This window comes from Salvelinus namaycush, chromosome 19, assembly GCF_016432855.1.
Source record: "Salvelinus namaycush isolate Seneca chromosome 19, SaNama_1.0, whole genome shotgun sequence".
Taxonomy (NCBI): Eukaryota; Metazoa; Chordata; class Actinopteri; order Salmoniformes; family Salmonidae; genus Salvelinus; species Salvelinus namaycush.
In genome coordinates this window covers 38844907-38913402 of record NC_052325.1, presented here as the reverse complement: position 1 = coordinate 38913402, position 68496 = coordinate 38844907, and the positions used below count along the sequence as shown (strand labels likewise).

At 41.8% G+C, this 68496-nt stretch overlaps 1 protein-coding gene across 2 annotated transcripts; it reads right to left on the bottom strand.

The window, feature by feature from the left end:
• Positions 1 to 7924: 7924 nt before the first annotated feature.
• Positions 7925 to 42788, bottom strand: LOC120064406 (cordon-bleu protein-like 1). 2 transcript variants are annotated; one of them, XM_039014965.1, is made up of 13 exons: positions 42733 to 42788; positions 42412 to 42501; positions 20295 to 20492; positions 18169 to 18376; positions 17791 to 18016; positions 17508 to 17567; positions 17209 to 17303; positions 16788 to 17030; positions 16474 to 16591; positions 11562 to 11823; positions 11379 to 11464; positions 9863 to 11238; positions 7925 to 8477 (listed from the first exon to the last, which is right to left on the bottom strand). In XM_039014965.1, exons 1-13 carry the CDS (start codon positions 42771 to 42773, stop codon positions 8421 to 8423), a joined length of 3060 nt encoding a protein of 1019 aa, XP_038870893.1. In that variant the 5' UTR covers positions 42774 to 42788; the 3' UTR covers positions 7925 to 8420. The 2 variants fall into 2 exon arrangements, with proteins under 2 accessions (XP_038870893.1, XP_038870894.1); XM_039014966.1 differs by lacking the exons at positions 42412 to 42501; positions 42733 to 42788 and adding an exon at positions 24958 to 25068.
• Positions 42789 to 68496: the final 25708 nt, after the last annotated feature.

The following is a 68496-nucleotide window of genomic DNA, read 5'->3' as shown; positions in this document are numbered from 1 at the left end:
GATTTTTAAGCATTGAGACATGGATTGTATATGCGTGCCATTCAGAGGATGAATGGGCAAGAAAAAAGATTTATGTGCCTTTGAACAGGGTATGGTAGTACGTGCCAGGCACACCGGTTTGTGTCAAGAACTGCAATGCTGCTGGGTTTTTCAAGCTCAACAGTTTCCGTGTGTATGAAGAATGGTCCACCACCCAAAAGGACATCCAGCCCAATCAATATTAAAGTGTTCTTAATGTTTTGTACACTCAGTGTACATTTGTGAACAGCCATCCACAACAACCACAATCTAAGGTGCAAATAGCTAAATGAGAGAGCAGCACTGTGATTCACATCAATGCGCTACTGTACGTAGATTTCAATAGTAAGTGTTATCCGTAGCGCACATAGGCTACACCACTGTTGTCATCCTTACCTCCAAGCGTTTATTCAAGTTGGATAATCTTGGATGCCGACAGCAGCCGTACCATTGGAAGACAAAGCTTGGACTGTAGCCTACAAAAGCCTATTCCTGCTCTTTACCCACGATCCATCAAACCCATTTGGTGTGTCATCATAGTGGTCTCTCTCAGTACAAAAAAAAAAAAGTATGAATGTATGTACTTGTAAGTCGCTCTGGATAAGAGCGTCTGCTAAATGACTTAAATGTAAAATGTAAATGTCTCTGACTTGTGGTCATACTCGATCAGGCGGAACAAACTTAAATGTGTGCCTTTTTTCAACGCTGATTTGAATGTCACTGAAAAAACAGGAGTCAAATAATTATTGCAAACATCCTTTCTGAATTGAAAAGTAATCCTAGAAGTATTACAATATTTTTGCTGATAAAGTAACAGATTACAGATGTATTCTGTAACTCCCCAAGTCTACAAATGGCATAAAATCTGAGTTTTGGGGGGTAAGAAATTGGTTACATGTCCCACTACCTCAATATCACTTGTTTTGATTAAATATAAGTCATGTTCTGCGTTTTCTTATCACTCGATTCTTTGATTCCAAAGTAAACGCGAGAGTCATCAAATGGCCCATCATTGTGTCTTTTCACAGTTAACCCTTTAGTGCTTGTTTTGTTTTCTTGAGAAGGACACTGAGCATCTTTTCCCAGAACATGGCTTCAGTCTCACCCTGAAGAGGCTCCTGTGTCTCAGTGTGCGTCCCAAATGGAAACCTATTCCCTATATAGTGCGCTACTTTTGACCAGAGCCCTATGGGTCCTCAGTTGTTTAAGCAGCCCCCTAGCAATTCAATGGAAAATCAGACAGATCTGTATGAAAGGGAGCTGTGTGCCTCCAGTAATGCACTCCCAGTGTAAAGGAGCCTGAGCTAACAGCACTGTCACAATAACACAGCTCCACCTGGCTTAGGTTACCTTTTCACTTAGACACACCATCATAAGAAAGGCCCCCTCTCTAGAGAGCACCACTGACAAAGCACGACACAAAATAAAAAAACAGGAAACAATCAAATAAATGACATGCTACTGCTGAAGTCTCTGTAAAGGTGAATATAAATAGTCCCATGCTTATTCATCCAATGCATAAGCAGTATGCAAGTAGCCTTGCACAAGCCTTGTGCGAACCGGAATGGCTCATAGGGCAGGAGCCTCCTGTTTCTGTAGCGTGTAGCAGCTTGATGTACAAGTATACCCCCTGGACAGGACGCAAGTCTATCGCATTAGCAGCACAATAGTGAATTAGCGCAGTAGTGTGTGTGTGTGTGTGTGTGTGTGTGTGTGTCAGAGAGAGCGAGACAGACAGAAAGTAAGACAAAAAGACACTAAGAGACAGACTAGTCAAACAATCCAACTGGGGTCCTACAAAAGCAAAGTCTGAGACAAGGACACCGTGAGGCCGAGCAGAATGAGCTGTCCAAAAATAACCCTGGCCTGAAACATATTCTTCGGCTAACAGTCAATGCAAATGCTTTCCAATTATCCCCCACAATGACATTTTGTAAATGACGGATCTCTATGGCAAGACGCATCATTCACCCAAATTTGGTCAAAATCGGGCCAGTGGTTTCTGAGATATCACGTGGGTTTGCTAGACTCATATCCCTGAGCATGTGTACCAAATGTCACCACTCTGAGTCAAACAGATCAATAGATATAAACATGTGCCCATTATTGCACCACCGTGTGGTCAATATTAAATGTTCTTACATATGTTGTCTTGCAACGTGTGCCAAATTGTGTTACAATACGAATATCCTTTTACTTAACTAGGCAAGTCAGTTAAGAACAAATTCTTATTTACAATGACGGCCTACCCCGGCCTCCCCTAACCCGGATATCGTTGGGCGAATTGTGCGCCGCCCTATGGGACTCCCGATCACGGCCGGTTGTGATCGAGCCCGGGCTCGAACCACGGTCTGCAGTGACACCTCTAGCACTGAGATGCAGTGCCTTAGACTGCTGCGCCATGTTGTTTTAGGTACTAGTCTGGAAAATATTGCGTTGAGACCTTTTTCCATAGATGCCAAATATCAAGTTTCGTGCAGATCGGGCCCAGAAGAGTAGCGTTTTAAGTGTTTTTCACAAAATTCTAAATGGCGGACCTTATCAGTCCCTGGGGCAAATGTGTTCCTTGTGAGAAGAGGGACCTATGTCCAGAATGTCATGACTAAGTCAAACGAGGTGAGGGGCGTGACAGTTTAAAGTTTGCATTTATAGCACCACCATCTGACCAATCATTGTAATTGTGTAAATGCCAGATCTCTATGGCAAGGAGCATCATTCACCCAAGTTGTCAAAATCGGGACAGTGCTGTCTGAGATATCGCGAGTGACTAACGAACGTACGAACAAATGTACGGACGGAGACAGATGCACAGTTCCCGATCCAATTTCATTGTGGGGGACAACAATAGCTGGTGAAATCCTAGGTACATTCTAGCTTGTGTGGATTATGTATGAGGAGTAATGGTCGAGTAAGATGTTGAGCACTTGTAAATTACAGTAAAGATCACAGGCCAATCATAGAGTAGCTGCGGCATCCGTTTTGTCCCTTAACCTATGATCTAAGTTGTTGTTGTCATTGCACACACAGTACATGCAACGGAAACAAAGCCACATTAGTGCTGTCTCCCAGAGGTCATATTGCATTCTCATACATTCAGCAGCCCCACAAAGTGATCCCCTCTCAGGACTCGATCCAACACGAAGACTGTCCACAGCATTAGCCTGGTCTTGTTAGAACAGTCTGCCTTGTCTAGCCTACACCCCAGGTTGGGAAAAACAGTGACGTCTCAATGGTTTCTATTTGGAGCTAAGGATAGAGCTTAGCATTGCTAGATCAACACGTATGTACTGTCATTATACGAGTAGTGCTGCTCGTTTCCTAATCGATTGTTCTTACTGAATATCCTAGTCCCACTCCCCTCACCTGATATTCATGAGTGACATGGGGAGTACAGGCGAGCTGCAATTCGTGCTACAGTAGGTTGGCCTTCCCACTGTTGGGTAGGTACAGTAACGTGTTATTTACAGTGTCACAGATGATTTCGTAAGGAAAATATAAGCTCGCAAAGACAAACAAAGCCTATGTGTCTTTCATCAAGGTGGTGTGGTTTACGTTGTGGCTGAAGAAAGAGGAACGGGTCCGGGCACATACAGTGTGACTGACATCAACATATGATCTAGCCCCTAGACTATGTTCTCGCTAGGATATGAAGTAATTAAGCAAACATTATCCTCATAATCATCATCAATTATTTGTCTCTGGAGCAGCATACTCCGCACATGCAAGTGGTACTGCGCTTATGGTAAGTGCAGAAACAGCTATTCTTAGACTGTCATGTAGAAACATAATTGCGCATTCGAAAAACAGCACACATAACACACTCTCTCACCCCATTTGACCTTTACTGCACAACTTACTAAGCAGTCTGACCCCACACGCTCCCCAGTCCCAGCTGTCTACACTACATTGGCTGCTCTAATGGAAGACCTCGTAGAATTCAAATAGCAAACTGGCTTTCCTTTCTAATGCTTCATCCTCTGTTGACGCAGAAAAGAGGACAGCTATAATACCCCAATCTATCATTTCTTGGAGTCCCGGTATGATGATTAGAGAGAAATGTTGTATGAGCCATTATGTGTATGACTGAGCAGCCAAAACACCTCATGCTGCTAGATTAGCAATAGACAAAACCCTGTGACAAAAAAAAGAAGAGCCAAAGCTAAAAGCAGAAGAATCCAATTCTCGATCCAACAAGCAGATTACAGTAATTTAATGTGAAATATAATATAATGTGATATACTCTAATGTTACCGACTTCCAAATTTGTCATGTCTACAGTATGTACGCAACACTGAAATTACTACTGTAAAGTAATGTAACTACTGGGAGGGGGCACAAAGAGGAAGAGAGCGCAGGAAAAAGAGAGAGAGTGGAGAGAATCAGATTCTCTACACATTACTGTCTGCAATTTACATATCAAATACCACCAAGATTGAGGGATTGTCCGCTGCTTGTGTCCATCTCTGTTGAATTCTATCCCGAGTCGTGGCAGATGAAGAACTAAAGGAAGAAATCTGGCACAACACATTCAGTACCAATGATGTCATGAATATTGTCATGCTTCTTGGGTATAATCTAAATAACAGGACCACTCCACACCTGTGATTTGCCAACGTTGACAGTTACTATTGAAAAACTATGGAATGGTCTTTTTTCCAGATGTAGTTTTACACAAAGTTCTGAAAATACTCACCAATTAGTAGATAAGACCGTGGCCTGAAAGTATTTTCTCAGTAGATTATTACTATTACCTGAGAAGAATGACACTTAAAGTGAAGAACACAAAAATATATCATATCAGTTATTATTGTAAGTATAGCACCTAATAAAGTGTAAATGCAACTTAAATTGCTTTACAAATCCCTTCTGAAAACAGGAAAAAGACAGCTAAATTCACTGATCCCAGATTTACTGACATGCATGGATAACAGATTTGCCAAAAGAGGAAAAACATTTTTTTTTACCAATGTAGACTGTTCTTCTTTAAACTGTAATCCTACTCTTAAAAGGATCATCCATGTGGAATAGACTTGAATAGTATTTCAATGGTGTTTTCAAAAAGTACAAATTCTGTGTGTTAAAAGGTGTGATACTGTAACTACAAAATACAAGTTTGACTGGTATGCACATCAATGTACAAAGAACCGCATATTTAGTAGGGTTGGGCGGTATCCAGATTTCCATACCTTCATATTGTTCCTGTACCATACCAGGGTATATGGTATTACCGACAAGAGGAGCTAATTTCATTTTTTATGCTATCAAGTACTTTCGAATTCCTATAGCAGACGCTAGGTAAACGCTAACAAACGCAAGCAAACATGAACTAAATACAAGGACAGATAACCCAGCTCATAAAGTTATACAACTATCTCAAAAGGTTACTCACACTTAATCCAGGAGGGGATTGATTGTCTCTGCTGTAAGCAAGAAGCTTGATCTTGCAAGCTAGCCACCTATTGCTAGCAAGTTAGCAAAACAAATGCATAGCTGGAGCCCTGAGCTGGAGAAAATCTATTTGGCACTTAGATAGTCAACTTGTAGTTATTAGATATTTAGCTGGCAAACATTAGTAGTGAATTTCAAGTGTAACTTGATCCCCTCTATTGTGCTGCTCAACAGTGGATCTTCACAAAACATCCTTTTGCTCCATGTGCTCTTTGTAAACAAACATACCATGTGACTGGCTAACTGGTATCTGTAAAAAATAAAACTGTTCTCAGTAAATAAAAATGTTCACCTGGATCCACTTCAGGGGACTATCACATGCCCTCTTATTCCACTGCATGAACTCAGGCATACAAAAAGACAGGCAAAATACCCAAGAGCATAATAAATTACAGGCTGTAATTTACAGCCTACAATAGTACACTTGTAAACACTCAGACTGCCTGGTGTCCTCAACCACTCTCAATACTGTATATTCAGAGATATCGCTGCTCATTATAATGAAACATTAACATGCATCTGTCGAGCACACACTCTTTGCAACTCTAGGAGAAAATACTTGAAAACTTGTAGATAACATTTGCTAAATCTGTACAGCATAGCCTGTTCCCTGAGTGTACTAAAGCTCTAGGCTGAAGAGCTTTTAGCCTCTGAGTGTATTGCAGGAGATAGGCCCTAAGTGGATATTTTAGAGGTCTCCTTATTAAACTACTAAAAATACACACCCATTCTTGAAGAATTTTATATGAGGCAATAACCTGCAATGAATTTCAAACCTACTCAGGGTTTGGAAGCTAAATGTTTTTTAAACATTTTATTTAATTCCTAACGGCTATGCACCAACTTGATCATGCTTCTTTCAAACTTACTACCTTTAATAATTATTGTATTTTACCAATAACAGGTTGACATTTTCTTAAGTAATACATTATAATTTAACATTTGTATATACATGTTTTACACATTTAGTCATGGTCAGTTAAGTGCTATAATAGGATACTATTGTTATTACTTTACTGATGGTTAGGTGACTGCACCCTATTATAGCCTTCTGCTCTAATGACAAGTAGGCTAGCCCATGTGGATTTCAATGTCGAGCCATGACTCGGTAAATTCATACAAACAGCCAGATGGCAGTAGTATGGTATTGAAGTGACATTTTACGGTAGTCTGTGTGAAATAAAGCGCTAGAGTAGCCTGTTTGTAATCTTCATCATTAAAAAAAACTGTCATCGTTTTTTGCTGAAAATGGTTGAAATTATGTTTTGAATTGTGAATGAATAATGAAGGGTTACAGCCTTTAGTTGTATTTTTCCATAACTTTTCAATTCCCATTTAAGATGCAATATGCAGAAATCGCTCCGCCATTTACTGGTTGCTAAAATTCGAATTGTTCGCCTAAATTCAGTTTATGTGCCAAAACAAGCAGTCATTGTGTAGAGAATCCTTGTACCATCTAAACCGCTGTGATATACAATATTTTGGGTTATGTTAAATGTATTTTCAGCTGTTTGATGCTGGTGTACAAAACCGAAAGTAAAAGACGCAAAAACTAAAACTTTTGGATGCTCAAGGGTGTTCATGAAGGAAACAATAGTATACTTGGCGGTGGAAGGGCTGCAGGAATGCCGACATGCAGGAACGCCCGAATTGCTGGCTGCAGTTGCACACTATAGATTCTTAGACTTGTTTTCAATTAGAATGACAGATCTATAATTCCATTTCTATGTTCATTTGGGCCGGTTGCCAATAAAGTGACATTGCAGCTTTTAAGGCTACATTATTTCACCTCAGCCTCTTATGACATAGACAAGACAGGTAGGCTGCACGTGTTTTACCTTTCCTGGCACAATGCACAGGAACACGCATCACACACATCGTCTTCAGAAAATAAGACTATGAGTCTACATAATCGAAGGAAATCTAAAAACACAATGGGTAGGTCGAGGACACCATGTAACAATCGACATGAACACAATTACACAGTAGGCTAGCTATACTCTTTATCGGTCTAACTCAAAAAATGAGCCTTTGCCAGCGCTGCCTAGAACATGGTTTATTGTAACATAATACCTGCTGCTCGCTGAAATGGCACCGTTACTGCATATCGCTTCCTCTCTCGTCTTCTTCGCTGTCTTTGAGGTGTTTGCTCATTTAGTCCACGCGCTCTCCTTAGACAGGTGTTTATATTTACTTATGCGTTACGTCATGCACAGCCCTCACGTTTTACCTGAGAGGGGTCTGGCGCTGAGATCCGGCCTGAAAAATGGTTCAATCTTGTAGAGAGAAATATCATCTTTCTTTTTATGTGATGTTGTTTTGTACCGTTCAATTGTAGTTGAAGCATGCTTCATTTCAGTTACTGGACCGTTGTACTTTTAATAACATGAATTGTCTAGTGTATATGATTTGGTTGCAATTAGTGTTGAACTCATTCAGAAAGAAATAGTCAGTGAGATACACTTTTTGATTGTCAATACTTTAATATACTGTGAATGTAACTTTAATTCATAACAGCATTATATGTTTAGAGAAATACTTTACATACCAGTGTATGTCCGGGCACAGCTTTATCAAAACCAAATGAGTAACATAAAATAAAACAGACTGAGGAATTTATAAGTACCACTTTCAGGTCAGTCCAATTATTGACCTCTTCAAAATGGTAGACAGTACTAAATAGTCTACTGTATTTTCTCAATGCAAATTACAACTCAATATTAAAACTAATAATATACATATTCATTGGCAAAATAAGACAGCTGAAAAGTCCAATATGAATCAAATTTCAAACACAATTGGGAATAATACATAAAATTATTTCATAACATCAAAATTATATGTGGAGGACATATAGTAATTTATCTCATAACAAAACAGAAAAGTAGTCTTCTACAGTGTGTAGGTTGTTGTTAAGACTAGCAACCAAGGTCTTAAAACTATCAAACAAAGTTTTATTCCTCTTTCCTGGGCTCAGGCACTGACAGACTCGAGGGCAGGATATCGGGCTCCTGAAAATACAAAAAAAAAAAAGAGGGAACTTGAAACTTAACACAATTATACATACATTCATGTAGTCTGAGAAGGACAAAGGCTTGGAGCTCCAGGGAGGGGGACAGCCAGTGACATGACTGTTCAGATGGCAGGCCAGAGTGACGCTGAGCAACGCCTCAGTACGTGTGGAAAGGAGCTGAGAAGCAAAGGATCATTAGAGACATCTACAGTAAGCACTAGACTGTCACATAACATGGTGTTAAGTGGGCAATGAGTGTCACATTACAGTAGGCAGTCTATGACACTGTCGCAGTCCCTCCCCACTTAACACCATGTAATGTGACAGTCTAGTCCTTACTGCAGATGTCTCTGTTGATCCCTTCTCAGCTCCTCTCCACACGTACTGAGGCGCCGCCCAGGGTCACTCTGGCTTGCCATCTGAACAGTCATGTCATTGGCTGGGACACTGCACGGGTCCCCCACTCCTGGAGCTCCAAGCCGTTGTCCTTCACCCAATCGCTATTGTCACTGCCCTGTGCTCAGCGGAGAAGACGCAATGTGCACAATCAATCAAGACTCAGAACTGAGTGTGCCAGTCAATAGAAACTGGAAAGAAGACACTGCTGTACCTGCTTTAGATACATAAACCACCAGTACACCACGGTATAGGCCTGGTACAGAGAGTCCTTCAGGAATAACTATGGTAAAAGACGTGCACTCAGGCTATTCACAAGGAGATACAAAATGTGTCTCCCCAAGGACAGGCACATCATTGACACGCAGGCACACTCTCTGATGGATGGGACGTGTCATAGGTCAAGGTGTCTAAGAGGTGGGATAAGCAGCTAGGATTGTTTACCAGGCCACACTGGGGGGGGGGGGGACACACACACACACACACACCCAACCTAGAAACAAAAGCTCATTGTAGTGTTCTAATTCCATTGAGAGAAAATTGTATATACATTCTCAGAGAGGAGTACACCTCCCCTTTCCTGTGTTATTCAAAAGTCTCAAAGCTGACCCTAGAGGACATGGGAAAACAACAGACTGAAGAGTTCATCTGAGGGTAGCCAAATGTTTAAAGATAGCACTGACAGTGAAACATGGATCACTTTTAAATCATCTTGTGATGAGAGATTCAATTCTACTGCAAAGTATTTTTAAAGGTAGTCCTATGCTTTGAACTTCAATACAAGTATCAAAGCAATCAACATTTGAGCCTCGGAATTTTAAGGGAAAAGCAACTACTTGGCTTTTTCATTGAGCTGTGAAGATACACTATCCTCGTTTAGAAATTCAGTGAATTAGATAAATATCCAGATTCCTACTGTATGTTCTAATATAGAGAATACAGAGACTAATAGAAAGAATATGACACAAAACATCTGCAACTACTCACCTTATCCCCATCTGTTCCTTTAGGATCTTTAACTAAAAAGCTGCTTGTGATTGGGTAGAATGGTGGCGAGCAAGGAGATGGTGAGGTGGACCCAGTGGATAAGGACTGGGACCTTTTGACCGCCGAAGACACAGCTTGGGCAAAGCGGGATGGGGTAGTAGGAGAGTAGGGTTTGGGAGCAGTAAAACTCCTCAGCTTCTCCAGGCTCAGTCCTGGGGATGGGGGCGCCCTGACGGGACTGGGCCGTGGAGGGGGCACACATCTGCTCTCTTCCTCCTTTGGCCTCAGCTCCACCTCAACTATCTCAGCGCCCTCTGATGTCTCCTCGTCCCACTGCACCGGAGGAGGAGGAGGGGGAAAGCTGCCCCCTACTGGCTGCAGGGCCTGCCCTGCTGCTGCTGCCACTAGACTGCCTGGAGCCTCCCTCTGGCCAGCGTCAGGACTGGCACTCAAACTTTTCACTGCAGCCGAGGTAACGTAAAACCCAGGTGTTCTTTTGTGCTGTGGCAAGCGGAACGAGCCAGGCTTGGGTTTAGTTGCGGGTGGAATTTTCATCTCCTTGACCTCTGCTATTGAGCCTGCTTGGTCTCCACCACTAGCAGGGGATGGAATCTTGTCATCTCTTGCAAGAATTATTGTTGTCGGTGTTGAGGGGGAGTGAATAGACTCGATCAGGTTGCCATTTACAGTGCTCTCACTAGTAGTAGTGCTGTGGACTTGCTGAGACTGAGAGTCTTCCCTAGGTACAGTAGACAGCAGCTCTGTCTGTTCTGTTCTGACCTGTAACTGCTCAGCCTGTGTAGTGCGGTCTTTGAGTTCAAGTGAACCAATATCTACTTCCTTCTCTAGAGCCACATGAGGGGACTCCAACGTTAGCTCCACCTCAAAGTATCTCAGTTTCTCCAGGGTCTTCTGAGGCACGATAGTGTACGTAGTCATCCCCACCTTGGGGATGTAATCCCTGGTCAGCTCATTGGATGGCTTCGGTGGGGCCGGGGCATTTTGAGTGGATGTTTGGCCCTGATGGGCTGCTGAGGAAGGAGATAAGGCAGGTGTGATGGGTTCAGCAGTGGTCAGCAGCTCCTCTGTGGATGTGGACATGTCCCTCTTCTGGCCCACCGCTCCAGAGGTAGAGGCTTTGGCAGGGAGACAGGGGGTGCTGGTGGCCACTGGTCGTTCATCACAGCAGGGGTCAGTGTCCAGCTGATCGGAGGCCTGTGTTCCTGTGCTCTGTGTCACTGGCTGGGCTGCTGGTGGGCTGATAGTAGGAGAGCTCTCAGTACTACATTCACCTTTGGCCCCATCTTGTGTTGTGGAATCTTCACATGGCAAACCTGTCTGTCCATTTATTTCCTCTGCTTGGCATGGAGGGCTTTCTGGAGAACATAAAAAACATGATTTAGTACAAAGTAGACATGGATTTTGCCAACATTGCTACTAAAGCTATAGCATTACATCCATAGTTAACACATTAGGAACTTGATGTATTTGAATTCATCACTACTTGTAAACCTACCAGCATCTTCTGTTTCAGATGTGTCCATCCCCACACTCAGCATGGGAACCGTGCACTCAGCGTTGTTCACCATGCTGTGCACTAGTCTGTCAAAAACAGGAGTTAAGAAAAGCAATGCAAAAAACCGAAGTCAAAGAGGCACTACTTCATTCATAATGTAGGACTATCTGCTAGAGTTCGTACTTGCCATCTGAGGACAGATCACAAGATTGATCTTCCCCCGCTGGGCACTCGCTCTCAGACGGTGGGGAGGTCTCCATCTCAGCATGTGGGGCGTCCGGGGATGGAGAGAGACCCTCGGTTCTCTCAGAGTCCACGGAGATGTCTGCTGTTGACAGGTTGAGGCTGCTGTCGTCCTCCTGGACATCACTCATAGAGTCTAGGATCACAGAGGCAGTGGTCTCCTCCTGCTCCACGATCTCTTCCAGTGTAGTAGGTTGGCCACCTGCAGCACAACAGGATGGAGACGAGGACAGAGTGAAAAGAAGGAAGCCTGTACAGAATAAAAATATACCAAAACATGCATCCAGTTTGGAACAAGGAACTAAAGTAATACTGTAAAAAAATCTGGCAAAGCAATTAACTTTGTCCTGAACGCAAAGTTATGTTTGGGGCAAATCCAATACAACACATTACTACTCTCCATATTTTCAAGCATAGTGGTTATGGGTATGCTTGTAATCGTTAAGGACTGGGGAGTTTCAGGATTAAAAAGAAACGAAATGGAGCTAAGCACAGGCAAAATCTTAGACAAAAACCTGTTTGTCTGCTTTCCACCAGACACTGGGAGATGAATTCCCCTTTCAATAGGACAATAATCTAAAACAAGGCTAAATCTACACTGGAGGTGCTTACCAAGAAGACAGTGAATGTTCCTGAGTGGCTGAGATACAGTTTTGACTTAAATCTACTTAATCTGTTGCCTCGAAATGATCAACCAATTTGACAGAGATTGAAGAATTTTGAAAATAATAAATGGGCAAATGTTGACCAATCCAGGTGTGGAAAGCTCTTAGAGACTTACCCAGAAAGACTCAGAGCTGTAATCGCTGCCAAAGGTGCTTCCACAAAGTATTGACTCAGGTGTGTGAATACTTACAGTACTGTGAAAAAGTATTTGCCCCATTTAAAATTCTCTACTTTTGCAAATGTTTGACAATGAATGTTATCAGATCTTCACCAAAATATAATATTAGACAAAGGGAACCTGAGTGAACAAATAACGCTACAATTACAGTACATACTAATTTGGTTTATTATTTCATAAACAAAGTTATGCAACACCCAATAACCCTGTCTGAAAAAGTAATTACCCCTTACACTCAATAACTGGTTGTGCCATCTTTAGCTGCAATGACTCCAACCAAACGCTTCCTGTAGTTGTTGCTCAGTCTCATGTCGCTGTGGAAGAATTTCGGCCTACTCTTCCATGCAGAACTGCTTTAACTCAGCGACATTTGTGGGTTTTCAAGCACGAACTGCTCATTTCAAGTCCTGCCACATCTCAATTGGGACTTTAACTAGGCCATACCAAAACTATATATTTTTAGCTTTTTAGCCATTTTCATGTAGACTTCTGTGTTTTGGATCATTGGCTTGCTGCATGACCCAGCTGCGTTTCAGCTTCAGCTCACAGACAAATGGCCTGACATTCTCCTGTAGAATTCTCTGATACAGAGCAGAATTCATTGTTCCTTCTATTAAGGCAAGTCATCCAGGTCCTGAGGCAGCAAAGCATCCCCAAACCATCACACTACCACCACCATGCTTGACCGTTGGTATGAGGTTCTTACTGTAGAATGCAGTGTTTGGTTTTCACCAGGCATAATGTGACCCATGTCGTTCCAAAAGTTTAACTTTTGACTCATCTGTCCATAGAACATTCTTCCAAGAGTCTTGATGATCATCCAGGTGCCCCCAGGTGATTTTTGACAAACTTGAGTCAAATTTTTGGACGAGATGGGTCTCATGTCTGGCAAATATCGACATCGGCCCGATGTCTAGTTTAACGCCGATGTGTAAAACCGATGTCAAAGCTGACGTACCTACGTTATATAGGTATGCACATGACGTAATGACGCCATGTAAAATTTAGCACAACACAGCATTCCTAACCTAGCCCACAATGTCTGCTGTGTGGATCGAGCAGTCAACAAGTCAAGCAGTCATTTGAAAGAGTATGAAAATTTCAGCAATACAACTAAAACGTCAAGATAATGAAATTCATTGCACTTGACAATCAACCGTTCTCTGTCGTGGGTGATGTTGGCTTTCGCCGACTAGTCGAGCACCGGTACACACTACCAAATGCGCTATTTTTCAGATGTTGCCCTACCGGAGTTACACAGTAGTGGCGTCACTGCTATTAGCTTCACGACTGACATTTGGACCAGCAATATCAGCCCCATGAGCATGAGTCTGACAGCACAGTGAGTCGTTGAGGATTTCGTACTGAGGAAGGTCGTATTGCATGCTCATGAATGTGCTGGTTGTCATACCTCTGCTGACATTTCAATAGCATGTTTGAAACATGAACACACTAGCTAGCTCCATTCGAACAACTGATTTGAGAAAGAACCTCATCAACTGCGCTTGCAGCAGACGTGATACCCTCTGTCATGGCATTGAAACGCCTGCTCAACAAAACTGCTGACACAGGCTGTGAACAATTCAGTGGCACTCTCTCTTTACTGTGTCGCCACCATGCTCGATGCTATGTACCAGAACCGCTACTTCGATGCAGACAAGAAACAGGGTTTACGTGAAATGTTACATACACAGCTGGACAAGATGGAAATGGACACAGTGACAGTGCGCACAGAGGAAGAGAGGCTACGGACAGACAGAGCTGAAACTTCACTGCTTGACATGTATGATGAAATCCTGGTTGAGACTGAACAAATGAACAAATGAACAATGAAACAGCACAGCAAGTAAGTGAAAGAAATAGGTTTTGATTATGTTTTACTAGTAATGGGGACATACGTAAATGCCAACAAAATAACTTTTTGGACAGTGTAGTGTGTGTGTGTGTAACCTTTATTTAACTAGGCAAGTCAGTTAAGAACAAAATCTTAATTACAATGAAGGCCTACCCCGGTCAAACCCGGACGACGCTGGGCCAATTGTGCACCGCCCTATGGGACTCCCAAACACGGCTGGATGTGATACAGTCTGGATTCGAACCAGGGACTGTAGTGACGCCTCTTCCACTGAGATGCAGTGCCTTAGACCGCTGCGTCCATGTGTGTGTGTTAACTATTTAACTGTACTAGAATGCTTAAAAGGCCGCAAAAATTTAAATCGGTATCGTTTTTTGGCAAGGAAAATATTGGTATTGGCCAAAAATGTCACTAATTACAAAATATGTCACTAATTACTAGTGTCACTTTCACACAACAGCGAACATAATATTATAGTGTGAGGGATACTTCAGACAAGTGAATTGGGCTTAATGAAGACATCTAGCATCTCATATTCCCCTCTAGTTCTTGAAGGCGATCACAGGGAAATAGAGAGCAGAAGGAATATTCAGCAGGCTGGTTATACAAAGCTGAGACTCCTCACTGTGCAGTCTGTGATGTCGAACTGAAATGAACAGCCGCGGGACGTCAGGGAGAGACATCCAGAATCTGGGCTTGATCTTTCTCTGTGAAGTCGATTATGTGAAGCCAGCGGGGGAGGAAGGGCAGATGGAAGATGTAGCAATACAAGCAGAGAGCAGTCAAATCTTTTATTCATACGATCTGGGATAATTGGCTAGTGTAGTATTCAAATACTGAATGTACAAATTAAGTTTCAATGAAATGCACTCAGTTCTGACAACACAAGGAGTTGCCGTGTGGAAATGCAGAACTGGAGACTTTAAACATGTTACAAAAGACAGGAACAGAACGGAAACAAGTATCAATAGAGCCATTTGAAAATACAAAAACACAATTCAGAATAAACAAAAGAGGATGATGGCTAGATCCAACGCAAAGTCTCCCGGGGCTGTCTGTATTGCTGAACGACTGGGAGTGATTCGAATGTAATTCATGCATGTTTAAACTTTAAAGATCACTAAAGATCATTCCTCTCTCACAGAAAGCATGCAACCCAATCTAAGCTAGTCAGTAACAGATATAACCAAAAGCCGGTATTCAATCAATAGCAGGTAGTGGATTTCCGGACAGTGCTTTCCGAGGTGTTTCACCTGAATAACAGTGTGTCTGATTTCCATCACTTTATAATCATAAACCCATATAAATCCATGCATTGGATCAAAAGTCTGGAAACTGTCATTCAATGTATCTCAACTAAGTATTGCATGTATTTATGTCTATATTGTTGTGGTCAAGAGTGTATTTTGTTTTACCAATTTGATCATATTGAAGTACATTGAAAGAGGAGCCAAAGAAAACTCATGCAGGGAGGTGTAAACATGCAGCAAGAAAACCAACAGAATAGCACATGTTCATCCGATTGACAGAAAGTGTGGGAAGGAAAAGCAGCAGGCCAGTGCAGGAAGACGATATGCTTGAGGATGAGGTGAAAGAGGCAGCAGAGCAGAGTGGGTAGAAGAGACAACAGGAAGCTGCGCCAGCGCAGAATCTCCCTCAGACACCCTCATCTGGTGACTCGCAGGCTGCAAGTTTAGAGAGAAGAAGTACTGATAGAACGTGGTGTTTACCCTTATGGAGGAACATAATGATGCAAGGACTAATATATATCTCCCATGAGATCACAACATTTTTTGCTACTCTGAATTGTATTCAAACTCTCGTGTACTGAAGGCTCCACAAGCGTAGCTATTTCATTCTGTAACTGTTTCATATTGACCACTAGGAGGCATCAGAGTCAAATACAATGACTGCAACTCCCACTGATCAATCATTGGTCTTATTTACTATTCTCAGTTGTTGACTTTAGAGACCAAAGTACAATATATGTACTCAAGGTCTCAAACCAGGAGAAAGAGCAACTAAATCACCAACATCCAAAACAACTTGCCTCAAGATGCTATTTTCAAGTAACTATACCTGAAATACACAAGCCAATTCAAGCACAAGCCAATTCAATACAGTACGTATGAATTCAGTGAAACCTCTCTTACCTCTATCTAGCAAAGTTTCATCTTGGACAACCACTCCAGGAGATGCGGGGGGTGGAGGAGCCTTGCGCTTTGTCCTCTTCAATGAAGACTCTGTGCTGCGACTCAGACCAGTCGTCATCTCCACAACAGAAGAGGAAAACGAGTTAGTTGAAGTATGCAAAGAAGTAACCTACCTGAAATGATTGATTTACTTGTCTAGGATTTCAATTTTAAAATGCATCACGAGCCATTTCTCTGGACATACTAACAACTACCTTTACAAACAGACCTGGTAAAGCCAGAACGCAGGTCCAGTTGGGTTGAGTCCCACTCACCTGGTCACCATCCGTTTGGGTTTCGGGCTCCGAGGCGGAGATGAACCTCTGGCGATGGCTGAGGTCAGAGGGGCAGCTCTGGGACACCAGCATGGGGGGCAGAGGGGCCCGTCTCTTCTTTGGCATGTCAGAAGGCATGGTGCTGCAGTTGAATGTGGAGGAGTGGGCACTGAGTGAGCTCATGCTGAGAGGTCGAGGCCTGCTAGGGAAGACTGGGGACGCCGGGGCACTGGCAGTCATTCCCTTTAAAGAGCAAACAAACATCCAATCAGATCCTGATCAAAGGCCTGTTTTCTGCAGTAAGCAAAGAGAAAACTATCCAATCACATGGCTGTGACAATATCCCCATGCCCCACCCCAACACACACACATTTAACTCATAATCAGCCAAAACTGACCTGTAAATTAACATAGTACACACCTGCTCAGGTTTCTTCTTACTTCTCCTGAATAGACTGAACAATCCCTTGTTTTCTTTCTCCTTCTGCATTTTATCTTTGCTGGGTGGAATGGTATCTGTTAGGAATATATAGATCTCGGCCATTACACTGTAAGGTCTACACCTGTTGTATTCGGCGCACCTGACAAATACACTTTGATTTGATCTTACTGACAACGTTTCTTAAATTTCTGTCAAAAGTATTGATGGACTTCAAATGCATAATGTCAGTGGTAAATAGAAATCGCAAAATAAACCCATGTAAAATCATGTTACATTACCTAGATGACCTTGGTGAGTTGGTGTAGTAGGTGAGGCAGGTACATCTGCTGAGTACATAGCTATGGAAGAGAAGATGGAAATTATATGCGGTAGTAAATGCACCTGTGTAATTGTAAAATGAATGAATGAATGGTGAATAGTGTTTATTCAGAATAAGTCTCTTGTTGACAGACTTAACACACGAGATTTGGTTCTGGGTGCCAAGATTAGTTCAGAATGTATGGTAATTATTCAGTTTGATGAATGTTTTGAAGGCTGATGGTTTTAAAGAGAAGACCTTACCTTTTGTGTCTCTTGCATAAACCTCCCTTATTGCAAAATCATTGAGAGAACAGGTCAAATCCAAAGGATCCTCAGATTGGGCATCTCTCAATAAAAGTGTGCTCTGTCGCTCAAATTCACATTTCTCACAAATAGCTGGTAAGAGGTCTTCAAGGGGGACTCGAGGGCTGACTCTTAGTATAGTCTTCTGGGTCTTTTTATAGTTTATTACCAGACGGACAGTTGCCTGAAGAGTCAAAGCAATTAGATTATCAGACCTCATGACTATCCTCATTAAAAACTGCCAGAAAAACATAAATCAATCATTTCATATATGCATTACAAGATAAAGCAATTATTATAACGAGGACATTTCTACCACAGATGTCTCAACTGTACCTCTGGCATCTGAGGGCCAGGCTTCTTACTCTTTTCCTCCATTCCTTTGGGCTTGAGCAAAACCTTCTCTGCCTCTAGGGCCCCGATTAAAGCGTTGGGTTTGAACTTGATGTGGTTTCTGTTGGTGGTGACGAGCTCTATAGTGTGGCCTGATGGGTTCAGGTGGTACTTGGCACAAAGCATGACTAACAAATCCATCATAGGCTTGCTGAAAAACACAAAAGGTTAGTAGTAATAAATCGCCCAAGCTAAGGATAAAAGGCTGTGTGTATCGAGAAAACACTGAACTTTTATTGTGTGGAAATTGCAAATGCCAAGGAGAAACTACTCTCACGAAAGTAGATGCTATCACAGATGACTTTTATACTCTACGTCATAGTAATGCATTCTTACGCTACTTTTTCACAGTGATAAAGCTTTGCATAAGGAGCTGTCAGTTTGTGCTTCACACACAACTGTTGGTGATGTGGAAAACCATTTAGCAACAGCATCCACACAAAGCTATGCAGAAGTTTCCAAATCCAGTCTCTGGAAATATAATACCAGAAGTTTAATCCTTGTCATAATGAGTTCACTGTACTCTGTAAAATAAAAGAGGGTGAAGAATTTGATGCTTAATCCTTTTATATTAAAAGTTGGTCTTGATTAAAGCTAGAGAGGGCAAGAGGCACAATATACCAATGGAGTATTTGAGTCTTGCAAAAATAGAAGAATGATATCTTGAGTAAACTTCGGTGATGGCAAGTGAAGAGTGTGGGCCTGTAGTTTCATACCAGGACACAAAGTCCTTGTTCTGAAAAACAACAAAGCCCTTTGACTGTGAGATATTAATCTCATGTTTGTCTGATTAGGCATTTTGGTCTCAGCTGAATTGGTGTGGATGAGAGTTTCATCGTCCAGACTTCATAAGATTAACTTTCATGAAATGTGTGTGCAGGGGGCCTGTAGCAAATTACACAGTCTACATGTATTCATCTTAGCTAATTCTCTAAAGTCTAAGATGGGGGGGGGGGGGGGGGGGGGGGGGTTATAAACTGACATGGAATTGTTTTAAGATGGTCATACCATGGATCATTTAGCTATTTGATTTTAGGACGTCTTTAGGTATCAAAAAATACATATTGAATTTCGCATATATATTGAGTTTCGCCAATGGAACCAAATCCCATAGCAACACATTGAACAAAACATTCATAAATGGCAAGAGAGACATTCCTTATGATTTATTTTTGAACTAAGGTTTTGAAGTGTGTCCTATATAGGAGATAAGTTCAGGAAATATATTTTTATATATTTAAACCATAAAATGTGATTACTGGGCCTAAAACGTAAATAACATTATTAAACCTTAGCAAGTGGAAAGGAATCAGCCACATCATAAAACTTTTTTTTGCAATTAATGGTGCAAGTACTGTTAACCAAAACCACAGCTTTTACAGCACCACCTACAATATCTGACTCAGAGAAATAGGACATTACATTAGAGCCTTGGAAAGATGATGTAATGGTAGGATGTGCAGTAATCATATACCATTTTATACTGAATAAAAATATAAACGTAACATGCGACAATTTCAAAGATTTTACTGAGTGACAGTTCATAGAAGGAAATCAGTCAATTGAAATAAAATCATTAGGCCCTAATCTATGGATTTCGCATGACTGGGCAGGGGTGCAGCCATGGGTGGTTGGTGTGTTGACAAAACTGCACATTTTGGGGTGGCCTTTTATTGTCCCCAGCACAAGGTACACCTGTGTAATGATCATGCTGTTTAATCAGCTTCTTGATATGCCACGCCTGTCAGGTGGATGGAATATCTTAGCAAAGGAGAAATGGTCACTAACAGGGTTGTAAACAAATTTGTTCACAAAACTTGAGAGAAATAAGCTTTTTGTGCGTATAGAAAATTTCCGGGATCTTTTATCTCAGCACATGAAACATGGTTGCCTTGCGTTTATATTTTTGTTCTGATGCTCAAAATGCATTTAGATCACGCTAAGTTGGGAGCACTTGGTTGGTGTTTAGTCACAGTGGGACACTTCCTTTATTTCTTTAGTGCACTACTTTTGACCAGGGTCCATAGGCACTAAATAGGTGCCATGTGGGACTTAAGCCCAAGTCTCACCTGCCATGGACAGTGGCCGTCTTCTCCACTCCGCCTGGCAGAACCACAACCAGAGTCAGGTCCTGTTCAAGTAGGTTCTCCTTCTGGTCCATGGTCATCAGAGGATATCCTGATACGGAGTGTCTCTGGGAGAGGCCTGCACCTTCCAGACCCTTCACTGATACTGGGGGAGAGGGTGCCTTGCTTTTGGTTGACACTCTGTCAGTAGGAAAAGGGACAAGATGAGCCTCACACAATAATATTAAACACAATAGTATCAGCCTGTTACAGTCTAAAACAATATGGTAGTATTTCACTAGTATGAATACACATCTTTCCCTGATGGTATCCATATAAATAAGAAGCATTGAACAGGTAGAAAAAGAGAAGGCAGGGGCTCTGGGTAATTTTTGTCACGAAAATAATTCTAACCGTTCGCAATAGATCTAAAAACGAAATTTCATGAGACATGATTCTGTTATTGCATAAAACAATCTGATTACACATAACACTGCATTATATAGCATGAAAGGAATCCTTTCTTCCCAACTTAAAGTAAGCAGCTATTAGATGAAAGAGCTTGGGCTCCCTTTGCAAACAAGTCACAAGACACAAGTGCAGTGATTTGTCCATTGGGCCTGAGGACGGTGTGGTGAAAGGTAACCCATGTGAAACAGAAACAAAAAGGTGGAGCACAGTGATCAACGTTTCTGTTCTCTAAATGTCTCTCTCTACAGGTGTCTTTTAAAACCCATCAGTCTCCCCTTTAATCACTGAATCAGCAATATTATTATCAAATTGTATTTGTCACATGCGCCGAATACAACAGGTATTACTGACTAGCCCTTTCTCAACGATAGAGTATAGTGGCATCTGCTGTGTGGTGTGTACAACTGGATAGAAAAGTCTGACCATCTGTCAGAAGAAATGTGTGGCCAATCCTTACTTTTATACTAATTACATCATCATCATTAAAACTGACTGGGCTAACTGGGGAGAGTGTAATCATATGGACGATTTTTCTTTTCTTTAGGTTGGATTGAAAATGTTTCTCACTGTACAGACAGATCAGCTCTAACCTGACTGCAACAGCTAACGCAGTCAGCCAAAGCAAACATGTATGCGTTTTAAACGGACAAATCTACTGATAAGATGTCACACACTTTGTCCTTCAGAGGGATACTGCACATTACAGTATGAGAAACTGGCAGTGAAATGCAATATACATCACGCTTCACTAAAACAATCTATAAATTAAAGTTGTCATTAATGATTCAAGGTGTTATTCAGTGGGGAGTAACACAATTGACTAAGCTGCGTGACCTGTAGTGTATGTGATTTCTTCAGAGGTCACCACTTACTCTGAAAAAGAGACATTTTTGCAATGTCTTAACTTGATGGGCCCAGGCCCACTAAGCCCTGACTTGAAATTAATATTTGTTCCTTCAGGGGGATTCTATTCTAAAATATTCCATGGTTCTAATCATGTAATCACACCAGTAAGCCCCCACCTTCATTCACAATAGTTGCACAATGATGAAATTAAAAGTCATTTAACTGCTTTAGATTTTAACAAAGCGTGGGACTTATGCGTCCAGAAGCCTAGAGCATCAGAAACAGACATTAGGCAGGGAAGACAAAGTGTTAAATCAACAGTTATATTCAACACACAGACAAAACTAGTCTAGAACCACCAGAAATGTCCATGAATAGCCTTGTGACTAAATATGTCAACAGACGCCCCCAGCTAAAACAGACAGACTACTGTGGTCCACACCAGGCTAGGGTACAAAGTCCAGATTTCATGGCTCTAAAAGTTTGTTTGGCAATGCGATTATGGGAATGAGCTACTCTCTTCCTATCTAAATGTTATACCATTCGCCGAAATTATGCCAAGATTTACTTTCTTTCCACAGATAGGAAACAACATTTAAGTGGCATGTCTACAAATTACAACAGTGATACTTTAATAGACTCTGGAAACAAAAAGCAGGTGCCAATATAATCAATACAATAATATAAATACTAGTCAAAAGTCCTCAAAAGACAAACAGAATATTGTTTGGTTTATAAAAACAGCCTAGCTTTTCTCAGGAGCCTTATCCAGACACTTCTGAGAACATGTGACGGAGGCAGAGACAAAATGACTGTTTTCCTCATCCAAGCCCATGTTTCTGCAGCAGCAGCCTCTGCCAGACAGTGAGGTGACTGGTGAATGATGAGACGGAGACATGTTGCAGCTTGACCCGTCTAAGCCTACATTTACCCCCAAGTGTTTCCCTGCATATAGGAGGCCTGCTGTGCATAAACAAACCCATTCACAACCAGGGAACATGCTTATTGGTCTATAGACAGGAGGAAATGACAAGTCTGGTGCCTTTGTTTTCCGTGTCTTTTATTGATCACAGGCTTGATACAGCTGATCCTGTGTACCAGAGTGTATCCTGTGTATGTATACCAGCGGCGGCTGGTGGGAGGAACTATAGGAGGACAGGCTCATTGTAATGGCTGGAACGGAATAAATTGAACGGGGGCAAACGTGGTTTCCATTTGTTTGGTACTGTTCCATTATTTCATTCCAGCCATTACAATGAGCCCGTCCTTCTATAGCTCCTCCCACCAGCCTCCACTGATGTATAGAGTGTTAGATAAAGCCTATATATTGATTAATTACCACTAAGTACACAAAAGGGTTCTTTGGCTGTCCCCATAGGAGAACCGTTTTTGGTTCCCGGTAGAACCCTTTTGGGTTCCAGGTAGAACCCTCTGTGGAAAGAGTTCTACCTGGAACCAAAAATGGTTCTTCAGAGGGTGACATCCGGCAAACCCTTTTAGGTTCTAGATAGCAACTTTTTTTTCTAAGAGTGTAACCTTGGTAGACAAGTCGAACTAGGCCTACTATACTTATGGACTTGCCAGTTGCCAGACTGTATCAGAACACACACAGTAGTTGTGTGAACTCTCCGGTACCATTGCCAGCCATCAGTTACTGTTAGTCTGGCACCAACAATTGATGAATCACTACAGTAGTGTGAAATATGAAAACAGATGTAGAGTGAAATCAGTCTCTGATGTTTTTGCTCACACCTGGTACTGTGCAAATGTGCAACGCAGCTGCAGGAAGGTCCGCATTCAGTCTACCTAAAGCAGACAATAACTAAATACATCCAGACGGCACACAAGAAGCCATATTGCATTTTCATAATCCTACTGTTAGATTAGCATCAAAGGCATGTGGCCTGTTCCTTCCATTATTGTCTGACGATGCACAAATAGGACTACAGCTCAAAGGCATAATATCCAGATACTGCTACCGACTTTCATATAGCTGAGATGCCTTTGTGTGTGTGCATATGAGAGAGAGAGAGACACACCGAGACAACAGTCCATAGAAGTTCAACAGTAATGACTATGTGTCTCCAAATCAATCCACAGACGTTGTTATAGTGTCGTACCTTTGATGGCTCCTTCCTGGTCTTTGTTAGGGCAAACATTATTAACTAACCTATAAAACAAGTATTGCCATATCAATCGCCGGCATCAGGGAGGCTGCTACTCACTCCTCTAAATGAATAAGCTGAAGGGGCTGGGAAGCAGGCGACCTGCTCAAGCCTACTCACTGGCCTTTATTAACTACATTCTGTTTTGATTGTTACCATTTTTAAACAAGTAATATCCTGACATGCCATTCTTATATTTGTTTTGAACCAATAAGGAAGGCACAAATAACATCACTACAAGGGCTGTCTAAATTCCTTACATTCCAATGGACATGTTTGCAGCTGGAACATAGGCATGTTCCCGTGAAAGACATTTTCAGCCTCTTCCATGAAATTCTTTCATAATCAATGGGAAACCCTGAGGGAAAAAGTAAATACTTGAGGGGGAAAACAGATTGTTTATGCTTATGACTGACAAGAGTGCTCTTGGAGTTGCCAAGCTGAAGTTATGTTCAGTGAATACATGGAATTATTTTACTGAGAGTTGATGCATAAAGATTAGGAAGCCTTCCCGCTGTTGAAGTCTCTTACCGGCGGTGTAGCCTAAAAGGTCCCTTGGGAAAAGGTAGGTTCATGAACAAAGCGACAAACAAAGTGGCTATGCAAACAAGCCTCCCTGCTCTCCTCTGGACAACACCCTGTGTATTTTAAGAAGCGAGAGTGCAACAATGCATACCACCACCAACGTCCACACCACTTTTTTTTTTTATTTCCTTGCCTGAGTAATCTACTGTACGGCCTCACACATACAGGGTTAACAGAAACTCTACTGTACACTCCCACAAAACCATTGAATCCAAGCAAACTACAACCAGTAAACTAGCTACTCAAACCAACTTGTCTTACAACATTCTTGTATGACAGTGCAAGCAACATGGCCCACATTGTCCTGTCTGAAGTTATTACCCAGGCATGTACTTTCAAGAATCGTAGCAGTAATACACAAGTGTATATAATCCTAAAACTGAAGGCACGTATACCCACTATGTTCCCCTTCAACATTGTCTTAGGAAAGAAACAACGCAACAAAAGTTAGACAGGGTGCTCTAGGAAGTAGAGCAAAACTAGAGTGCCTCAAGTCCACCTGTACTTTCTTTTCAAATGCTGGCTACAGGTTTGAACATTACACATTCATCCTAAAACAGATCCTCTCCTCCAATCATTACCCTGTAATGCCTTCTTACCTCTTGGCCTCAGTGTTGAATTCTCCCCTCTTAAATACCTGCCATCTCCACTGCGTTCAAAGACAGACTCCGCTATGCTATGACTGTTGGAGCAGAGGAGACCGGGCCTACCTTAATGCCCCGCCCAGGCTGTGACATCAGAAAATCTGTAGTCTCCTGTACTTTAAATCCCTTCACACAGTGGGCCCCCTCAGTCAGTCGGTCGTAGAAATCTCTTAAGCCTGGTATATATCGGTGGAGCTTCAGTTCAGTGAGTGAGTGAACTCCCCCACCGTCAGTAATAAGCAAAGGGATAAATCAGCTTTACTTTACCTCCCTGCACACTGCGCTAGAGCCGTGAACCTGTGGGCAGGGCGGTGAAACAACACAGCCCTGCTATCCATCACATTCACAGCGAGTTTATCAACTTCCTCTCATATCCTCCAGTCCAAACCACACTGTGTCCGCTAGCTATCTGTCCGCCTTCTTGAGCCTGGCTACAATAGCATGCCTGGGACGCTTTTCCAACACTTAATTCAATCAGGTGTTACTTTGTATGTGTTTGCTATTCATTATCCCAAACACAGACCACCACCACACCCTGCTTCTTCGAGGTGATTCACTCTGAAATCACATCAACAACTCTGTGTGGATCTTACTCCCATGAACAAGCCTGCCAACGAATGAGATTACACGCCTGCTCAGATGATTCTAGGGTGCTCTAGTTGCTGAGACGAGGGTTTGGAACAGATTCCCTGTAAGCTAATCTTATAAATCACTTCTGGATGATTGCTTTCTGATGACTTCTGATAAACATATCCTTATAGACGACAACAGACTTTGCCTCAAGCCTCTGATTTGTATTGATTTGCATAGTGCTGTTGAGATTGACATGATTAAATCAGCCTAATCTAAGATAACGTACCTACAGTAGCGGCATTACCTTAGTATTATACATCTGATGAATCCACAAGTCTCCATTCGAATACACTTTATTGTTTTCAAAGTCTGATCAACATTTCTTTAAATGTCTGGTTTTGGTTAAAATCGGTTTCACTGTGAAATAGTAAAATAGCATTAGAGAAGTCAATCGTAAAACAGAAAAGATGAGGTTGTTGCAGTGTGCATGGGAAGCTAGGTCAAATGATGTGATCTAAGTGAAGTTGTTCATTACAGTAGTGGTTACTACAGATGTCGGATCTTAATTTGACCCATTTCGTCGCAGTAGGAAAATAATCCTACAGCAGGAGGATTTGAATATCTAAAGAAATATTTAGAAATTCCAGCCAGGGGGCACCTCGAAGCGGTGTTTGTATACAATGCAGTACCGTAGCTACCTACATTGTATCTTAGACTGCAGGTCCACTAGGCCGCCAGTTCAAGTAGCCTTCTGTATGTAGTCTACGTGCAGGCTTCACAAGAAAAGCGCTGTATTCTTATGTGGATTATAATAAATGTACTTATTTGTAGGGGGTATATGTATTTTTTGTTAAGAGAAAATCTGTTTTTTTTAGATCAATTATTTTTATGTGTTCAAGGCAAGAAGTAGGCAGAATAAATGATGTGTACTCACACATATGCCAGAGTCGGCATGGGTTCCAATCTCAGCTCAATGAAATCGTCTTTGAATAAGCTTAAATGCATAACACATCTTGATAGCTTTATGAAATTAAATATTAAAGCGACACAATACAGGATGACTTCAAATGCCGGCATCAAACTGAAAAGTACAGTAGGCCTACGCTACTGTATTCAGTGCATAACAGCTAAGCAATGGAAATCTCACCTATGTAAGGGCCATCCACTCCCAAGACCATAACAACAAAGTATTCAGACCCCTTCCCTTTTTCCACTTTGTTATGAAACAGCCATATTTTTGTAAATGTATAAAAATAAACAAATACCTTTACATAAATATTCAGACCCTTTGCTATGAGACTCGAAATTGAGCTCAGGTACATCCCGTTTCCATTGATCATCCTTGAGATGTTTCTACAACATGATTGGAGTCCACTGGTGGTAAATTCAATTGACATGATTTGAAAAGGCACAAACCTGTCAATATAAAAATATCCCATAGTTGACAGTGCATGTCAGAGCAAAAATCAAGCCATGAGGTTGAATAAATTGTCCATAGAGCTCCGGGACAGGATTGTGTCAATGCACAGATCTGGGAAAGAGTACCAAAACATTTCTGCTGCATTGAAGGTCCCCAAGAACACAGTGGCCTCCATCATTCTTAAATGGAAGAAGTTTGGAACCACCAAGACTCTTCCTAGAGCTGGCCACCCGGCCAAACTGAGCAATCGGGGGAGAAGAGCCTTGGTCAGGGAGGTGACCAAGAACCCGATGGTCACTCTGACAGAGCTCCAGAGTTCCTATGTGGAGATGGGGGAACCTTCCAGAAGGACAAAGATCTCTGCAACACTCCACCAATCAGGGCTTTATTGTAAAGTGGCCAGACGGAAGCCACTCCTCAGAATAAGGCACATGACAGCCCATTTGGAGTTTGCCAAAAGGCACCTAAAGGACTCTCAGATCATGAGAAACAAGATTCCCTGGTCTGATGAAACCAAGATTGAACTCTTTGGCCTGAATGCCAAGCGTTATGTCTGGAGGAAACTTGGCACCATCCCTACAGTGAAGCATGGTGGTGGCAGCATAATGTTGTGGGGATGTTTTTCAGCACCAGGAACTGGGAGAATAGTCAGGATCGAGGGAAAGATGAACACAGCAAAGTACAGAGAGATCCTTGATGAAAACCTGCTCCAGAGCGCTCACGACCTCATACTGGGGCGAAGGTTCACCTTCCAACAGGACAACGACCCTAAGCACACAGCTAAGACAAAGCAGGAGTGGTTTCGGGACAAGTCTCAATGTCCTTGTGTGGCCCGGACTTGAACCCGATCAAACATCTCTGGAGACACCTGACAACAGCTGTGCAGCGACGCTCCCCGTTCAACCTGACAGAGCTTGAGAGGACCTGCAGAGAAGAATGAGAGGAACTCCAAATACAGATGTTCCAAGCTTGTAGCTTGTAACTTATTATAGGGTGTCCAATCAAAACCGCATCTTTTGACCAATGGGTAAAAATGTTCAATTGTGTAGATAATCCTCTAAGAAAACAAATGGTCTAAACCTCATGTCTCTATCATAATCCGTTAAAAAACAAGCGTCTCTGTGAAATGTTAACAGATCAATGAGCGTACACCAAGCCCTTTCTTTTCAAAGCTTTTTACATTTCATTCAGCTCGTGTTATGTTAATTTTGCAACCCGAGGAAACAACTTTGAAGAAGGCGACCACAAAATGTAAAATCCTCAAAAGTTGTTACGAGAAACCTGCACCGCTTTGTCAACACAGCTAGGTGCTTATTGTCGGATGTATTAGGTAACAAAATGCAACTTTTTGGACATACTGTTAATGATATGTTTGAGACAGACCCCACCGACCGATTCAGAACATAAATAATCAGAATTGTCTTGGAAAAATGTATTTCATAACATAAGGAAGTGAAACGTCATCACCAAAGCGTGTTTTCACCCACTCTGGGCAGAGTGGATGGACACCCTACTTATTACTATCCCCAGCAGCTTACCAAGGCCGATTTAGTAGCCTCCTGCTTTCCAATGCTTTACTCACACAGCTACTCAGCACATAATAGATGTTGGACTATTCAACAGGTATATGAGGAAAGGTAATACTAGGCAAGCTAAACTCAGAAGAATAGATGAAGATTTACAGCACCAATATGCAGGTTGGTGTTAGATGTTCCTCTATAAAAAAAGAAGAAGAAAAAAAATCTATCTATATCAACATTTTTCAGTTCCATACTACTTGATAATGTCAGGAATGGCATGCAGGTTGAAACTTGACCTGAAACTCTAACCGAAAAGCAGGGCTCAGAGATGCTGCCGTTTACCGTCTATTACACAGTACTTAAAGTAGTTTGAACTGTCCTGTGCTGTATTTTGTTTGCTAAATCACAGTGGTTGTAAATGGAACAATCTACGCAAGAGGTCACCGTCTGCCCATTGAATATGCGACAAAAAAGCAGGAAGCTACAGTTTGACCTTGGGTAGTAAGCGTACAATGGACTCAACTAAATTTCCTACATCTTACAATGAGATCAACATAAGGTTCAACTACGTCAAAGTCTTCTCCTGCACCCTCTGCCCTACTATGTACTATAGATGTCCCATTCCCTGGTTCTTTCACTTAAAATAACAGAACTAGGTGCTTGATACAGTACAATGATCAAGTGTCACACAGTTCATGCTCCAAGTGTAACAAACAGAGGAATTTCTACTGAAACACATGATCTTAGTATACTTCCTCTGTACATACTCTTTTGCCTTTAGAGTTTGTCCTTCATTTAACAGAAAAGCCATATCAGACGATAAGGGACAACTTGTGGTTGGAGGCATTAGTCGGTGGGAATCGGAGCGACAGGAGATGGGGGTTGGGTTGCAGAGAAGGGAAATCCCTGTGGAAAGACAAAACACAGGACCAGGGACACAGCTGGTAATTTGGTAAGAGGTTGCTCACAGTAAACACAATCTGTTTAGAGAAGGTCTGGAAAGGCCATTACTCCAGGAGCTGTGTGGGGCGGATGGCAGGAGATTAAAAAAAAGAAACTATGAGAACTCCCCACTTCCTATGTGTATACCTTATTATTTTAGGCAAAACAACAACAAAAAATCCCATAACATGGTAACATGGGACCGTATGCAGGCTTCAAACTTGCTTGGAACATTTCACACCCTTATTTAGACAACTGATAAGTATCCAGGGGGCATTAATAACTTCAGAGTGGCTTAGCATTAATATACAGTATGTTATAACCTTCTGTTATGAATCGCCTTATTTCACTTCAGTAACATTGGGGAAATCCCAAATGGCACCCTATTCCCCTATATAGTGCACTACTGGTCAAAAAGTAGTGTACTATATAAGGAACGGCTGGGTGCCATTTAAGACTATAGTACATTATATCCTTCTTAATACCACTGGGACTCCAGTTGGTAGTAAGTTAGGCAGTCAGGCAGTCAGGCAGTCAGGCAGTCAGGCAGTCAGGCAGTCTGTCAATCAAAGAGATTCCAGATCATTCTGGGTGATCCTTGAATTCCATGTCCATGACACTACACAACGCAAGTCACAGAAGAGATCAACCTTGTCTGACCTGTTCTCTCCCCACACCTTATTTCAGAGGTCAAATATGCTTCTACCAGAACTTTCTCAGTATAGGCAAGTAACTTGGCCAAGTAAAGACAGGGTGAACATCTGCCAAGCATTAAGATAAGAAAACAACAAGTAATATGTTCCTGTCCAAGTGTATGTTGAAATCCGTTGCTTTTGGAGTGATAAGAGCTGAAATTAGGAGCAGTTAGCGCCTGGAACTATTTACAGTGCATTCAGAAATTATTTCAGACGCCTTCCCTTTTTCCACATTTTGTTACGTTACAGCCTTACACGGAACCCAAACCGGCTGCGCGCGTGCACTATCGTGCGCTATCGTGCATAAATGTATTTTGCCCCCGCTACACCAAACGAGATCACGACACGCAGGTTAAAATATCAAAACAAACTCTGAACCAATTACATTAATTTGGGACCAGGTCGAAAAGCATTAAACATGTATGGCAATTTAGCTAGTTAGCTTGCACTTGCTAGCTAACGTTAATTAGCTAGCCAAATCGTTTCTAGGTATCGCTCCTCCTTCCAGGCTTTTTCATCTTTGAACTTATATGGTGATTGGTATCTAACTTACACTTTTACCATGACGACCGGCAAAACATTTTGTCTTTCAATCGCCCACGTCGGTATAACCAATGAGGAGATGGCACGTGGGTACTTGCTTCTATAAACCAATGAGGAGATGGGAGAGGCAGGACTTGCAGCGTGATCTGCGTCAGAAATAGGAATGACTTCTACTTTAGCCTTTGGCAACGCAGACGCTCGTTGGTGTGCGCGAGCAGTGTGGATGCAATAATTGAATAAAATGGACTTCTAAATTTATTTTGCGACGCTTGCGCACGCGACGTGTCCGGTCTGGTCAGCATGTTATTCTAAAATGGATTTTTTAAAATTCTAATCCTCATCCATCTACAGAAAACACCCCATATTGTCAAAGTGAAAACAAGTTTAGAAATCTTTACAAGTTAAAAAAAAATAATAATAATTTGAAATACCTTATTTACATAAGTATTCAGGCCCTGTAAAATGGCTCCGGAAGAAATGGCAGCAGTTTTATGGGCGCCCAAACAATTGTGCTATTATGTGTTTTTTTCACGTTATTTGTAACTTATTTTGTACATAATGTTTCTGCTACCGTATCTTATGGCAAAAAAGAGCTTCTGGATATCAGGACAGAGACCTCCTCGGATTAGAGATTTTTTCTACAACAAGGACGACGCACAAGACATTCTCCAAACACCCCACAGGGCCGACATCCCCGTTATTTGCAAGAGGAAGCGACGCAGGTACAGAGGACAAAGATGCCTGGTCAGGACCCGGAGAAGGCGACTGGGAAAGCTGCCGTTACCGTCAATACTACTCGCCAACATGCAATCATTGGACAATAAATTAGACGAGGTACGATCACGAATATCCTACCAACGGGACATCAAAAACTTTCTATCCTATGTTTCACGGAATCGTGGCTGAATGACGACATGGATATTCAGCTAGCGGGATATACGCTGCACCGGCAAGATAGAACAGCACACTCCAGTAAAACGAGGGGGGGGGGGGGGGCGGTCTGTGCATACAGCTGGTGCACGAAATCTAAGGAAGTCTCTAGATTTTGCTCACCTGAAGTAGAGTATATTGTGATAAATTGCAGGCCACACTACTTGCCTAGAGAGTTTTCAGCTATACTTTTCGTGGCTGTTTATTTACCACCACAGACAGATGTTGGCACTAAGACCGCACTCAGTCAGCTGTATAAGCAAATACGCAAAGAGGAAACCACTCACCCAGAGGCGGCACTCCTAGTGGCCAGAGACTTTAATGCAGGGAAACTTAAATCAGTTCTACCAAATTTCTATCAACATGTTAAATGTGCAACCAGACGGAAAAAAATTCTAGATCACCTGTACTCCACACACAGAGATGCGTACAAAGCTCTCCCTCGCCCTCCATTTGGTAAATCCGACCACAACTCTATCCTCCTGATTCCTGCTTACAAGCAAAAATTAAAGCAGGAAGCACCAGTGACTCGGTCTATAAAAAAGTGGTCAGATGAAGCAGATGCTAAACTACAGGACTGTTTTGCTATCACAGACTGGAACATGTTCCGGGATTCTTACGATGGCATTGAGGAGTACACTACATCAGACACTGGCTTTATCAATAAGTGCATCGAGGACGTCCCCCCCACAGTGACTGTACGTACATACCCCAACCAGAAGCCATGGATTACAGGCAACATTCGCACCGAGCTAAAGGGTAGAGCTGCCGCTTTCAAGGTGCGGGACTCTAACCCGGAAGCTTACAAGAAATCCTGCTATGCCCTGCGATGAACCATCAAACAGGCAAAGCGCCAAAACAGGGCTAAGATTGAGTCATACTACACCGGCTCCGACGCTCGTCTTATGTGGCAGGGCTTGCAAACTATTACAGACTACAAAGGGAAGAACAGACACGAACTGCCCAGTGACACGAGCCTACCAGACGAGCTAAATCACTTCTATGTTCGCTTCGAGGCAAGCAACACTGGGGCATGCATGAGAGCATCAGCTGTTCGGGACGACTGTGTGATCATGCTCTCCGTAGCCGACGTGAGTAAGACCTTTAAACAGGTCAACATACACAAGGCTGCGGGGCCAGACTGATTACCAGGAAGTGTGCTCCGGGCATGTGCTGACCAACTGGCAGGTGTCTTCACTGACATTTTCAACATGTCCCTGATTGAGTCTGTAATACCAACATGTTTCAAGCAGACCACCATAGTCCCTGTGTCCAAGAATGACTACCGACCCGTAGCACTCACGTCCGTAGCCATGAAGTGCTTTGAAAGGTTGGTAATGGCTCACATCAACACCATTATCCCAGAAACCCTAGACCCACTCCAATTTGCATACCGCCCAAACAGATCCACAGATGATGCAATCTCTATTGCACTCCACACTACCCTTTCCCACCTGGACAAAATTAACACTTACGTGAGAATGCTATTCATTGACTACAGCTCAGCGTTCAACACCATAGTACCCTCAAAGCTCATCACTAAGCTAAGGAACCTGGGACTAAACACCTCCCTCTGCAACTGGATCCTGGACTTCCTGATGGGCCGCCCACAGGTGGTGAGGGTAGGTAGCAACACATCTGCCACGCTGATCCTCAACACTGGAGCTCCCCAGGGGTGCATGCTCAGTCCCCTCCTGTACTCCCTGTTCACCCACGACTGCATGGCCAGGCACGACTCTAACACCATCATTAAGTTTGCAGACGACACAACAGTGTTAGGCGTGATCACCGACAACGACGAGACAGCCTATAGGGAGGAGGTCAGAGACCTGGTCGGGTGGTGCCAGAATAACAACCTATCCCTTAACGTAACCAAGACGAAGGAGATGATTGTGGACTACAGGAAAAGGAGCACCGAGGAGCACCATTCTCATCGACGGGGCTGTAGTGGAGCAGGTTGAGTGCTTCAAGTTCCTTGGTGTCCACATCAACAACAAACTAGAATGGTCCAAACACACCAAGACAGTCATGAAGAGGGCACGGCAAAGCCTATTCCCCCTCAGGAAACTAAAAAGATTTGGCATGGGTCCTGAGATCCTCAAAAGGTTCTACTGCAACATCGAGAGCGTCCTGACTGCTTGCATCACTGCCTGGTACGGCAATTGCTCGGCGTCTGACCGCAAGGCACTACAGAGTGTAGTGCGTACGGCCCAGTACATCCCTGGGGCTAAGCTGCCTGCCATCAAGGAACTTTACACCAGGCGGTGTCAGAGGAAGGCCCTAAAAATTGTCAAAGACCCCAACCACCCCAGTCATAGACTGTTCTCTCTACTACCGCATGGCAAGCGGTACCGGAGTGCCAAGTCTAGGACAAAGGCTTCTCAACAGTTTTTACCCCCAAGCCATAAGACTCCTGAACAGGTAATCAAATGGCTACCCGGACTATTTGCATTGTGTGCCCCCCCCCAAACCCCCTTTTTACATTGCTGCTACTCTCTGTTTATCATATATGCATAGTCACTTTAACTATACATTCATGTACATACTACCTGAATTGGGCTGACCAACCAGTGCTCCCGCACATTGGCTAACCGGGCTATCTGCATTGTGTCCCGCCACCCACCACCCCCTCCTTTACGCTACTGCTACTCTCTGTTCATCATATATGCATAGTCACTTTAACCATATCTACATGTACATACTACCTCAATCAGCCTGACTAACCGGTGTCTGTATGTAGCCTCGCTACTTTTATAGCCTCGCTACTGTATATAGCCTGTCTTTTTACTGTTGTTTTATTTCTTTACTTACCTATTGTTCACCTAACACCTTTTTTGCACTATTGGTTAGAGCCTATAAGTAAGCATTTCACTAAGTATTCTGTTGTATTGGACCTGTTGTATTCGGCGCACGTGACAAATAAACTTTGATTTGATTTGCTATGAGACTCGAAATTGAGCTCAGGTGCATCCTGTTTCCATTGATCATCCCTGAGATGTTTCTACAACTTAATTGGAGTCCACCTGAAGTAAACTCAATTGATGGGACATGATTTGGAAAGGCACACACCTGCCTGTATAAAGGTCCCACAGTTGACAGTGCATGTCAGAGCTAAAGGGTATCAAAAATGTCTGCAGCATTGAAGGTTCCCAAGAACATAGTGGCCTCCATCATTCTTAAAATGGAAGAATTTTGGAACCACCAACACTCTTCCTAGAGCTGGCCGCCCGGCCAAACTGAGCAATCGGGGGAGAAGGGTCAGAGAGGTGACCAAGAACCCGATAGTCACTCCGGAGAACTTTCCAGAAGTACAACCATCTCTGCAGCACTCCACCAATCAGGACGTTATGGTAGAGTGGCCAGACGGAAGCCACTCCTCAGTAAAAGGCATATGACAGTCTGCTTGGAGTTTGCCAAAAGGCTCCTGAAATACTAAGACCATGAGAAACAAGATTCTCTGGTCTGATGAAACCAAGATTGAACTCTTTGGTCTGAATGCCAAGCGTCACGTCTGGAGGAAACTTGACACCATCCCTACAATAAAGCATGGTGGTGGCAGAATCATACTGTGGGGATGTTTTTCAGCGCTAGGGACTGGGAGAATGGTCAGGATCGAGGGAAAGATGAACGGCGAAAAGTACAGAGAGATCCTTGATGAAAACCTGTTCCAGAGCAGGTTCACCTTCTAACAAGACAATGACTAAGCATATACAGCCAAGACAAAGCAGGGGTGGCTTCGGCACAAGTCTCTGAATGTCCTTGAGTGGCCCAGCCAGAGCCTCGACTTGAACCTGATCAAACATCTCTGGAGAGAACTGAAAATAGCTGTGCAGCAACACTCCCCATCCAACCTGACAGAGCTTGAGAGAAACTGCCAAAATACAGGTGTGCCAAGCTTTTAGGGTCATATACAAGAAGACTCGAAAGGTTCTGAATAATTATGTAAATGTGATGTTTTGTTTTTTAATAATACACTTGCAAAAAAATCTTAAAACCTGTTTTGGTTTTTTCATTATGGGGTATTGTGCGTAGATAAGGGGAAAAACACAATTTTAAATCAATTTTAGAATAAGGATTTAATGTTACAATGTGGGAAAAGTCAAGAGGTCTGAATACATTCTGAATGCACTGTAAACCCATCAAATACACATAAGCTTCAGCTGCCTAAACTCCTAGAAAAAAAAGTGCCATCTAGAACCTAAAAAGGGTTTTTTCGCCTGTCCCCATAGGAGACCCCTTTTTTGTTCCTGGTATAACCTTTTGGGGTTCCATTTAGGACCATTTTCATAGAGGGTTCTACATGGAACCCAAGAGTTCTTCCTGGAACCAAAAACGGTTTTATCTGGACCCAAAAAGGGGTCTCCTATGGGGATAGTCAAACTCTTTTGGAACCCTTTTTTCTAAGAGTGTATGTAAAATGTGTACGCTACTGAAAAAGAGGAACAAGTTTGTCCTTTCTGTGAGGTCAACATTTACATAAAAATGCAGAAGAGAGCGCTTTTCCCCTTGAGTCATAATTATAATATATAATCACACTGCATTCATTCTTTTATGAGACAATGCTGCATTGTTTATACAGGAGTGTTTATCAAAGAAGCATTAGCCTGTTGCTTTGCGGTCTCCCCTGATGCTCATCACATGCACTGGAGCTTTACAAAATGTCAAAGGGCCAAGAGCTTTATATGGGAACGTTAACTACGATCTTGCTTTGTGATTACAGTTTTCCATGTAAAAGACACAGAGGGATTCCAAAAATAAAAAATAAATGATACATGGGCCACAGTGCCATACACTAGCATTCATTATGAAAGATACATATTTCTCACATTTGTGACCATTAGGTTAATGGCTGCGAAATGTCTGCTTCTGTGACATATTCAATATACTGAATGAACAACTGGTAAATGATAATGTGCGCAAGAATAGCGCCATCTAGAGATTTGCTTCACATACTTTTATTCAGCCCTGTCCTTCTATTTTTCTCTGACCTTTTTAACACAAAAGGCTCTGTTATGAAGGTGGATGGTAGGTGGCTTCCAACTGTTATGTGTTGGAAGAGTACACAACAGAAACAAAACACGGGCCAAGACTTCATACACAGTATTGACTATTTGTATTCTCCAGGCACTATGACGCCATTTGCACAGAGTTATTGCGTGGGATCTGTGTTGAATGCGTGCTCTCTCTAGTATCAAAAACGAGCACATAAATTCCTGGAATAGCCAAGCCTACCAATTCATTTGGCGAAATTTGAACATATAGTTGACTGATTTTGTATACTAACCCAGTACAACTCCAGTAATAAGCCCTCATTGGTATTTACGGTCAGTGCATTGGCTTCAACTGCACAACAAAGACGACCCATTATTCCCTGTTCTCTGGATGATGGCCACTGTCTGTTTTAGCCCTCTGAGGCATAAAGCATCCCATCCACAAGACATAAAAGCCTCTGTATTCCCAAGACCTGACGGGCTTAGCAAACACAAGCTTGTCGTAAGGTCTCAATTCCTTTTTTTGTTAGAATACGTTTTTCATTTTCCTACTGGCCAAATTCAGTGATTTCGCCTCTCCTTTACATTTAATGCCGTTGCTATGAGTGGTGTGGGTGGCCGTTGGAATGCCACTGACCTCTTCACAGAAACTACAAACAACAAGGCCTGTGTGATATCTTTATCTACTCTATTGAGTCTTTCAAACAGTATTGTAAATAATGTGATAAACAACATTGTACAAATGTATAGGCCTAAATCATAATCGCACAAATGCTGTATCAAAACGCAGTATGTACTATTCTGTATTGAAAAGTTATTTAGAAACGTGTTCATTTTCATATAAGTTCATCGCATTTAGTGAGGGAATGACACATGCTGTCCTCTATTGGCTTTCAGAGTTTTTTGACAGTGTTTTGTGTTTAATTTGTAACCTACAGTAGTTCCTGGCCCAATTGGAGACTCTTTTCCTGGCTGAACAGAGAGGCTTTTATCCCTCAGGAAAGTTTCAAGGGGAAAATGTTGCAAATGCTAGAACTCTGAGGGTTTTTGTCTATGCTATCATAACCTTCCATTAGTATCTTTATTCCCCTTTAACTGCATCCAGTGAAGATCTCATTTGCCAGGGTCTAGACTTATAACACTTCTGTTTGTAGAGGCTCAACTATTTGCACGTTTCTGTTTTAGGTCTTCTTCTGTTCGGAGTTGAAACTTTGCAGGAGTATCAAAGGATTGGGTCTCTGCAAATATTTGGACAATTATTAAGCTCACAGTTGTACTAATCAAAGTAGTTTGAAATAGCAAACTTGGATTTGAAATTGCAGTATTAGTTTCACAAGTTCCTCTCCTCACAGGGAACACTTTAGCCTCAAAGACCTATAACTTCTACCATGGAAAACATGGGTGTGCAGTAGCTCGTTATAAGGGCGTACTGCTGCCAGTATGCTAAATTCTGGCGGTATAACACAAAATATGGTTATAGGGCAGTAACTTTGACCCCAATGATTTCAGCTTGCAGCTATATTTTCCTAATATTTATCATCTGTTGTAGAATTCAGCCCATCCCTCTCGACATAGCCTTCAACCACTTTGAATAGTGCTACTGTGAGCTTAATTAATTGTCCAAATATTTGCAGAGACCCAATCCATTTATACTCCTGCAAAGTTTCAACTCAGAACAGAAGTAGACCTAAAACAGAAACGTCCAAATAGTTAAGCCTCTACAATGTGTGACAGTGATCTCATTTGCCAGGGTCTAGACGTATGATATCTTCACTAGATGCAGTTAAATGGGAATAAAGCTGCTGAATTCAAATGCAGCTGTGCCCTTGGACTCCTAAAGTGTCTGGAAACAGCTGCGGGGATTCACAATACCTTCACCAATTCCACACTCGGCTCCACTCCGAGGGAAGCCTGCAATGTGAGATCATGGTAAAAAGGTGTCTCTCATTATCTGCAAAGGCTTCACATAGCTGGGAGGATAGGGAGAGGAATGTCACCAATAAAACACTCAACTGTCATGGAGGAAAATCTATAAACCATCCATCCTCCTTCTGCACTCCTTTCCTGTACAGATGTAGGATCTTTGCTACAGCAGTTTGCTACAACAGGAAAATAATCCTGCAGCAACAGGAAGTGTGAATTACTATGTGCATTATAACTAATGGACATTTTTGTAGGGGCTGATACATTTTTCAAAAGGAAAACTCAACTCTGAAATGTCCAAATGGAAATTAAAACATCAGAAGCGTTTTTACAATACAAGTTTGACATTTCCTGCATTTCAGGAAAGTTCTCCTGCAACAGGGTGATACAAATCAAGATCCTACATTTGTATAGGCCTGTATAGCCTTCAGAAAGTATTCACATCCCAAGACTTTCTCCACATTTTGTTGTGTTACAAAGTGGGATTAAAATGGATTTGTCATTTTTTGTCAACAATCTGCACAAAATACTATTTCATGTCAAAGTGGAAGAAATGTTTTATTTACTTTTGTAATTAATGGAGAGAAAAAAAACACTAATATATCTTGATTAGATAACTATTCAACCCCCTGGGTCAATACATGTTAGAATCACCTTTGGCAGCGATTACAGTTGTGTCTTTCTGGATAAGTCTAAGAGCTTTACACACCTGGATTGTACAATATTTGTACAATACAATAAATATATATTTGTTTTAATTGTCATGCTCTGTCACATTGGTTGTTGATCATCGCTTGACAGTCATTTTTAAGTCTTGCCATAGATTTTTATACCGATTTAAGTCAAAACTATAACTAGGATCCTCAAGAACCTTCAATTTTGTCTTGGTTAGCAACTCCAGTGCATATTTGGCCTTGTGTTTAAGGTTATTGTCCTGCTGAAAGGTGAATTTGTCTTGCAGTGTCTGGTGGAAAGCAGAGTGAACCAGGTTTTCCTCTAGGATTTTGCCTGTGCTTAGCTCTATTCCATTTATTTTTATCCTAAAAAAGACTCCTTAGTCCTTGTTGATGACAGGCATACATATAACAGTAGGCAGCCAACACTGTTCCTGAAAATATGAAGAGTGGTACTCAGTGAGGTGTTGTTTCAGATTTGCCCCAAACATAATGCTTTGTATTCAGGACAAAAAGTTAATTTCTTTGCCACATTTTTCGAAGTATTCATTTGGTGCCTTATTGTCAACAGCATGCATGTTCTGGAATATTTGTATTTTGTACAGCCTTAATCCTTTTCACTCTGTCATTTAAGTTAGTATTGTGGATTAACTACAACGCTGTCGATCCATCCTCAGTTTTCTCCTATCACAACCACTCAACTCTGTTTTAAAATCACCATTGGCCTCCAGGTGAAATCCCTGAGCGTTTTCCTTCCGCTACGGCAACTGATTTAGGAAGGGCGCCTGTATCTTCGTAGTGACTAGGTGTATTGATACACCATCCAAAGTGTAAAATTAATAACCGCACCATGCTCAAAGGGATATTAAGTGTCTGCTTTCTTTTACCCATCTGCCAATAGGTGCCCTTCATAACAAACCATAGGAAAACCTCCGTGGTCTTTGTGGTTGAATCTCTGCTTGAAATTCACTGCTCGACTGAGGGACCTTACAGATAATTGTATGTGTGGGGTACAGAGATGGAGTAGTCATCTCTGTACCCCACTCTATGTGCAATAAACACTATTATTGCAAATAGAGTGAGTCCATGCAACTTACGTGATTTGTTAAGCACATTTTTACTCCTGAACATATTTAGACTTGTCATAACAAAAGGGTTGAATACTTATCGACTCAAGACATTTTAGGTTTTCATTTTTAATCAATTTGTAAACATTTCTAAAACATAATTCCGCTGACATTTTGGGGTATCAGTGACACAATATCTCAAATGAATCAATGAATTTAATTGAATTCGGGCTGTAACACAACAAAATCTGGAAAAAGTCAAGGGGTATGACTACTTTCTGAAGGCACTGTATGTGCAGCTCTACTCAGAAATGCAAAGTTGCCAAGCGAAGAATTTCAAAATGAGACCAGATGTCATTGCAAACAGATGCTGCTGTGACAAAATGATACTGTCTTTTAGCAGACATTAAGTTACTTTTCCAACGGCCAAAGCAGAACTAGACATACAATTATTTAGTTGAGGCTAATTTGGAAAATCCTCAAGTAAATATCACTGTGTTCATAGAGCTATGCATGTTTGTGTGTACTACAAACTGCCACCCTTGGACAAGGGCATGTGTTTTGAAAGGGTCTGTAGCAGGATAACAAATGTAGCATGGCCACATGATGTCTCCACAAGTCATTGCACTTGAAAAGCGGGGTGGATTTTCAGAAGCAGTTGTGGCTCAAAGTATGAGAAGCCATAAATAAACCCGGCACACATGTATCCCCCCCCCCCCCCCCCCCAACAACAGCTCATGGAGAGCGGCTTTCATTTCCAAATAACAGACAAACCACAGACTGAATTGGGTAGTCTGCTACTCTAGAAAGCCAGAGAGGGGCTCTGCTACCGAATTACACAATTCTACAACGACATATCAAAAGGGTCATGTTGAAACTACAGCACTTTATCCAATAGATTACTGTGTGGTTATGTGGAGTTCGTGATAAGCACCTATCCCAAAAATACCACTGGTGGTGAAACACAATGATCCGTGAGGAGAGGTCTAAACGTGTCTTTTGCCTAATATTAAATGTCAAATAAATAAGAGTCAACGAGGATCTCTTTAAAAGTGTTATATCTGTGACCGTGTGGAATTTCCCATATATTTGGTTCAAGCCCGGTTGCTTGAAGATTATGTCAGCTGACTGTATTCCAGTTGGTCGGAGGCGTTTGCTCTTAAACTTGGGAGTGAGTTTTCCAAAGTTCTTTGCAAGCTTTTAGAAAGTCACTGCTCACTCCCTTGGCATGCAACACAGGCCTGCAGATTTATTGTGATTTTAATTAGGAATGAGATGCAGAATTTGAGGGTTTAATAACAATTCATGTGAAGTTTCCATTTCTCCACAGTTGTTGAGTTTTCCATATTGAGACTGAAATATGATGATATATCTATGAGATCATCCATCCATACAATTATTGACCAAAATACTTCAGAATATAAATAAATAACCAGACGTTGATTATAATGCACATGAGATGCACACTGGTTTTCCTCCAAAATGCTTCCCATGACCCCAACATGTGGTCAAGGCAATTTCTCAGAACAACTCAGAAGGCAGGAAATGAGTGGAGTTCAAAGGTTACTGAAATGTCTGCAACAACTGTTACTTCAGTTACTGACTACATTTACTCAATATAGCCGATGCACATCTATCCCCTCTAGTTGTGGACTATTAAATTAGTCAAACCCTTTGTCTTAGACATGCAATTATGTCATTTCATTCAATTGCAATTTGCTTGTAACATGTGTCTAGAAAATGTATTGCAACATTGTCTTTGTGTGTGTGTGGGGGGGGGGGGGGGGGTAGATAATGGCATAGAAGGGATGGAATCCCAGTGAAGCTTTGTAAAAGGTTTGAATTGAATAAGGGTTTGGAATGACATAAGACACCATGCATGGACTACAAAAGTCCCATATTTTCCAACTGATGTCATCTCAAGAATTCCACAATAAATGATCTAATATACACGATTTTTAAGTGTCATCGTCAATCTAAGCATTTTAAAACACCTCCAAATAATGGTGACAATTTCTATCCTGAAGTGAACAATAATGTAGTAGACTACAGCTAAGAAAAACTGACAGCTGACAGTTCTCACACAGGAACCCTCTGATCCTAGTACCCATAATGAATCCACATACTGTACCTAGAGCCAGAGAGTCGTCGTCGTCGAGGAGTTCCTTGGGACCCATTTTCTTCCATGTCTAGCTGCATAGGTTTAACTAAATCCCTCGGACTAATGAAAGCAAGCAAAACACACAATTATTCATATTTCATAATAACAACAAAAATGTACAGGTTTACATCTATAGCTGTCCCAAAACCACCGAGTGCCTGCTGCGGATGGGCGAACCCTATTAACAATGAAGTCATAGTTTCTCCGGATAACTTTTGCCAGACTTACAAAGCGGGACAGACATTAAAGTACAATTTCATTATGATCATTCTGTAACTCGACATCTCTTACCATGAATGGCCCTGCCCCTCCGAGCAGCTGTCAACTTTCATCAGTCTTTATTAGGGATTCAAAAAATGACTTATACCGTACAAAATATACCGTAGACTTTTCATTCGTTCAGTGATCCATTAGGCTACTCCGCGTTCTTATGAATTCTGGAACTCCCACTTTTACCTCCAACTCTTGGTTCAAAACAACAGTCACTGCTCTGTTCCAATACGCCGCCAGCACAACCCAGTCTTTCCCGTTTAGCCAGCAGTTAACATATCAAAGTTGTGACACAATGCTACGGATGCCAAGTTCTCCGTCGAATGCAGAGCAACTAAAAAAAATCGGCGTCCAAACGTAAGCTTATGGGTACTGTAGATGCTTTGCACGACGACTCAGTGTGCAAATAGCCTTTCGTGGGGCGTCGAATACCTTACTGCCCTAGTTTTCCTCCCAGCGGTGATTGATTTCATCGCTCCATCCCAGAAGGAATAGGCTACAAAAGTTTCGCTTTTTTATTAATTTAAAGCAGCATTGGAAATATGTACACTAAGTGCTAACTTTAGGAACACCTGCTCTTTCCAAGGAAGACTGACCAGGCGAAAGCTATGATACTTACTGATGTCACTTCAACCAGTGTAGATAAAGTGGAGGGGACAGGTTAAAGAAGGACGTTTAAGCCTTGAAACGAGTGTGTATGTGTGAACGGGAAAGACAAAATATTTAAGTGCATCAATATTAAGAAGGTGTTCTTAATGTTTTGTTCACTAAGTGTATGTGAAACTTTATTGAAGGAGCCAATTGAATTTATTGAAGGAGCCGTATGACTTTCATTAGTATTTTCAACATCTGAAGTGAACAATTCGCGTTTACATTTATACTTTTGAAATAGCCTAAATGTTATAATAGGCCTATTGCAATTTCCTAAATATACCTACTATAAGATAACGTAGGGTAACTAACCACCCGGGGTAATTGCCCCAATAATTCTCACAGAAACCACATGTCACCAGCATTTTTTTTCAACACTTTCTCTGGCTACCAATGCTCTTTCTCAACTAAAAATGGTATCTGTCTCATCAACAAACAAAAAATTGTCACTCTAACAAAACAATTCTGAGTTAAGTTGATCTAATATTTTGTAATTTAGAAAAAGTTATATATACCATTAGGAAAGCCAAAAGATAAACAACCACTTGTTTACAGATACACATTGTAATCCGTTTTTAATAAAGCAGTAACATTTAAGGTGACCCAATGCAAGTCAGTGGTACCTAAATTACCATATTTCAAATCATGCCCAAACCATCTACAAGTAACTTCATTGAGTTACAGTTATTTTTTAGATACATGTTTTTCCCATGTTACCCCAGTACTTGGGGAAAACGCCCCTTTTCTAAAAAAAATACATATTTCATGAAATAACAAAAAAAAATGTAAACTGTAGCTACTTATTTCCATGTATAGTTTTTGCCTAAGCATGACCATCATCCACATACCACATTTTTACCAAACGTAGCTTTATTGTGTCAGAAATTGAACATTGTTCTTAGGTGCGCACTACCAGTGGACAAACACCTATAATCAGGCAAGAGGACTACTGTAGTTAGCCTAGTTTTCAAATTGAGCCTTTTTATGATAGTTGTATTCATGTTATAGCGACATCATGTGGTATGTAAATACATTCAAGGTGGAACTTCACTGTTTCACAATTTGATTTACAAATTGATAAATGCATTGCGTATTGGCACATTATCACACATACATCATAGTCAAATAGTAAATTATGACACACACATTCCTTGCAGAGTTAATAATACATTTGTTTCTGCAGTCTTACATGTTGTACCAGAGTAGGGAAATAAGTTACAACAATTCAAAGGACATCTGACTTACATTTAACACCAGAACAATACCCAGACAGTCGTAGGCCAAGGAAAGCAATGTGCACGCTGCAACTATAAGCAAGGTGACAGCCACATGGGCATGGTTGTTGAGAGACCCATTAAAAAAAAACATTGGATATTACCTACAAACATAAGAGAGAATAAAGAACTGTCTTTCGTACGTGATTTGCATTCAAATGAATGAACACTGAGCCTGAAGTTATGAAGTGCCATATTATCAGTAAAATCATACAGTTTATTCGGAAAGTATTCAGACCCGTTGAATTTTTCCACGTTTTGTTACGTTACAGCCGTATTCTAAAATGGATTTTCTCATCAATTTACACACATAACCCCATAATTACAAAGCAAAAACTGTTTGTTTTTTTGTGCAAATGTATATGAAAAACAGAACATTGAAATATAACATTTACATAAGTATTCAGAACATTTACTCAGTACTTTGTTGAAGAACCTTTGGCAGCGATTACAGCCTTGAGTGTTCTTCGGTATGACGCTACAAGCTTGGCACACCTATATTTGGGCACTTTCTTCCATTCTTCTCTGCAGATCCCCAAGGATCTCTGACTTTGCTTTGTTCATCATTCCCTCGATCCTGACTAGTCTCCCAGCCCCTGCCGCTGAAAAACATCCCCACAGCATGATGCTGCCACCACCATGCTTCACCGAAGTGATGATTCAGCCCAAAGAGTTCAATCTTGATTCTCATGGTCTGAGAGGCCTTTAGGAGCCTTTTGGCAAACTCCAAGCGGGCTGTCATGTGCCTTTTACTGAGGAGTGGCTTCCGTCTGGCCTCTCTACCATAAAGGCCTGATTGGTGGAGTGCTGCAGAGATGGTTGTCCTTCTGGAAGGTTCTCCCATCTCCACAGAGGAACTCTGGAGCTCTGTCAGAGTGACCATCGGGTTCTTGGTTACCTCCCTGACGAAAGCTCTTCTCCCCCAATTGCTCAGTTTGGGCGGGTGGCCAGCTCTAGGAAGAGTCTTGGCGGTTCCAAACTTCTTCCATTTAAGAATGATGGAGGCCACTGCGTTCTTGGGGACCTTCAATGCTGCAGAAATGTTCTGGTACCCTTCCCCAGAGCTGTGCATCAACACAATCCTGTCTCAGAGCTCTAAGGACAATTCCTTCAACCTCATGGCTTGTCTTTTGCTCTGACATGCACTGTCAACTGTGGGACCTTATATAGACAGGTGTGTGCCTTTCCAAATCATGTCCAATCAATTGCATTTACCACAGGTTGGACTCCAATCAAGCTGTAGAAACACCTCAAAGATGATCAATGGAAACAGGATGCACCTGAGCTCAATTTCGAGTCTCATTGCAAAGGGTCTGAATACTTATGTAAATATATATTTTTTTGTATTATAATTTTTTTGCTCAAATTTATAAAAACCTGTCTTTGCTTTTTCATTATGGGGTATTGTGTGTAGATTGATGAGGGGGTATGAATACTTTCAGAATGCACCGTACCTCTCGAGTCACAAAACACTAGAGAGGACAAGTTGTTATTATACTGATGCCAAAACAGAAGTAAACAAACATAGCCAGGTCATTGTTTCTGCAGTAGTTTTCAAAGAAAAAGCGATAAGAGGTCAGAAAAAGAACACTTAGTGGAGAGTGATTGGAGACATACCATGAGAGTATTCTATGTGTTGTGTTTTACCTTGCGTGTACCCAGTGAAGGTAGCATAGCCAGTCGCAGCAAACAGAGCACTGACAATCAGAGAAGAACCAACAGACGTGAGTGACACGAGACCAAGACTTGGTTCCTCCAGAGAGCCATAGATCATAAAGCTGTTGTGATGGCTGATATAGGCTGCAAAACAAAAGTATATAGCAAAGTATTACAATATATCAATAGTCCAAGTTACATTTTTGTGTTGTTGTTTTCTGTGGATTTCTGCTATTATGAAACTTGATTGGCATTATCATACAATATGAAGCTGTACACACATAGGCTATATTAGAAGAGAAGTCAAAAGACAACACCAACAGCCTAAATTGCATTCCATCTTGTAAATACTCATGCATTCAGTGTAGGGGGACTGGACACAAAGTAATTGGATTAACATTTTGTTAGCCATTTTAACATTTTCAAATTCTAGAGGAAGTGGTTTCAATAGTCGTTTATTTGACTGAAATGTGTGGCGGTTGTTGCCGTTTAAGACGAGGGAGGATGATAATTTTTTAATTATCATGGCCTTATTTCTATTATTAAGTTTGGGTGACTGTAATTCATATTCCATTCACCCAACTCAATGTAATATCGATACATTTAGGCTACTACATGATACTCCAATTTTCCCTGTACCCATCATGAGGTTACTACAACCTAGCCTATGAATGAAAGTTTCAACGTAGCTGCACAGATTGAGAGGATTTCGAGTAATCAAGTTGACAGACAGTGACACATTCAATATCGCCTTGCACACTCTTGCCTGCATCTAGCTGATCTAGTCTAACAGCTGCAAATGACAGCTTCTATTGGACAAATTCAGGTATGTTTTTCCCCGCTTCGTTCCGTTTGCTTTTGTTGAAGAAACATTTTTCAACAAAATCGGCAGAATTATTACACCCCTGATCACACGCGAACACAGTTCACTTTCATTACAGCCACATAAAAGCAGCATGCTCACTTTGCTCGTTGTATACTGTATATAATTCCTTCTCGCAGCTATGGCTACGTGCTCTCCTCCTCTTCCCCTTTTCCCTTCACTTGTGGACTTCAATGCACAACACATCAGCTGTCTGTGACCAGGTGAAAAAACCTTTCCAAGCCAAACCTTCATATCATGACCGCTAACCGCTACACACAGCCTACATCATTGCCACGTCATAGTCAACATAGCTACTAGATCTAACGCATTAGTAAACCCGCTACAATCATGCAGTACAGTGTACAGTCAGAAAGCAGTTTAGCAGTTACACCGGCGGGCCCCGGGGGCAATCCATTAATAAAGCCAAAAGCTTACCTTGACATGGAGGCCTTACAGTGTTGGATAGTCATAGACAGCTAGCTAATATGGCATCCCTCGTTGTTTGAGCAGGGTGTTTGAGTAGGCTAAACTAGCTAGCTAAGTGAAAGTTTAAAAAAAAAGATCTCTCTCTCTCTCTCTCTCTCTCTCTCTCTCTCTCTCTCAAATTGCTCAACTATTGTCTTTCTCTCGCTTTGAGTTAACTATTCACCACATTTTACGCACTGCAGTTCTAGCTATCTGTAGCTTATGCTTTCAGTACTAGTTTCATTCACTGATCCTTTGATTGGGTGGACAACATGTCAGTTCATGCTGCAAGAGTTCTGATAGGTTGGAAGACATCCTCCGGAAGTTGTCATAATTACTGTGTAAGTCTATGGAAGGGGGTGAGAACCATGAGCCCCCTAAGTTTTGTATTGAAGTCAATGTATCCAGAGAAGGACAGAAGCTAGCTGTCCTCTGGCTACACCATGGTGCTACCCTACAGAGTGCTGCTGAGGCTACTGTAGACCTTCATTGCAAAACAGTGTGTTTTAATCAATTATTTGGTAAAGGCGATATATTTAGTATGGTTCTATCTAAAAAGGATAACTTTTTAAATGTTTCACTATTTACATTTTTATGAAATTCACTGAGGATGGTCCTCCCCTTCCTCCTTTGAGGAGCCTCCACTGGTGTGAGGGAATAGATTTTGATAGTGTTATTATATACATGTCACGTTCGTCGTATGGAGGAAGAGAGGAGGACCAAGGCGCAGCGGGATAGTAATACATTCTTCTATTTATTATAACGAAACGAAGAATACTTGACAAACTATACAAAAAACAACAAAACGAACGTGAAGCTATATACGAAAAGTGCAGACACAGGCAACTTACATATAGACAATAACCCACGAAATACCCAACGGAATATGGCTGCCTAAATATGGTTCCCAATCAGAGACAACGATAAACAGCTGCCTCTAATTGAGAACCAATCCAGGCAACCATAGACATACAAACACCTAGACAAGACAAAACACATACATCCCCCATGTCACACCCTGACCTAACCAAAATAATAAAGAAAACAAAGATAACTAAGGTCAGGGCGTGACAATACATCTGTGGTCCTAGGGTAGCTGTTCTGATGATTACAGTGATAAGGATCAAAACAGTCAACACCATGGACAGTAAGGACACCAAGAATCACATAGACAGGTGCTTTAGCTTAGAAATTGAAGAATGAGTCATTGACTCCTTAAATCAATGTAACAATATGTGATTAAGTCTTACCTTTCCCAGCTTTGATATATTCCGGAAAAGAGACAGAGGAAGCGTGAACAGAATGGTGGATACTGAGATGACAAAATGTCTCACTGCAAGTGCGGGGCCCGGCCCAACTGCAAATAACATTTATGAAAAATATGAATAAGCAACATACAATAACAAATGTGGCCTTGGTGTTTTGTGCTTAATTTAGCAAAACTTTGACCTATTTTTTGACTGTCACTGCATTAGTATATCAATGCACATCGCTAAGTTGTGGCTTGATATTGTTCAGATATACAGTATTACATTAAAGTAAAATGTGCCATATTATACCTCCAGGTAGTCTGAAATACTTTGGTCAATGTGTCACCAGCTATGATGTTGTAGCTGATAACAGCTGGGGAAGAAACATACAGTTGAAGTCGGAAGTTTACATACATTTAGGTTGGAGTACTCCACAAGTTTCTTGTTAACAAACTATAGTTTTGGCAAGTCGGTTAAGACTTCTACTTTGTGCATGACACAAGTAATTTATCCAACAATTGTTTACATACAGATTACTTCACTTATAATCCACTGTATCACAATTCCAGTGGGTCAGAAGTTCACATACACTAAGTTGACTGTGCCTTTAAACAGCTTGGAAAATTCCAGAAAATTATGTCATGGCTTTAGAAGCCTCTGATAGGCTAATTGACATCATTTGAGTCAATTGGAGGTGTACCTCGATGTATTTCAAGGCCTACCTTCAAACTCAGTGCCTCTTTGCCTGACATCATGGGAAAATCAAAAGAAATCAGCCAAGACCTAAGAAGAAAAATGTAGACCTCCCCAAGTTTGGTTCATCCTTGGGAGCAATTTCCAAACACCTGAAGGTACCACATTCATCTGTACAAAAACTAGTACGCAAATATAAACACCATGGGTGTCACGGCCGTTGTAAGGAGGAGACCAAGGTGCAGCGTGGTATGCGTACATTCTTCTTTATTTCAGAATGAACACTGAACAAACGAACAAAAAAACAAAACGAACCGTGAAGCTAATATGAGTAGTGCAGACAGGCAACTAAACATAGAACAAGAACCCACAAACACCAAAGGGAAAATGGCTTCCTAAATATGATCCCCAATCAGAGACAACGATAAACAGCTGCCTCTGATTGGGAACCATATCAGGCCACCATAGACATACAAATCACCTAGACCTACAAAAACCCTAGACATACAAAAAACCCTCGACAATACAAAAACTAACGTACCCACCCTAGTCACACCCTGATCTAACCAAAATATAAAGAAAACAGAGATATCTCAGCTCAGGACGTGACAGTACCCCCCCCCCCCCAAAGGTGTGGACTCCCGGCCGCAAACCTGAACCTATAGGGGAGGGTCCGGGTGGGCATCTACCCTCGGTGGTGGCTCCGGTTCTGGACGCAGCCCCCCCTCTTTACGCTGATCCCTCCGCCTTTGTAGAACCGGACCGCGGATCATCGCCGGAGGCTCCGGACTGGGGACCGTCGCCGGAGACCCCGGACTGGGGACCGTCGCCGGAGGCCCCGGACTGGGGACCGTCGCCGGAGGCTCCGGACAGGGGATCGTCGCCGGAGGCTCCGGACTGTGGCCCGTCGTTGGAGGCTCTGGATTGTGAAACGTCGCCGGAAGCTCCGGACTGGGAACGCCGCCGGAAGCTCTGGACTGGGTACTGTCGCCGGAAGCTCTGGACTGGGAACTGTCGCCGGAAGCTCTGGACTGTGGAAGGGCACTGGAAGCCTGATGCATGGTTCCGGAACTGGTGGTACCGGGCTGAGGACACGCACCTCAGGGCGAGTGCGGGGAAGAGGCACAGGCCGTACTGGACTGTGGAAGCGCACTGGAGGCCTGATGCGTGGTGCCGGAACTGGTGGTACCAGGCTGAGGACACGCACCTCAGGGCGAGTGCGGGGAAGAGGCACAGGCCGTACTGGACTGTGGAATCACACTGGAGGCCTGATGCGTGGTGCCGGAACTGGTGGTACCGGGCTGAGGACACGCACCTCAGAGCGAGTGCGGGGAAGAGGCACAGGCCGTACTGGACTGTGGAAGTGCACTGGAGGCCTGATGCGTGGTGCCGGAACCGGTGGTACCGGGCTGATGACACGCACCTCAGGGCGAGTGCGGGGAAGAGGCACAGGCTGTACTGGACTGTGGAATCGCACTGGAGGCCTGATGCGTGGTGCCGGAACTGGTGGTACCGGGCTGAGGACACACACCTCAGAGCGAGTGTGGGGAAGAGGCACAGGCCGTACTGGACTGTGGAAGCGCACTGGAGGCCTGATGCGTGGTGCCGGAACCGGTGGTACCGGGCTGATGACACGCATCTCAGGGCGAGTGCGGAGAGGAGGCACAGGACGTACTGGACTATGGAGGCGCACTGGAGGTCTGATGCATGGTGCCAGCACTGGTGGTACCGTGCTGGGGACACGCACCTCAGGGCGAGCACGGAGAGGAGGCACAGGACGTACTGGACTGTGGAGGCGCACTGGAGAACTGGAGCCTAGAGCTGGCACACTGCGTCCTGGCTGGATGCTCACTTGCGCCCGGCAAGTGCGAAGAGATGGAATAGAGCGCACTGGACTATGAATGCGAACTGGAGACACCGTGCGCAGCACTGCGTAACACGGTGTCTGACCAGTCACACGTTCCCCAGCACGCCCGCTCTGCAGCGCTCGTAATGCTAGCACCTCTCTCCGGAATCTTGCGTCGAACTCCTCATCCGACTCCCTGACTGGCTCTGGTTCGCTCCTTGGCTCCGCCGACTGCTCCATGTGCCCCCCCCCAAAAAAAGTTGGGGCTGTCTCTCGTGCTTGCCTCGTTTGTATTTCTCCTCGTAATATCGCCGTTCTGCTGTCGCTGCCTCTATTTCTTCCTTCGGAAGGCGATAATCCCCCGCCTGCGTCCAGGGTCCTGCTCCATCCAGAATCTCTTCCCATGTCCATTCCTCCTGAACACGCTGCTTGGTCCTTTTGTGGTGGGTTCTTCTGTCACGGCCGTTGTAAGGAGGAGACCAAGGTGCAGCGCGGTATGCGTACATTCTTCTTTATTTAAGAATGAACACTGAACAAACGAACAAAATAACAAAACGAACCGTGAAGCTAATATGAGTAGTGCAGACATGCAACTAAACATAGAACAAGAACCCACAAACACCAAAGGGAAAATGGCTACCTAAATATGATCCCCAATCAGAGACAACGATAAACAGCTGCCTCTGATTGGGAACCATATCAGGCCACCATAGACATACAAATCACCTAGACCTACAAAAACCCTAGACATACAAAAAACCCTAGAAAATACAAAAACTAACGTACCCACCCTAGTCACACCCTGACCTAACCAAAATATAAAGAAAACAGAGATATGTCAGGTCAGGGCGTGACAATGGGACCACGCAGCCGTCATAATGGGACCACGCAGCCGTCATACTGATCAGGAAGGAGACGCGTTCTGTCTCCTAGAGATGAACGTACTTTGGTGCGAAAGTGCAAATCAATCCCAGAACAACAGCAAAAGACCTTGTGAAGATGCTGGAGGAAACAGGTACAAAATTATCTATATCCATAGTAAAACGAGTCCTATATCGACAACCTGAATGGCCGTGCAGCAAGGAAGAAGCCACTGCTCCAAAACCTCCATAAAAAAGCCAGACTACGGTTTGCAACTGCACATGGGGATGAAGATAGTACTTTTTGGAGAAATGTCCTCTGGTCTGATGAAACAAAAATAGAACTGTTTGGCCATAATGGCCATCGTTATGTTTGGAGGAAAAAGGGGGAGGCTTGCAAGCCGAAGAACACCATCCCAACCGTGAAGCACGGGGGTGGCAGCATCATGTTGTGGGGGTGCTTTGCTGCAGGAGGGACTGGTGCACTTCACAAAATAGATGGCATCATGAGTTAGGAACATTATGTGGATATTTTGAAGCAACATCTCAAGACATCAGTCAGGAAGTTAAAGCTTGGTCGCAAATGGGTCTTCCAAATGGACAATGACCCCAAACATACTTCCAAAGTTGTGGTAAAATGGCTTAAGGACAACAAAGTCAAGGTATTGGAGTGGCCATCACAAAGCCCTGACCTCAATCCTATAGAAAATGTGTGGTCAGAACTGAAAAAGTGTGTCCGAGCAAGGAGGCCTACAAACCTGACTCAGTTACACCAGCTCTGTCAGGAGGAATGGGCCAAAATTCACCCAACTTATTGTGGGAAGCTTGTGGAAGGCTACCCTAAACATTTGACCCAAGTTAAACAATGTATAGGCAATGCTACCAAATACTACTTGAGTGTATGTAAACTTCTGACCCACTGGGAATGTGATGAAAGAAATAAAAGCTGATCTAAATCATTCTCTCTACTATTGTTCTGACATTTCACATTCTTAAAATGAAGTGGTGATCCTAACTGACCTAAGACAGGGGATTTTTACTCTGATTAAATGTCAGGAATTGTGAAAAACTGAGTTTAAATGTATTTGGCTAAGGTGTATGTAAACTTCCGACTTCAACTGTAGTTATGTTACAATCCAAGTCCTCCCACACTGTACCTGTCCTCCCATACTGTACCTGAGATTGAGACTGCTCAATCTCTTAAAATCTTGATGATAAGTATTTCTGATTTAAAATGTAATCTCCAATCAAGACTTACCAATGAAAGGCTATATGAACTGCAATAAAGACAGATCCAAAAATCTGGTGAAACCAAAAGTTTCTACGTACAAGTGACTGGTAGCTTTTTGTCTCCGAAAGATTCCCTCCTTTTATCAACAAGATGATAAAATAGTCTGCAGGGAATAAACAGAACACCTCAATGTTAGCTGTTGACTCAAATTCTTTGTATCATCAAAGGAGTTCATCACAATCGTCACCATACAGAACTCTCAGAAATCTTGCGATTTTGTTATTTACACATCCAACATACATGTACATATTGTTCAAAAAATATATATATATATTTGTAATATTTTGTTTCATTGAATTGACTGAAATGTTTGAATCCTACAACTTTGAGAGAATGTTGGAAGGGCAAAAGAAGAGGTGTAAAGTTTTTTAAAAGGAGAGAAAAAAGGCATTGTCAGTAGTCATGCGATCATTCAGAGAACAACCACCCAGGGGCTGTTCACTATGGCTGAGGTATGATGTTTTCTATTCTGCATGTTCTGAACTATATGGAAATTGCTTATCTTATTGGGTAATATGATCGATCATCGTATAGGCCCACATTAACATGCAACAGGTGCTCCCCTCCAAAGAAGGGTGTCGTATCTATCCACCTCCCCATATTCTGTTGCGCCATTGAAACACATGATGCTCAAGCAATTTAATGTGTAAACACCAATTTACCTATTATTCCAGATCCTATTATCGAATTGATTAAATTAAAAGAGGCTGAGGTCGTCCATCTTTTGACTTCTCCAACCACCTTACCATCGCCATTCTCAATCTAGAGTGGTAAAATATCAAATTGTTAAAGTGTTTTGGTAGAATGGTGGTAATCGTGAGTATCAATAAAGGTTATGCTATTAGTATCGTAGCATTGAGCATTCTGGTCTCCACTTTTCTGTGTTGATGAATTCATTTTAATACAAGTGTTTCCATCAATTTATACATTTGCTGTCCGCATCTCCGCCATGAAATTGTTTTGCTTGGCGGAATGTGCAAAACTTTGCTGATCTGAGTCGGTGAAGTCCGCCCATGAAAAACGATGGCAGCGATGGGTGTGTTCCAGATAGGTCTAGACAATTTCTGGACAGGCTTGCGCAAAATACAACATCAGTATAGGCTACTACTGACGTGGTTCTTGAAACATGAACTTACTTGGTCCTGTGTGGCTCGCAACGTGAGCGTTGTCAGAGTTGTGCGTTCAGCTCCCACGGAGGACCAGTATGAAAATGTATGCACTCGTGTATGTCGTTCTGGATAAGAGTGTCTGCTAAATTACTCAAACGGAAATGTAACTACAGGCCTGTGCAGAATTGTGTCTCTGGAACGAATCCAAACTATAAGCTGGATTCAACACCAATAACCAGTCGAGTGAAATTGGCTTTTAAACATTAGTATTCAAATTTATAGGCTAAGTCCTTTGGGCAAGAAGGTCAGAGAAATGGACAGCTTTAACTGACTGTTCATAGGGTTTTGGTCATGTGTTGGTATCAATTGTTACATTATGAAAGAAATGTATACTATACATTCCCCACTGTGTGATCAAGTCAGGTGAGGAAATTTAGGTCAGACTTGTTTTGCCTTTTACTCAGAAAGAAAATCAAATGCTGTAGAGAAACAAAGCAGAAACACAAAATTAACCTCAAGAAAAACTGTTTGACTTCTGAAATTAAAGCTGTTCTATCTGTGGTATCACCAACACAAATTTGGTATGAAGTTTATGATAGTGTTTAACTTTTTTGGGATAGGGGGCAGCATTCGGAATTTTTATGAAAATGGTGCCCAAAGTAAACTGCCTGATACTCAGGCCCAGAATCTAGTATATGCATATATGCATTGGTAGATTTGGATAGAAAACACTCTAACGTTTCCAAAACTGTTAAAATAATGTATGTGAGTATAACAGAACTGATATTGCAGGCGAAAACCTGAGGAAAATCCATCCAGGAAATGCTTTTATTTTGAAATGGCTGTTTTTCCATTGAAAGCCTATCCTGTCGCTTCCACTACATGTGGCCAGTCTTTAGGCATTGTTTCAGGCTTTTACTCTGAAAAATGAGGGAGAAACAGCACTTTCAATGAGAGGACAGTGGAAATCTCCAGACATGAGTCCTGCGCGTGACCGGGCGCGTGCCTTTCTTGTTTTTCCTTTTCTATTGACGAAGCTATTGTCCGGTTGAAATATGATTGATTATTTATGACAAAAACAACCTGAGGATTTATTATAAACATCGTTTGACATGTTTCCACGAACTTTTTAGATTTTTGGTCTGACTGCTGTGACCATGAGGTTTTTGTACATAAAGAGTGACTTTATCGAACAAAACAAACATTTATTGTGTAACATGGAGTCTTGGGAGTGCAATCATATGAAGATCATCAAAGGTAAGTGACAAATTTTATCGCTATTTCTGACTTTTGTTACTCCTCTTCTTGGCTGGTTACTGTTTGTAATGATTTGTCTGCTGGGCTCTGTTCTCAGATAATCGCATGGTTTGCTTTCGCCGTAAAGCCTTTTTGAAATCTTACACAGCGGTTGGATTAACAATATCTTTAAGCTTATGTATAACACTTGTACCTTTTATGTATGTTTATTATGAGAATTTCTGTTTTGTTGAGTTTCACGCACTGGAATTTCACCGGATGTTGTTTGAGACAGTGGATTACTGAACGAAACACGCTAACAAAACTGAGGTTTTTGGATATAAAGAGTGACTTTATCGAACAAAACAAACATTTATTGTGTAACATGGAGTCTTGGGAGTGCAATCATATGAAGATCATCAAAGGTAAGTGATACATTTTATCGCTATTTCTGAATTTTGTTACTCCTCTTCTTGGCTGGTTACTGTTTGTAATGATTTGTCTGCTGGGCGCTGTTCTCAGATAATCGCATGGTATGCTTTCGCCGTAAAGCCTTTTTGAAATCTGACACCTTGGCTGGATTAACAACAAGATAATCTTTATTTTGATGTATTTCACTTGTGATTTTATGATAGTTAAATATTTATAGTAATTTAATTTGAATTTGGCGCGCTGCAATTTCACCGGATGTTGTCGAGGTGGGCGTCCCACTGTTCCATAAGAAGTTTTAATATGACACCACCATCCAATGTTGGCACAGGAAAACATTAATGCCTGCTTTATGGTGCACTGAAGAAAAAAGGTTCTTCAGTCCAGAAGATCGTACCCTTTTTTCAATTTTCGCCAAAAAATAACATACCCAAATGTAACTGCTTGTAGCTCAGGACCTGAAGCAATGATATGCATATTCTTGATACCATTTGAAAGGAAACACGTTGAAGTTTGTGGAAATGTGAAATTAATGTAGGAGAATATAGCACATTAGATCTGGTAAAAGATAAAACAAACAAATAAGCATGTGTTTTTTTCATCATCTTTGAGATGCAAGAGAAAGGCCATACTTTCAGATAGGAGTCTAGGTGTAATTTAGATTTTGGCCACCAGATGGCAGCAGTGCATGTGCAAAGTTTCAGACTGATCCAGTGAAGAATTATATTACTGCACAATATTTTGTATCAAGTCTGCCATGAGTTTGCCTAAATGTGCAATTGATACATTTTAAAATACATAACTATTGAGAACACTCCCAGGGATGTCATACATGATGTATCATTAGCTTATACACTAACTTTCAAACATTAAGAATGTAAGCTTTCTGCCCATATAAGGAATGTCCATGTCCCTGAAAGTTGGCTGTTGTATACAACGTCATTCTAGTCACATTAGCACACATTATCAACAACCATCCCGGTTTAGGGACTCCCATCCCGTAGAGATTAAATGGTTCTACAGCAGCTCTTAAGGTTCATTTTAGAACTCTTGACCAATAAAGAACCTTTGAGTTAAGTGGGGGGTTCTTAAGGTGGCATTTACAGTTCTTCAGAATTTAAAAAGTTTGAAATGTATGGAAGCCTGCAGATGTGTCCTTTTCATAGCATGACAATAAAATGAAGGCCACACATAGATATGTTTGCAAATTGTTGCTATAATAACATCTGGTGGGTTAGGGCTTGCCATTATACGGTGCCTTCAGAAAGTATTCACACCCCTTTACTTTTCCCCCATTTTGTTGTGTTACAAAGTGGGATTAAAATGAAGTGTAATTTTTTTTTATCAACAATCTACACGAAATACTCTGTCAATGTAAAAGAAAAATTTGTAAAATTTGTAAAAAAAACTTTAAAAAAAACACTAATATATATTGATTAGATATTCAACCCCCTGAGTCAGTACATGTTAGAATCACCTTTGGCAGAGATTACAATTGTGAGTCTCTAAGAGTTTTGAACATTTTTTAAATTTTTTATTCTACAAGCTCTGTGAAGTTAGTTGTCGATCATTGCTAGACAGCCATTTGCCAAATTTTTCCAAGCCAATTTAAGTCAAAACTGTAACCAGGCCACTCAGGAACATGAAAAGTAATCTTGCTCAGTCCCCTCCTGCACTCCATGTTCACTCATGACTGCATGGCCAGGCATGACTCCAACACCATCATTAAGTTTGCCGACGACACAACAGTGGTAGGCCTGATCACCAACAATGATGAGACAGCCTATAGGGAGGAGGTCAGAGTCTTGGCCATGTGGTGCCAGAATAACAACCTCTGCCTCAACGTGATCAAGACAAATGGGATGATTGTAGACTACAGGAAAAGGAGGACCGAGCACACCCCCATTCTCATCGACGGGGCTGTATTGGAGCAGGTTGAGAGCTTCACGTACCTTGGTGCCCACATCACCAACAAACTATCATGGTCCAAACACACCAAGACAGTCATTAAGAGGGCACGACAAAGCTTATTCCCCAGGAGACTGAAAAGATTTGGCATGGGTCCTCAGATCCTCAAAAAGTTCTACAGCTGCAGCATCAAGAGCATCCTGACTGGTTGCATCACTGCCTGGTATGGGAACTGCTCGGCCTCCGACCACAAGGCACTACGGAGGGTGGTACGTACGGCACAGTACTTCACTGGGGCCAAGCTTCCTGCCATCCAGGACCTCTATACCAGGCAGTGTCAGAGGAAGGCCCTAAAAATTGTCAAAGATTTCAGCCACCCTAGTCATAGACTGTTCTCTCTGCTACCACACAGCAAGCGGTACCGGAGCGGCAAGTCTAGGTCCAAAAGGTTTCTTAACAGCTTCTACCCCGAAGCCATAAGACTCCTGAACAGCTAATCAAATGGCTACCCAGACTATTTGTATTGTCCCTCCCCCCCTTTTTACACTGCTGCTACTCTGTTTATTATCTATGCATTGTCACTTTAACTCTACCTACATGTACATATTACCTCAATTACTTTGGCTAACCTGTGCCCCCGCACATTGACTCTGTACCAGTACCCACTGTATATAGCCTCGCTACTGTTATTTTACTACTGCTCTTTAATGATTTGTTATTTTTATTTACATTTTTTTTTACTTATCTGTTTTTTCCTTAACGCTTATTTTTCTTAAAACTGCATTGTTGGTTAACGGCTTGTAAGTAAGCATTTCACTGTAAGGTTGATTTGATTTGATTTGGTTAGCAACTCCAGTGTATATTTGGCCTTGCGTTTTAGGTTATTGTCCTGCTGAAAGGTGAATTTGTCTCCCAGTGTCTGGTGGAAAGCAGACTGAACCAGTTTTTCCTCTAAGATTTAGCCTGTGCTTAGCTCTATTCTGTTTAATTTCATCCTAAAAAAAACTGTGTTGTGTCAGATTTGCCCCAAACATAACGCTTTGTATTGAGGACATAAAGTAAATTTCTTTGCCAATTTTTTTGCAGTTTTACTTTAGTGCCTTATTGCCAACAGGATGCATGTTTAGGAATATTTGTATTCTGTACATGCTTCCTTTTTTTCCACTGTCAATTAGGTTAGTATTGTGGAGTAACTACAATGTTGTTGATCCATCCTTAGTTTTTTCTTATCCCAGCCATTAAACTCTGTAAAAAATCACCATTAAAATCACCATTGGCCTGATGGTTAACTCCCTGAGCAGTTTCCTTCCTCTCCGGCAACTGATTTAGGAAGGGTGCCTGTATCTTTGTAGTGACTAGGTGTATTGATACACCAACCAAAGTGAAAATGAATAACTGTACCATACTCAAAGGGATATTCAATGTCTGCTTTTTTACCCATCAACCAATAGCTGCCCTTCTTTGTGAGGCATTGGACATTGGGAAAACCTCCCTGGTCTTTGAGGTTGAATCTGTGTTTGAAATTCAGTGCTCGACCTTATAGATAATTGTACGTGTGGGGTACATAGATGAGGTAGTAATTAAAAACACTATTATTGCAGACAGAGTGAGTCCATGCAACTTACTGTATGTGACATGTTAAGCAAATCTTTACTCCTGAACTTATATAGGCTTGTCATAACAAAGGAGTTGAATACTTACTGACTCAAGCTATTTCAGCTTTTCCTTTATAATTCAATTGTAAAAAAAAATCCACTATGACATTATGGGGTATTGTGTGAAGGCCAGTGACAAAACAATCTAAATGTAGTTAATTTTATATTCAGCCTGTAACACGACAAAATGTGGAAAAGGTCAAGGGGTGTGAATACTTTCTGAAGGCACTGTAGATGCATGTGAAGTTATGATTTTCCCTTGAGACATCATATTGATGTTGAATGCCCAGCGAAATGCTCTAACTTTGTCACGCCCTGACCATAGAGAGCCCTTGTTTCTCTGGTAGCCTATAAAATATTGCAACATTACAATTGCAACCAAATATGTCTTCATAAAATAATTCCCTCCAGGGCTCAAAACCAAGTCATCTCCTTCGCATAGAGTTAATCAGGCTGTTGATTGTGCAAACCCACAGTTTCATCAGCTGTCTGGGTGGCTGTACTCAAATGATCCCGAAGGACAAAAAGCAGGATGTGAAGGTTCACAGCTAGCAACAGCTCTGGTGGACAATCCTGCAGTCAGCAAACCAATTGAACTCTCCCTCAAAACTTGAGACATCTGTGTCATTGTGTTGTGTGACAAAACTGCACATTTTAGAGTGGCCTTTTATTGTCCCCAGCTCAAGGTGCACCTGTGTAATGATATTTAATCAGCTTCTTGATATGCCACACCTGTCAGGTGGATGGATTATCTAGGCGAAGGAGAAATGCTCACTAACAGGGTTGTAAACATATTTGTGCACAGAATTTGAGAGAAATAAGCTTTTTGTATGCATGGACAATTTCTGATGTCTTTCATTTCAGCTCATGAAACATGGGACCAACACTCTACTTGTTGCATTTATCTTTTTGTTCTCTATAGTTTCAAAATGCTGACCCCCTCCACTCAGATTCAAGGTAGGTGATGTGCGGTGCGCAACAGGCATGGTCCCTGACCACTTGATCTGAATGAACTGTGCCTCTAGTGTAATTCCTGTCATTATGTTTGTCAAAAATGACTGTCATTTAGTGTATATTGATGTAATTAAAAGTTTTCTGGCGCATCCCTCATGTCAGCATCGGTTTGGACATGAGGTTGTAAACAATATGCATATCACCTACACTTTGACATGTAGACTTTTTTATTTATTATATTAAAAATATATTTGAATATTATTCCATTGTTGGCCTCTCTGATCTAATTCTGATTGGAGTAATTGTTTGATATAGTGATTTTTGTGTGTTTTTTTTACTTGCCCATTCGGACAACTTAAATCTATATTATGCTTTTCCCCAAATTAGCTAGCTAGTTACAAGTATCTTTGGTTATATCAACATACTAACTTTAGCTGTCTACTAGCTAGCCAATATTGCTACTGTGGTGTACAGCAAACTCTCAAGCCTGGTGTAGCTAGCAGTCTAGCATGGTAGATAGGGAACTTAGATACATTACAGGGGCTGAGTCACTGGCTTACTGGTGCTCTTTCATGCCGTCCCTAGGAGGGGTGCGTCACTTGAGTGGGTTGAGTTACTGACGTGATCTTCCTGTCTGGGTTGGCGCCCCCCCTTGGTTTGTGCTGTGGTGGAGATCTTTGTTGGCTATACTCGGCCTTGTCTCAGGATTGTAAGTTGGTGGTTGAAGATGTCCCTCTAGTGGTGCGGGGGCTGTGCTTTGGCAAAGTGGGTGGGGTTATATCCTTCCTATTTGGCCCTGTCCGGGGGTTTCTTCGGATGGGGCCACAGTGTCTCCTGACCGCTCCTGTCTCAGCCTCCAGTATTTATGCTGCAGTAGTTTATGTGTCGGGGGGCTGGGGTCAGTTGGTTATACCTGGAGTACTTCTCCTGTCTTATCCAGTGTCCTGTGTGAATTTAAGTATGCTCTCTCTAATTCTCTCGTTCTCTCTTTCTTTCTCTCTCTCTGAGAACCTGAGCCCTAGGACCATACGTCAGGACTACCGGGCATGATGACTCCTTGCTGTCCCCAGTCCACCTGGCCTTGCTGCTATTCCAGTTTCAACTGTTCTGCCTGCGTTTACGGAACCCCTACCTGTCCCAGACCTGCTGTTTTCAACTCTTAATGATCGGCTATGAAAAGCCAACTGAGATTTATTCCTGATTATTATTTGACCATGCTTGTCATTTATGAACATTTTGAAAATCTTGGCTCTCTCTAATTTTCTCCTTCTCTCTTTCTTTCTCTCGGAGGACCTGAGCCCTAGGACCATACGTCGGGACTACCGGGCGTGGTGACTCCTTGCTGTCCCCAGTCCGCCTGGCCTTGCTGCTATTCTAATTTTAACTGTTCTGCCTGCGGTTATGGAACCGCCACCTGTCCCAGACCTGTTGTTTTTCAACTCTTAATGATCGGCTATGAAAAGCCAACTGAAAATTATTCATGATTATTATTTGACCATGCTTGTCACTTATGAACATTTTTGAACATCTTGGCATAGTTCTGTTATAATCTCCACCCGGCACAGCCAGAAGAGGACTGGCCACCCCTCATAGCCTGGTTCCTCTCTAGGTTTCTTCCTAGGTTTTGGCCTTTCTAGGGAGTTTTTCCTAGCCACCGTGCTTCTACACCTGCATTACTAGCTGTTTGGGGTTTTAGGCTGGGTTTCTGTACAGCACTTCGAGATATTAGCTGATGTACGAAGGGCTATATAAAATAAACTTGATTGATTGATTGATACAGTTAATTCTGAAAATATTAAGAACCCTTGACTTTTTCCACATTTTGTTATGTTACAGCCTTATTCTAAAATGGGTGAAATATTTTTTTCCCCTCATCAATCTACACACAGTACCCCATAATGACAAAACGAAAACCGTTCAATAAACAATTGTGCCATAAATATATATAACAAAAAAACGTATTTACATAAGTATTCAGACCCTTTGCAATGTGACTCAAAATTGAGCTCAGGTGCATCCTGTTGAAGGAATTGTCCTTAGAGCTCTGAGACAGGATTGTGTTGAGGCACAGATCTGGGGAAGGGTACCAAAAACATTCTGCAGCATTGAAGGTCCCCAAGAACACAGTGGCCTCTATCATTCTTAAACGGAAGAAGTTTGGAACCGCCAAGACTCTTCCTAGAGCTGGCCACCCGCCCAAACTGAGCAATTGGGGGAGAAGAGCCTTGGTCAGGGAGGTGACCAAGAACCCGATGGTCACTCTGACAGAGCTTCAGATTTCCTCTGTGGAGATGGGAGAACTTTCTAGAAGGACAACCATCTCTGCAGCACTCCACCAATCAGGCCTTTATGGTAGAGAGGGCAGACGGAAGCCACTCCTCAGTAAAAGGCACATGACAGCCTGCTTGGTGTTTGCCAAAAGGCACCTAAAGACTCAGACGATGAGACAGAAGAGTCTCTGGTCTGTTAAAAAACAATATTGAAGTCTTTGGCCTGAATGACAAGAGTCACGTCTGAAGGAAACCTGGCTTCATCTCTATGGTGAAGCATGGTGGTGGCCGCATCATGCGGTGGTAATATTTTTCAGCGGCAGGAACTGGGAGAATAGTCAGGATTGAGGGAAAGATCAACGGAGCAAAGTACAGAGATCCTTGATGAAAACCTGCTCCAGAGTGCTCATGACCTTAGACTGGGGCGAAGGTTCACCTTCCAACAGGCCAATGACCCTAAGCACACAGCCAAGACAATGTAGGAGTGGCTTTGGGACAAATCTCTGAATGTCCTTGAGTGGCCCAGCCAGATCGACTTGAAGCTGATCTAACATCTCTGGAGAGACCTGAAAATAGCTGTGCAGCGACACTCCCCTTCTAACCTGACACGGCTTGAGAGGATCTGCAGAGAAGAATGGGAGAAATTCCCCAAATACAGGTTTGCCAAGCTTGTAGCGTCATACCCAGGAAGACTTGAGGCTGTAATCGCTGCCAAAGGAGCTTAAACAAAGTACTGAGTAAAGGTTCTGAATACTTATGTAAATGTCATATTTCAGAATATTTTTTTATACATTTGCAAAAATTGATAAAAACCTGTTTGTTTTGTCATTATGGGGTATTGTGTGTAGATTGAGGGGGGGGGACATTTATTCCATTTTAGAATAAGGCTGTAACTTAACAAAATGGTGAAAAAGTCAAGGGGTCTGATTACTTTCCAAATGCACTGTAACATAGCTAGCCAGCTAGCTAACATCACATTGTGCATGGTGCTAAATAGCTAGCACAATTATCTCTGACCAAGTCAGATGAATTAGCTATCTAGCTTGGGTTGTCCAAGTTAGCTAGAAAACTAATTTGTCAGTAATATCATCATGTGAGATGTTAGTTGTTTCAACCAAAACCTATCACTGGCTAAATATGAACGGTGGCTAGCTAACATTAGCTAAACAACGAGCGCCTCTGGCAGGCATTGAGAAATGTAGCTAATAATGTTGACCAACAGCAGCCCTTACAGCGAGTAACAAATAATTGCATATTTGACGGGTATTATTTTTAAGTACCTATTTATCCATTTATCTCATTTAGTTCATAAATACATGTACAGAATGTATTTACAGAATATATAATGTAATTCATATTAGAAAGTCTCAACTGTTACTATATGTTTTCATGGTGGATTTGACATATTTGTCTGGTATTTTGAGGACCTTTTCGTTAATCTAATTTAGTTCCTGAATAAAATACAGTAGATCAATTAATTTACAGAATAAATGTACAGCATGAATATACATAATTTATGCTTTATTCTCTCTCTCTCTTCTCTCTCTTCTCTCCTCTCTCGCTCTCTCTAGCTTTTGGAGGAGATGACAGCACTCATGCACAAGGACGTGGGCAAGCTATTGATAACTAATCTGCATAAAATGGCAGTCAACCTAGTTGAGAAGGCCCCAAAGAGTCCCCTGAAGACGTCATGTGCCCAGTTGCTAGATGGCTGCCCGATCAGAGGTGGAAGAAGCGGGTAAGTGGTTTTATATTATTACTCTTGAAGTTCAGCCTGAGGTGGGCAGCTGCTAAGGGTCCACTGATTTGTCTATGATACAGTAGTTGGGTGGTGGCCAACCTAGGTGGCGCAAAAGGGGATGCTCATTCAAGCTTGAGCAGAGAAAATTAAAACAATGTTCAATAACAATGTCGGAGATGCGATGAATTAAGATGTTTAATTCTGTTTTTCAGGCCAGATGGTCAGCGGAACCATTTTCCTGCTGCCATTTCTCCTCAAAGAGGATCCAGCACAGTTGTTTGTGGTTGATGAGGTAAGTGAAATAAGAATTGTCGTTACGACATTTTGGAACGCTCATGACTTTTTTTGAGCCATTAGTGCAGAGCTCTACAATTAGGTTCTCATCACTTTGAATTCTTAGAGTTTGAAAAATGCTTAATTCACTTTGCATTCTGCCCACCCAGCAAAGATAAGCCTATAAAAGGATAAATGTCTGTACAGTCACTTGGGACATTTATTCTCATGGTTCACTCACTCTTTACTCGCTCACTTTTTTTCTCTGTATTGTGTTTGTGTGTGGTCTGCTGTCAAATGATTGTAGACTCCAATGATTTATCCCAATCTGTCAGGAACATAAAGTTAACAGAATGTCTCACAAGAGAAATATAATGCTAATGGATTGGAAGATCATGTTCTTAAATTATGAAGGTTTAACGATGTGAAAGTGATGGCCCCTTCCACTTTACTACCATGTCCTGTCACATACTGATGGGCTCATGTTCTTAGGTTATACTCTACCTCTATCATTGAACAATTACATTGTTTTAAATTGTACTTTGAAATGAATGGAAATTGTACTTTGTTGGAAATTGTACGTTGAGTTTGAAATAAAATGGTACTTTGTTTTAAATTGTAGATTCTACTTTGTTTTGTACTTCTTGGTTGTATAACAAACTATTGGTACATTTGACATTTGTTTCGTCATTATTGATTCTTATTTCAACACATTTGAAAGGATCAATGTATTTTAACAAAATTGCTGAAGAACCACCATATCTTAAAGAAACATTTGATTTAGGTTCTATACAGAACCTTTTAGAGATCTACAAAGAACCATCAATGCTGTGCTACTAAACATTGGGTTAGGGCTAGGGTTCTTTGTAGAACCAATAATGGATATTTGTAGAACTTTTTATGCTGGATCCTTGTGTAACCAATAATGGTTATTTGGAGCTCTTGATATTTACATTGTGTTTTTTTGTTGTTGGTAGGGTTCTTTAAAGGAACATCCCATTCATGGTTCTTTGGAGACCCAAAAATGGTTCCCTATGGCATCGTTCTCAAGAACCCTATTTGGTTCCAACTTGCGCCTTTATTTTTAAGAGTGTGAATCAGTTAAATGATTTGGAGCATTTAAAGCAGTTAAAATCACACTCCTCACTGCACGTTTCAAAGTGTCCCATCACACACTTGCTTTCCCATGATGCATGCTGTGCTGCCCAGGGTTGTATTAGCTCAGTCCAGTCCACATTGGTCAAGTCCCCTTGCTCAGATGTTGCATGCATCAACCAATGGTTGCGTGCCACATCATCGACTGTGTCACCAACTGACAGATTGCTATAACATATGATGCGGTTAGCTGAGAAGTAAAATACTTGTCCAGGCATTGTAAAATCTGGGTATTCGTCAGCAACGCCTAGGCAGGGGAACGCACCCATTGTCTGGCTAGCTGGCACTCAGACAAACACTGGCTCACTAGGGCACCATCCATTAGGATCCCTGTCTTTGAGCACTGATGTTCTAGAAATGACTGAACCCGTTAGTGTAGTTAATGATGATTCAGAGAAGTGGGTTAGGGTGGACACTCACACACTGGCCAACCGTGCTATAGCAACATGAACCCAGCAATGTGCCCTGAATGAAAAAAAAGGCTCCCGGAAAAAACATTTAACAGGGAGGTCTGTAAATGTCACACAGCGGTTTGTTAGTCATACATCAATGTGGGCCCATTTGGCAACAAAATGAATTTACTCAGAAAACAAAACCTGGATAGAATCATCTAAATGAAGTTAATTAAAAAGTGTGTCCTTGGAATTTACCCAAATTAGAGTTTAAACAACACATTTTCCTCCATTGTAACACCAATCTATATGTACTCCTTTCACTCACACACCTCCAGTCGGGATCAGACTAAAGAGATCCTCTCATGTTGAATGGAAAACTACAAAGACGTTCAATAAAATAAAGTGTTTTTTCTCTGGAAACACAGAATTGATGGTTGCTGTATTTCAGCACATGGATGAATGATATGTACAAAGAGCAGTGCAGTGGATTTGATCCCTGAACAATGCTGCCTGCAGCCACCAGGTGCCATCAGAACACTTGAAAGCATCTGGGGGTCTGGGGGTATTTTTGGGCTAGAACGACAGAGTATTCACTCATTCATTCAATATTCACACTTGTTTATAAGTGCATTTCTCTGCCTTCTTATTTGTCACAGATTTGCTCTAATAAAAATGTTTTAAAATACTAAGAAATCACACAAAGTTGGTATTTTGTACTGATATGATATGAAACTGTCTCTAGTGCTACAAGGTGTGTTTTTTTAATTGATGCACACATTGTAGTGACAATGTGTATGTGTAGTGAAGCCTTTAACATTTTCATAATGAGAAAAACACACTCTGACATCGTATTACCACAGTCACCCACCGTGTGTATCAGAAACTACCCCCATACTTCACCAACATCCAGAGATGACTAACACTTTTTGAATGTTCTTCAATGTGTTACAGTAGGTATGCCTACATGTAATCTCCATTTCAGTGATACTAAACTGTAGGCTGCCCATTATATCTTCCCGACATCCACGACCACAGACAGACATTATTTCTGATCACGCACACAACCCCGACTCTCTGCCGTCATTGTTACCCGGTAACAACCGGAAGCGCAACAGAATGCTCTGAACAAGACGACCGTGGCAACAAGTTAATCACGCTCTCCTGTGATTTTTTTGTCCATCTCTGGGAAATACCAAATCGAAAGAAGAAAACACATTTGACTTAGTCAAGTTTACACATGTGTCCTTCAATCACCTTACTCGGGAGAAAGCAACATCGAGGCGTGCCTAGCGATTATTGTCTTTACCTGCCTTGGATGAAAAACGAATGGTAAGTATATGGGATGGGAATGGGTGCCATAGGGCTGCCCAAAGGTGGGAAATGATTGCGTAATTTAAACAAATCTCTCAAAAACAGGTATGTCTACCATCTTTAATGTCTCAGGTGAAAACGGAGTGGGAGCTGTCCCTGTTTTTCAAAACTGATGCATTACAAGGCTGATGGAAAAATATCGGTAAAGAAGATGCCTGGAGGGCCCTGATACAATAATGATCAGTTATTGGTCACAGAATATTCCATGATGTGTAACCTATAGCTGACCTATTCAAATAATTATGATAGGCCTTATTATATACTCAGATAATGTAGTTTAAGGTAATCCGTACTATGGGCATTTTGTAATTTTGACAGGGGATTACCAGATTTTCCAGATCTGTATTTTATTCATTTAAAAAACAACTGTGGCGTAGGTTTTAAAGGGAATTAGTCTTGATGGGTGAAATAAGCTGTTTAGCAGATAATACTATGATC

What these genes read in the sequence shown, in the direction of transcription:
- LOC120064406 (XM_039014965.1), bottom strand. Translation starts at nt 42,773, where the DNA reads ATGAAAGTTGACAGCTGCTCGGAGGGGCAGGGCCATTCATG. An exon ending in ACGGCCACTGTCCATGGCAG is followed by an intron (nt 18,377 to 20,294) that starts GTGAGACTTGGG and finishes TGTGTTTTTCAG; the next exon opens with CAAGCCTATGATGGATTTGT. An exon ending in GTAAGAAGAAACCTGAGCAG is followed by an intron (nt 17,031 to 17,208) that starts GTGTGTACTATG and finishes TGCTCTTTAAAG; the next exon opens with GGAATGACTGCCAGTGCCCC.